Source organism: Gossypium arboreum, chromosome 8 (assembly GCF_025698485.1).
Source record: "Gossypium arboreum isolate Shixiya-1 chromosome 8, ASM2569848v2, whole genome shotgun sequence".
Taxonomy (NCBI): Eukaryota; Viridiplantae; Streptophyta; class Magnoliopsida; order Malvales; family Malvaceae; genus Gossypium; species Gossypium arboreum.
Genome location: NC_069077.1, coordinates 8,908,849 through 8,962,905, shown reverse-complemented (window position 1 = coordinate 8,962,905; position 54,057 = coordinate 8,908,849). Strand labels below are relative to the sequence as shown.

Here is a 54,057-nt window from a genome sequence, read left to right as displayed (position 1 = left end):
TTTGTGACATTGAAGTTTATTTTTAGAAGAATGCGTCGTCTGTCATCTTAAAGTGAGGCTAGTGGTACAGTTGATAACCGGGTTCACTTACTGGACAACTTGGTGGTGGCGGTGGTAGCGGAAGACAGTGGCAGTAGAAACAGGCGGGTTGTTTAAATAAAAAAAAAGAGAGCAGGGATTTTGACACGTGTTATGACTTTTGAAATTTTGGTACGAAGAAAATGAAAGAAAGATGCATTTGGATTATTTCAATTTTGGACAGCTAGATTTTAGCTTTAGTCAAAATGGATTCGGGTATTAAAATAATTTAAAAAAAATTAGAGGAATAAAAAATATTTTAAGATATTTAATTAATATAATTAAAACATAATCAGATATTTTTAAAATTTATCTAAATATATTATTAAAATAAATGATTTCTCAAATAAACTTTCGATAGTTTTAATTTTTTAAATTAATAAAATTAATAAACATTTTAAAATAATTAATTTATAATTTAAAACTAATTTTAAATACTGTACTAGATTAATAGAATTGAAAAACAAATTAAACCTTTAAAATTTTAATTATATATTAAACAAAATATTTTAAATATATATATATTACTATAGCAAGTTTTGAAGCAATTATAGAATTCAATCCTCAAAAAAAACTATTTTTAATTATTTATTTTAAATACTGTTTACAAAATTTATTTTTGTAACATAATAAAAATATATTAGATAGATGGCTTTAAAATATACTGTTTTAAACGAAAAAAATTAATTTCTTTACCATATTATATTTATAATATAAATAAATCTTAAAAATGATTTAATATATTTTAATTAATACATACAATTAACATATATAGCATTTTAGATTGTTATGATAAAGATATTAAGTCGGTTCAAAATTTACATACATAACAAGTACAATTATATCAACAAATTCAACGATAAATTGTTAAAATATTAATCGTACAAAAAGATACAAAATATTGTAAGTGAATCCTTCTCTTATTTTAAATATAATATTTTTTTCCCAATAATTAACTGACTTCACTTACCCAAAGTCCATTAACATCAAAGTCCATCAATTGATTTTTGAAAAAAATTAGTTAATAAAATTAAAGGAAAAGTTAATCTAATTAAAAAAAAAATTATTGCAATTAAACCTGATCACAAGTCAGGTTAAGCTGATGTTAACTTTTAGGCTTGAGCCCAACCCGACCCGAAAAATGGACCTAAAACTTTGTCTAAGCTCGACTTTAATAAAAATGCTAAACTGAACCTAACACAACATGCATTAAAAATTTTATATTATTTTTATATAAAATAATATTTAAAAATATAATATATCAAATACACTAAAATATTAAAATAAATATTTCCTAATAAATTAAAAAAAATTATACTTAAATAACACTAACATAGTTACAACTTAGGAAACAAATGCCTCTAATATAGTAGCAAAATTAACAATAAAATAAGAGTTATACAATATCCAAACATTAATAATAAAATAGTAGCAATATAATAGTAAAATGATAGCAAAATAATAGAAAAATGGCAACAAACGGCAACAGAATTTTTTTTAGGCCAATTCAGGTTGGACCTAGCTCAGACCAAAAATATTATCGAGGCCCAACCCATTTAGAAAATGAGTCTTATTTTTTGTCCAAACCCTCCCACTTTTTGAGTGGGCCTGAAGGCCTAGACAAGTGACCCGACCCATTATCATGTCTAATTGCAATGACAAAAAATATATATTATTAAATTTTAAATTGTTTTCCTTTCAGGAACTATGTACATTACGCATATAAATCCCAAATCAAATATAACCCGGTAAAAATATCATGGGAACCTCTGTATTGATAGTCAGATTGCATTTTGTCACATTTACTCAAAAAATAGACAAATTAGTCACTATACATTAGATCAAAGAGCAAATTGATCATTTCAATTAAAATTTTCATCAATTTTTGCTGTTAAAAATTGATCTTTGTACGTTAGCATGAAGTACAAATGACATGCCACGTGCAACAGTCTAATTTTTTTGTCAACCAGACTAATTTTTAATAATATAAATTGATGATATTTTAAAACAAAAGACCAAATTGCTCTTTAATATAATGTACAGGGATTAATTTACCTATTTTTTAAATAGAATGAGCAAAATGCAATCTGACTCCTAGTATAAAAACCTACATGATAATTTTACCAATATAACCCTATCGTTTCTATTTCAAAATTATTTAAAGCAAATTATAAATTTCCCGTCATGTATGTGTTTTCCATATGCTTTTTGATGGAGAACTGTCTGCTGTAATCTTCACGACTCTCTGTTTCGGTTGTTGCCGTCGCTTCCTGCTGCCATTTTCTTTGACATTTTCATCTGTTTTTACTACGTCGACTTTCACTATGTGATGATCTGAAGTCCCTTTTGAAGACAATACCGAATACGAACCCGGAACGAATTTGTACGGCGAATTCGGAGATGCTAGTATGTAATCAACCCGAGTACCGTACTTGCATGTCCCTTGCACACCTGCAAGCATAGAAAAAAATAAAACCATGCTCGCATGACATTCACTGAGAATTTTAATCAAACAGTTGGTGGGGTCATTTTTTTACTTTGTCCTTTGGCAATCACGACGACGGGCTCACATTCCCCTGCGAAATCCTTGGCATCAGTGTACTGTTTATTCTTTAGGTATTTCATTACTTCAACCTTTGGTGTTGGTTTACCAATTTCTTCATAGTACTGTAAAATATAAAGTACATTTATGGATACGTTGCTTTCGGAATTGAGAATTAAAATAGGTAAACTACATTAGTAGTCACTTAACTATGGAAAAGAATAATATGGTCATCCAATTATGAAAAGTTATAAAAATTTTAACCAACTATTCAATTTTATCATTTTTATCACCAATTTTAAAATTTAACAAAATAGCAACTTTAGCCCTCAACATCCATAAATTTTGTCAATTTAGTCACGAATCTAAAAATTTAATCCTCAACATTTACATATTATGTAATTTGTTATTTTTGTTGCAATTTTATTTTTCTTTGTGACATTGAAGTTTATTTTAGAAGAATGAGAAAAACGAAAAAAATAAAAAATAAAAATTATTATCTTGAATTTTTTAGTGTTATCATTTTTTATATTTTCAATTAAATTTACCTGATAAATTTATTTTTTAGACTAAATTATACAATGTGTAAATGTTGAGAGTTAGACTTTTTTTAAATTAACACTAAATTGACACAATGTATAAACATTGATGGTTAAAATTGTTATTATACCAATTCTAAAAGCTACCATCAACCGATGATCAAAAAGACAAAATTAAATAGTGATGTGACAAAAAAAATATTTACAAATATTTAGGTGACTACTAGTATAGTATTACCGATTAAAATATAACGGGGCTCCATGGATATTTACCTTAACAATATCAGTCCATCTCTCTGTGGAGTAATCTGTTTCCTCCAAGGAATTGAGGCCTCCAGCTAAAATGTGTGGACCATCGTCGGATTGAATTATTGCGTTTATCTGTTTCATGCGCCAGTTCTCATCGAGATGATCGAGCTGAGTGCAGTGGAAGTCGATTTCACCTGTTTGGGGCACATCAATGGTTGCTTTTAGGACATTCCTGTCGTCAATTATTCCAAGGGAATCATTAGCACAAGTTTTTAGTTCCTTCACTAGTAGATACATCAAAACCTAAACTCAGAAACTCGAATATGATTTAATCATAAAAAAAAAAATTAATAATTTGATTCTCCTAGAAAGGATTCAAATCTAAAATAATTTGTACTTAAAATGACTCAAAATATTTTGAATTGAGTGTTAAACCTAAATAACCAAACTCAAAATGATCCGAGTGTTAAACTTAAATAACAAAACCAAAATTACTTAGACTCAAAAAATTCGACTGACAAATCCAAATTATCTAAAAAAAAAAAAAATTAAACCCGAAATAACTGAACTAGAAATGATATAAACTCGAATTACTCAGAAAATTTTAAAATCCAAAATGATTGATCCAAATTCACACGACCTAAAACTATTCTATTTCGTTCAATTGACATGTCTAGTTTAATGTCATGGTTGGACATTCTTCCCCAAATAATTAGAAAAAGCTAGCCACCCGTTTAGGTAATACGTTAATGTAATTTTTGGCCACCCTTGAACCTAACAAGTAAATCTATACATGGGTCAGGCTTGAATAAGTTTTTTTACACTTCAGATAGATCTGACCCGAATTGTTAAAAGTTAATTTTAATTATAAACATATACTTTTTAAATTTTTGAACAATGAAACAAGCTTTTTATAATTTTTTTTAGAACCAAGCCTCGATTTGTCAACCCGACCCATGGACACCTCTACTAGTAACTAATTGTACTTTTTTTTATCCACTTTTATACCTGAACTAGAAACAAAGTCAACTTTAATACTTAAATATATGATAACGTGACACTCTTATTATATTAGACAATTAAACATGCAATCTAACATGGACTACAAAGACATTGCTTATAGCTATTAGTAAAGAAATTTCAAATAAAGTAATTTTTCCATTATCTTTTTTGCAAGGTTTTTGAGAAACATTGGTAAATTGTAGTGTTTCATTAATTCATCTAAATATAGATATGCCGGCAATACATTTTACCTAACTTTTAATTTGATATACATTCAAATCATGATTTCGTTTTCCCATGAAACAAACAGAAAATAGAAGTTGGAAGAAGCTTTTAGCACTATCTTCTTCTCCAGTTTAAGTAATGTTAACAACTATCATTCACTATTCATCATTGTCACAATTCTATAATTTCCCCACAAGAAAAAAAACAAACATAGCTAAAAACTATGTGTTTGGTTAAATGCTATTTTCTTTACTAACTTTACCCACAAAGTCCACATAACCATTGATGTTGAGTGTCTATTTAGTGTTTTTTTTTTAAATATTCATATTCAATATAGGTATGAGGATATGTCACTCAAAAATAAGATGACAAAGGGTGGGGTGTGACTAGAGCGAAATCAGAAAATTTTTTAGTTAAATTAAAATTTTATAAAACTTAAAGGATCAAAAATAGAATTTTACATTTTAAAAGTATCGTCTCTATGATCCCCTCCCTTAGGGGTCGCATCTAGATGTGATGATTTTTTACTTGTCTAATTTTTATACCTACACCCGACCATTAAAAAAAAAGGATAATCCTTTACTCTTACTTTACTCGCCTTGAAATATTAAATTAATATTTATAAAATTAAATAAAATCTTAGGTTATGACAAACAATATGAATGAAAAAATTTAGGTAAAAGATATATTTATAAAAAAGTTTATATTAAAACTTTTGTTTAAAATAATTAAGTTAGAAGTTTTGAAGATGATGTATCTTTTATGTTCAAATCCCATTATAGTAATATTTTATTAAAAATACTTTTATATTAAAATTTATTGCTTTCAACTTGATGTCCGCTTGACTCATAACACCAACTCATTAAAACTTTAAATAATAGATATATTATAAAATCTTATAATAAAAAATCTAATTAAAATATAAAAATTAGTCTTATAAAAGTTTAAAAACTTAATTTAAAAATATAAAATTAGTTATAAAGTAAATGAGGGTATTTTGAGTAGGTAAAATTCAATCTCAACTTAAACTCAAAAAATTTAATTAAAGCCAACCCATTAAGTTCACTTTTTTCAAAAGGCTTCCAAATACATATATTCATTCGAAGCTCTCGAACCCAACTAACGTAGGGTTAACTATTTCTTGCAGTGATAAGACTTCAATTATTGGAAGATAGGTAGGAAAGTTAGCCCAAATGAGAAGAAAAAGTACAAAAAAAAAAAAGTAGAAAATTCTGGGAAAAGAAAAGGAAAAATAGGTTGGAGCTGCAAAACAATGTGGTAATTTTCTTATAAATTTTTTCCCTTTTGGGTAAATCGGAAAATATCGGAAAAAAATAAATTAGAGTATAAAAGATGAAGAAAGTGGGTGCAAGTCCTTTTATTCTGTCAAACAATATACAGCTGTTTATGAAAGATAATTGTTTGGAAGTACATGGTTATGCAATGACGATGAAGACGAAAAAGAAAGAGTTGAAGTTTTTACTTTAAAATTATTTGATACTTGATTTGGCAGTGTTCAAGGGACCATTCTTGACTAAAATGATTTGGATGTCGGTTAGTTTTGTATAAGTCAATTTAAATATAATTATTTTTTAATTTTAAATTTTCAAACTTATTTTGTGTTAAAATTTCGAGTTTAGATTAATTTAGAATTTGAATTGTTTCGAGTTTTAATTATTTTTGGGTTAAAGTTGGGTAATATTGTTTATGATTAATTTTGGTTACTAGTTAAATTAAAATCTCAAGTTTGAATCAAGATTTATAATAAATGATATTTTGTGGTTAAAGATTTCAAACTCAAAAAAAAAGTCTACAAAATGTTATTGTCCTTCAGGGTTTGTTTCCCTACTCGATCAAGAACTAGAGTGCTTGAAGAATCGACCTCTTTTAGCCCATGGGTAGTATACTTGACCAACAATGCCCTATAGATTATAAAGTATGGGTCTAAATCCATCCAATGGTAAGTGAAATATTTTTATTATGTGAACCCACCATCGTTTGTTTTTTCAAACACTTAAGTTCTAGGGACAAACTTTTAGGAATTTCTCACAAAAAATTAAATTTCTCAAAATCATCGTATAATAACTTAATATTTACAAAAGTGATCAAATAAATATTTTTCAAATAATTCAACTCAATTTATAGTAAAAATGTTAGACTTTTCCAAGAGTCGTGTAGTCCGCCTAATCCGATAGGCTTGGGCCAAGTATTTTCACCTCAATTAACTTAAATTCATTTTAAATAATAAAAATATTTTTAAAAATTTAAAATATTTTTAAATACTTTATTAATTTTGAATAGTAAAACAAGTTTTTTAGCAAGTCGACCCAAAAGTAAAAGTTTGAACTTTAAAATTTTTAGGAACCGAGTTGATTCAAGACTTTCAAAAAATTTGATATTGAAATGTTTTAAGTCTTATGCGAACAACTCTAAAAGTTGAACCAATTTAAATATTTAACTGTTCCTTAAATACTATTCAAAGGGTGAATAAAAAATAAAAATAAAATTGAAAACATTTAAAGACGGTGAAGTAAAAGAAAATTTACTCACCTGAAATCTGCGTCATCAAATATCTTCTGCACTTTCCACCGCTTAATCGGCCACTTCGAAAGCACGGCGTTGCCGTACTCCGGCGTAAAATCTTAGGTTATGACAAACAATATGAATGAAAAAATTTAGGTAAAAGATATATTTATAAAAAAGTTTATATTAAAACTTTTGTTTAAAATAATTAAGTTAGAAGTTTTGAAGATGATGTATCTTTTATGTTCAAATCCCATTATAGTAATATTTTATTAAAAATACTTTTATATTAAAATTTATTGCTTTCAACTTGATGTCCGCTTGACTCATAACACCAACTCATTAAAACTTTAAATAATAGATATATTATAAAATCTTATAATAAAAAATCTAATTAAAATATAAAAATTAGTCTTATAAAAGTTTAAAAACTTAATTTAAAAATATAAAATTAGTTATAAAGTAAATGAGGGTATTTTGAGTAGGTAAAAATTCAATCTCAACTTAAACTCAAAAAATTTAATTAAAGCCAACCCATTAAGTTCACTTTTTTCAAAAGGCTTCCAAATACATATATTCATTCGAAGCTCTCGAACCCAACTAACGTAGGGTTAACTATTTCTTGCAGTGATAAGACTTCAATTATTGGAAGATAGGTAGGAAAGTTAGCCCAAATGAGAAGAAAAAGTACAAAAAAAAAAAAGTAGAAAATTCTGGGAAAAGAAAAGGAAAAATAGGTTGGAGCTGCAAAACAATGTGGTAATTTTCTTATAAATTTTTTCCTTTTGGGTAAATCGGAAAATATCGGAAAAAATAAATTAGAGTATAAAAGATGAAGAAAGTGGGTGCAAGTCCTTTTATTCTGTCAAACAATATACAGCTGTTTATGAAAGATAATTGTTTGGAAGTACATGGTTATGCAATGACGATGAAGACGAAAAGAAAGAGTTGAAGTTTTACTTTAAAATTATTTGATACTTGATTTGGCAGTGTTCAAGGGACCATTCTTGACTAAAATGATTTGGATGTCGGTTAGTTTTGTATAAGTCAATTTAAATATAATTATTTTTAATTTTAAATTTTCAAACTTATTTTGTGTTAAAATTTCGAGTTTAGATTAATTTAGAATTTGAATTGTTTGAGTTTTAATTATTTTTGGGTTAAAGTTGGGTAATATTGTTTATGATTAATTTTGGTTACTAGTTAAATTAAAATCTCAAGTTTGAATCAAGATTTATAATAAATGATATTTTGTGGTTAAAGATTTCAAACTCAAAAAAAAAGTCTACAAAATGTTATTGTCCTTCAGGGTTTGTTTCCCTACTCGATCAAGAACTAGAGTGCTTGAAGAATCGACCTCTTTTAGCCCATGGGTAGTATACTTGACCAACAATGCCCTATAGATTATAAAGTATGGGTCTAAATCCATCCAATGGTAAGTGAAATATTTTTATTATGTGAACCCACCATCGTTTGTTTTTTCAAACACTTAAGTTCTAGGGACAAACTTTTAGGAATTTCTCACATAAAAATTAAATTTCTCAAAATCATCGTATAATAACTTAATATTTACAAAAGTGATCAAATAAATATTTTTCAAATAATTCAACTCAATTTATAGTAAAAATGTTAGACTTTTCCAAGAGTCGTGTAGTCCGCCCAATCCGATAGGCTTGGGCCAAGTATTTTTCACCTCGAATTAACTTAAATTCATTTTAAATAATAAAAAATATTTTTAAAAATTTAAAATATTTTTTAAATACTTTATTAATTTTGAATAGTAAAACAAGTTTTTTTAGCAAGTCGACCCAAAAGTAAAAGTTTGAACTTTAAAATTTTTTAGGAACCGAGTTGATTCAAGACTTTCAAAAAAAATTTGATATTGAAATGTTTTAAGTCTTATGCGAACAACTCTAAAAAGTTGAACCAATTTAAATATTTAACTGTTCCTTAAATACTATTCAAAGGGTGAATAAAAAATAAAAATAAAATTGAAAACATTTAAAGACGGTGAAGTAAAAGAAAATTTACTCACCTGAAATCTGCGTCATCAAATATCTTCTGCACTTTCCACCGCTTAATCGGCCACTTCGAAAGCACGGCGTTGCCGTACTCCGGCGCCCAACTCTCGGCAAACACGTAGTTCATCCCCAACGCAGCTGCTAAATCCGACAAAGGTCTCATCCCTTTCTCTTCCTCCGCTTTCACATCTTGCAAACCCAATATATCTGCGTCCAATTCTCTCAACACTTCCAACACCGTTTTCCTACTTCTATAACCTTCCCAATCATCGAACCAGTTCCCCAAATCCGTCGAAAAACTCACCGGAGCTTTACAACGACGGCGACCACCACCCTCCTTTTCATTTTCCGAGAAGCTCAATTGCCGGTTTCTCAGCAACGAAATCTCATTATCTGGTAAATTAATCGACACCCTCAACTTAGATTTCACGAATTTTTGTTGTTTCGTGAGACTATCGTTTTCGTTCATGGAATTTGGGTGTAAGGGGGATTGTTTTAGTATACCCTTTGGCCGGTGATCGTTTGTAGACTTTGTAAAACCTTCATTATCGTAGTCAAAACTCGAAGATTTATCTGGTTTTGGCATTGCAGGTGCCATTGAAAACATGGCGGCATTGAAAGTCGCTATACGAATTGGCCTCGCCGACGCCGAGTTTAAAACACCCGATTCGCCATTTTGGTGAATTTGCGAACCTCCATTCACGGTATCATCGTGAGGTTTGGTGTAGACTTTAATGACGATTTTGGAATTTGAACGGCAACGAACCGGCCATCGGAGACGAGGGAAAAGGCCTTTGATTCTTTTGTGGAGGATTTTGAGCATAGTGGATAAATGGGTTTTGAACAAAATGGGTTCTATAGCTTTTGATGATTGCATGAGAAATTGAAAACAGGGAAAAATAACGATGATGAAATGAAATGGAAATTGAAAGCTATTTTTGTAGAGTTAGAACACTGGTTAGAGGTGTAAGAGAGGAAGGAGTCTTGCTGGAAAGGGTTTGGTGACACTTTGGTAAACACAAAGAAAGGGTTGAATTTTTAAAGATTCTAAATTCTAAATTTTATAACTCGAGTTGAGTGATGTTCGATGTTCGATGTTCGGATCTCAAAATCAAATCTTTTGATTAATTGGATAAATCAATTCAACTTATTAAATTAAGAATTTATGGTCTAACTGATAGTATAAAATTAGATATAGATAAGATTATTTGTGAATCAGTAAAAAGCGATGACTAAACTACTTTATAATTTTATTGATTTAATGATTATTAAATTAATAATTGAATTAATCAAATTAAAAATTAATTGTTTTATTTATCCGAATTTTAGAACCGATTTAAAAAATTAAAATTTAAAGAATATAAATTTGATGAAAGATTATGGAAAGGCAATCTTTTTTGAAAGGAAAATTTGTGGGAGATTAAGATAATGGGAAAAAGCTAACCACTCCAACTAATATGCATTTAATTATTGATACTAAGTCTTTAATTAAGATTCTTATCCTGCTTACAAAATTCCCATGCAGTTTCCTTAGTGGAGCCTACTGTATTTGAACTCATAGATCAAGTATTGGCAAATGACTTGCTTTCATATCCAAACAAGATTGAGTTGGTGTGGGGTTAGATTTGTTGATTTCCTCCCAAATTCAATTCCATAATAAAAAATTATTGAAAATTAAAGTAATTTAAATCTAAAAATAAACTTAAAATGATTCAAATCTTAAGTAAAATGATTCAAATCTTAAGTAATGTGTTGATTAAGTCTTAGTTTAATTGATATGGGTATTATTGTCAATACAGGAGGATGTGGGTTTAAGTGTTTTAAAGTACATTTTCTTCCTATTTATAGATTGGGAGAGTTATGAATAGTTCTAAGCCTGTAACCGTATTTCCCCTTCATATGATATTTCATCTTATTTCATACTCCATACAAAATAAGGATAGGGCAAATCAATGGCATTTTCTATTTGCACCACCTGCATTAATCGAAAACTCCCATCCCCTTCTCTTTTACAGATCATTTTTTTTATGAAATAATTTTGAACGTCATGAATCTATGAACCAAATTCTAAACAATTTTTTTCTCCGATCTAGGTATGTTCTTTTACTCATCGATAGATATTAAACCACAATACCGATTATCCAATTGTCGCTTAGAGATTGCTAGCTGGACTTCAAAAAAGAAAAAAAACTCAACCCAATAACTTAAATAAAAACTATCAAATAGTTTAATGTTTATTTTGAGACTTTTTGGAGTTAAGTGATCAAAACATAAAATATTAATAATTTAATTATATTAAATGTAGTTTACATAAAATAAAAATAAAATAAAAATAAAAAGAGAATTAAGAAGTTTCCATTTTTGGGCCCAAAGAACAGCTTGTAAAGATCAAAGGAAAATTAAATTTGGCTTAATAGAGAATCTTGGTTTTAGAGTTTTTTCAGCGTGTTCATATTTACAAGCTTATATTGCTTGTATCTTTAAATGATTTGTTTACAAAGGTAAAATTTTATTATTAGTCCCTATATTATATGCAAGTTTTGAATTTTGTTACTTCATTATAATTTGGTTCATTTTTGTTTCCAAACTTTTAAATTTTGAAATTTTAAAAATCTACTATTAATCGTGTACTATGCATAAAGTTTGAATTTAGTCCTTATTATTTAGTTTGATTATTTTTAGTCCTTATTCAAACTTTTTATGAGTAATAAGGGGAAACAACATGGTAACATGGTATTACACACGTGAGACTATGTTTATCGTACAATATTTAGAAATAATAAATTTAATGCCAGTTAAATTCAAATTTAGTGCATGTACCACGCGTAAGTTGTTAAATTTGTCCGTATATTTTAATTTGATCATTTTTAATTCCTATAATTTTTTAATTTTAAAAATTTTTATTTTTGACCAAACGGTAGTTGTTACATTCATTATGTTATGCTACTTCCAAAACTTGACACAACAAGCATATTATTACATATGTAATGTCATGCTAACTTGTTATTTCTATATATTACTCTGAGAAAAACAAGTTCATGGATTTAACAATTGTTATTTGTATCTAACACTAAAATATTGAAATTGAAAAGTATATGACTAAAAAGCATCCGAATAGAGACCATGAACTAAACCTACAGACTTTACATATATACAAGGACTAATAACAAAATTTAATCAATTGAATTTAAAAGACTAAAATTTCAAATTTCTAAAAATGTCAAAAAAAATACATGAACTAAGTTTAAAATTGACCAAATTAACATAGACTAAATCTATTATTTACATAAAATATAGACACCAAAAGTAAAATTTAACCATTTAACACTTACTAATTAAGTCATGGGCTGAAATTTCAAATTTTAAAAAATACATAAAATAAAAATAATGTGCATAAAATCTTATACACTATCGATAAAAATGACACGATACATTTTCATTAAATTAAATAAAAATATAAAGAACTTATAAATAAATACTATTAATTTTATTTATAATTTAAAATTTTAAGATTTAATTATAATCAATGCAGCTAGCAATAGTAGAATCATGGTAGGTCCCATGAAAGAGTCCTTGTATGGCCTGCATCGCACAGATATAAACATAAGAGAATTGTGTGAAGAGGGGACAAAAGGGCATCCACTAAAAGTATGGTTATAAAAAAGAATTAAAAAATATAGTTTTACAAGGGTTAAGTGGAAAATGATTTGTATTTAAGACAATATTAAATATGTGGGTCTACTTCAGATTTGCATTTTCAAGGAAGATACCACAAGCTTCAGTTTTGTAATTTTTGTTTCTTGGGACAGAAATTAATATCTGAGGAATATTGGCTTTCTTCTTTAATTTATAAATAATAAAATTATAAATATACAATTATATAAATTACAGAGAAATAAAAAATCATAACAACTGCACATGATAAAATAAACGTAGAAGACTTATACATGAAAAATTGAGTTTAGAAACCCGAAGATCCAAGGCTTCAGTCTTGATAATCAATAATACCAAGATTTCTTGCAAATTCCATGGTTTTGTTGTGATTAAAAATGAAACCCATTAGAGATGTAATTTTTTTCTTTTTTTCCAAAAGTTGATTTCATAAAGTTTTACACAAACAAATGCCAACAAAGCCACAAATCCAGTTACAATGAACAGTTGTACTAGACAAAGCCCCAAAAAGCTAATAAATTAATTCTTTAAAAAGTCTTCCCACCGAAATTTAAAACAATAAAAACAAACAAGAGATCCTAACAAGTTATGACGATTTTTTCAATCAATAACACTTTCAGCGGTGAGTTTTTTTTTTTTTTTTTTTAAACAGTTCCTTGCTCTCGTGGCAGTAAAAACATCTTTTAACTTGAAACAACAAATGTAATAGAATCCCAAACATAATCGAATTCCTCTAAAAATAAATCACAAATCACCCAACAGATAAAAAGAAAACAAGTCACCACAAAACTCAAGCGACAAACTCCACAACACACAATCACCCAAACATTATTCTCATATAGATTGTACACTACAATTTTTTTTTTTTTTTGTGGACAAAATATTAAACCTCAAAACTCAACAAATGTTCACACAGAGTATGTTCCACAAGGGCCATGTTTTACCTATTCACCCGTTATTGCATTAGCACTTTGACAACAATTATTGAGATTTTTATAATTGGGTCAATTCATTGTATATTATATATATGTGCCTCTTAGTCACTTCTTAGTAAGGTCAATTCATATACATATAGACATAGTTCAAAGGATTATTATATATATTCAAAAATATAGTTTAAAGGAAAAAGGAAAATGCTATTTGCCAAGGTATCCCCATTCTATCAAGTGGAAATATATATATATATATATATCATCTATATGTATGAATAGATCATCCTTGTATTAAAAATAGGCAGATGTTACAAAAGAATATACTCCCTTTCAACATATATTTTTCTTTTGTTGTTTTTAAACTGATATAGTACAAATTATGTACACAATCCCTCCCAAGAAACCATTTCTACTCTTTAATATTAAGCAATGGTGCTTTTCTTTTAGACCAACCGTGAAGGACAAAGTTCAAATATAGCAAGAACCTGAATTGAAGTTCCATTTCATGGCTGTTTTGTTCATGTTTAGAGCAGTGTAGCATTTAGCATTTTCTCCAACATGGTAATCGAAGAGACTATGACCACCATAAAGCTTCTTGGCCACCGAAGAAGAAGCACAAACCAATATTCGATTGATTCCATATGTCCGTATGTTTTACTCAGCTTGTTTCGTGAATACCTGTGAAAACTCTTGCAACCGAAAGTGCATCAGTGATGGTGACTAGTCAGGTTTAGTGTACTCAAGTAGCATGTGCGGTGATCTGTAAATCTTCACTAGGGTCCAGTAAAGGACCTCTTCGACTCCAAGCTCACCCTCTGCTCTCGCAGCATATATATCCTCACAAATGGCTATCAACCTACATCAAAACCGGATAAACGGGTGTAGGTGAAATAAGAAATGAATGTAAATGTTCTCCATGCTTTCGTCCTTTAGCCTTCGGCATAAGGAATTCTACCATAAAATTTTCTTATAAGAATGCATATATATATGTACGTGTATATATATTACCTGTCACAGGAAGGCAGGTTTTCATACGGTATTCTCATTCTTAGGTCGGAGCATTGAAGCCTGATAAACCGGCCAACAGCTAGTACAAAAGTTATGTAGAGACCCCAAATGCTGAATTTGCTTAGTGTGTCTCCAAGAATACCCTCTGTTGCAGTATTGCAATATTAATCACGACGACAAAAAAAATCATAAAAAGTTACTATCGAAATAAATATACAACAAAAAATAGTTTTCGAGAACTGACGTGGTGGAGTTTCTTCGGATACTACAATGGCCATTGGTCCTGTGAAACCTCCACAGTGAACCATATCAGATGAATTGATAATATGGAAGGACCACCACTCGAAAGTTGCTCGATTGATAACAAGATCTGCACTCACTGAACTGACTGAATTTACCTGTAGAATTTGGTTTCAAGTCAATGATATATTATCAATGGCAATAATAGAAAACAGAAGTTAACAATGTATCATGAAAACAAAACCCGAATGAAAAGTGCTATATACCTCTTGCTCAAAAGTTCTGACTTCACCAGAACCGGTAACACGGAAGTATCTTGAATAAAGATTGTTTACCCTAAAGCCATTTGCAGAGCCATTGAAAACCTTTTGAACATCAGATCGATCGGGAAGATCCTTAGGATCTAGAGGTTTTTCATATTTCACAACTTCCTTGCCTTTTGGCCGATCCCTTGAAAGCAGCCAAGTAGATGTGATACCCATGTCCATATCCCAGTCAAGGGACTGAATAAATCTTCTCTGAACGACGTTGGGAACGAGCCACAAAGTACTCGCATCTGCTTGGCAGCATATCAATTGTACATCATTCTTATTGTAGGTGTCCAAATAATTTAGGGGATCTAGATTAGCATCGGAATTGAGCTTATCCCATGGGATCTTTTCACAGAGGGTAGTATGATACAAGGTCAACCTTCCACCAATGGTACTGATGTCTATTTGAAAAGTTGCATCTTTGATGGGGTTTGCAATATTTGTCGGATTGCCACTGCTGTACATCTGGCAGAACCAAAGCAAAACAAAGTTATTGATGGATCGAGTTATAGAATGCTTCTTCCACCTGATCACAAGTAACAATATACCTAGATATCCATAGGTGTACATGACTTATGGTAAAAACATTAACGATGCCTGCAGGCCCACAAGTAACGATATACATTTTCCTCATTTTCACAATAGCAATCTACAAATTACAAAACCCCATTTCCCGACAAAAATACATGCACACAAGATATTAGTGGCACATACATCCAAGAACATGGAGTTGTTTTATAATGCTTCAAGCAGAAAGTTGCCAACTCAAGTGTTTGTTTTACATATTCAGTGGTCCTGGACACCTAGTATTTGCATGCACATGACTCACTATCCACATGGAAAATTACGAAGGAAACAGGTCCTAGCATACCAGGAATGAGAAAGAATAACAAAATGCCAATAATCAAATGGAATCCCTTCTGAGAAAAGTTTCTCAAATGGTTTTTAGGTAATAAGTACTAGACATCGAAAAACATATCGTGCAAATAGTAGATCTGGTTAACGGTTATGAAGTCTCTTACCAGCATAGGAGCCCAGATAACACAAATTAAGATAAAGAACAGACATATCCCATTGCAGCACTTGGTCATTTTTGTTTGCTTTTCTCCTTGTTTGTGCTGAGCTCTATTCAACAAAGCATCGCATTTGACGAGGTACAGGCTTGCATTTATGTCTTCCAGCTAAGGAAAAAAAGTGACATGTTAGTTCTAAAAATCAACAAGAAACAATTCAATCAAAGAATCCCTGCTTACTGAAAATCAAAACAACTATTCTTTATAAATAATAATAATAATAAAAGAAACTCTGGACTTACTTTGAGCCAGTCATACATGGTCAAAGATGTTGTTGTGCATGACCAGTCAAGTACACATCGTAATTCATAAAGAAATGGTAGAGCCCGATAAAGTCTATAGCCTAAGTAATTAATTCGTGAGACCTCACTGGTCAAAAACTGTCGAAACAAGGTGCTTTTATGAGGAATTCCATGTCGGATTTGTACAGCCTGAAGTGCTAGAGAAACTGCTTTAGCAAGAAATATAGCACGCAGTACTAGCCGTGCAGCATGCTGGTCGGAAGGTTCCATTCGCCAAGCATACTGTGTAATCGAATATGTGAAGAGAACAAAATTGAAAAGGTAGAAAACAACTTTGGCTGTTGCAAATGAACAGAGATAAAGTATTCGATCAACAACAATCAAGAAAAAAATGATCTGCAAAAAAGAATATGACCCAGTTAGGATTAGATCACAGCATATCAAGCCTATAGTAGCCCAACTAAGAATGCGAAGAAATGACAACTAAGCCATTAGAAATAGTCGAGCAAAGTTAAGAAGAGAAATAAGAAATAAACTTACAATCAAGATAGTTACATATTCTATAGGAAATTGATCTTCTAGCTGATAAACATCAAGAAATTCACTCTTGTTCTTTATGACAGACTGGTAGAACATTGCAACTAGGAAAAACACAGTCAGATCAGCAACAAATATGTAAGCATACAGATCAAATTCCCTTTTTCCACCACCAATTACAGAGAGTATTTGGTATGGGAATCCCGTTGCTTCAACAAGCCCAGCACGTTGTGCCTCAAGAATTTCTTTCGCCACATCAGCTGCTGGAGTTAGTGACTTGTACCAATCTGCTGAGGTACATCCTGTCAAGGGAGATGCATACACCACCTCAAAAACAATCAGAGCCACATTTGGGCTTTCTCGACTTCTTTCAATGCTTTGAACCTGGACCCTACTAGCAAATGGACAATTACTGGGGATTGTTTGAGTACATCTCTCATCATGAACTAGCCTAAGCAGTTGGTTCATTCCAGACTCAACCTTTTCTGGCTGAATCCCATCCTCTGGCCACAAATGAACATCCACCGAAACTTGAATAAAGTAAGGAGGAGTTTCCGCTCCCTGTATCAATGATTTCCAGTACCAGAAGAAGCTTCTAATTACCAGTTTCGCCGTATTTATTACAAATTGGAACAACTCTGATACCCTTTCACTCCAGCTATAGTTCACAAGAACCTCTTTTCTACAAAGAGAACTCCTCCTATGGGAGTTATAGTCAGTAGAGGGCATCCATTCACCATCTTTTGCACTTATAGAGCTTTGTAAGAGGGTAAATAAGTACACAAGAAATAGAGGCAACGAACTCACAACAAATGACGATTTGATTTCACGAGCAGGAAATCCTATTTCACGGAGCAGGTCTGACATGATACTCAATCCACAATGCTGGATTACAATTTGATACAGATACTGAAGCAACATATAAACTTCCGTGTAAATCAGCATGACAACCCAGAAGATATAAGTCGGACCTGTATTCACACATAGAGCATACAAGAAAAGAGCTGCAAGATACACCATAGATAGCAAACTGAAGTTCCATAGAAAGACAAGGATAAACAAACAGTAGCACACAACATCGTTATTAGACCACATCTGGGACCATATATGCCGAAAGATCCGCCCCAGCTGCAAACTCGTAGCATCAGAACTTTTATCAGATTGCAGAGAAGATGAACGGTTCAAATGGATATTCTGCATCTTTTGGACCTCCATCTCATCAAAGGCCTCATCCTCACCAGATGAGTGCTCATTCATATCGGAATCTTCTGGTGCAATGTTTAAGAAATTTACAAGGTTATTAACTGCCTGATTTCCAATAGACTGTACCTGGGAAACGCCATCACCGAGGAGGTGTACTGCAGAAATCAAAGGATGCTCCTTTGCTTGGTTTTTCCTACTTCTCTCTGAATCTAAAAAAGCACTATCAGCATCAGATTCAATTTCAGTGATCTCACAAGGTGCATATTCCATTGAATTCTTTGGAGATTCCACAACTTCAGGATTTTCTGCTTTCATATAAGCAGCATATGTGTGTGTTTCAGGGGGGAACACTGAATCTTGTTTATCAACTTGTTCTTGCTTCCAAAGAGAGCTTTCCTCTTTGTCAAGAGGCCCAACATCCCTACTTGAAGTAAGAGAAGTCCTCCTCCTCCGCAGGCCTTCATCGTCAGGAGAGACATCACCAAAAGTTGCAACAGAATTCATGCTATGGAGCTTTATTTGCAAGTTAAGCATCTCAGATTTCATCTTCTCCACTTGCAAGTTGCGTTGATGTTTCTTCTCCTCAGCTTCACGAATCTGTTGCAACTGTGCAGTTTTCCAAGCAGCTTTTTTCTCTTGCTCACGTACAATGGCACCAATTTGCTCCGCTTCAAGGTATCGTGACACATAATCAGACTCGTGGGAGGAAAACATATATGACTGAAGTGATACCAACATAAATATCACAATCTCAACAAGTGCGGATCTGGCAGTAATTCGAAACCCATAGTCATACTTGTAAAATCCAATGACTTCATATATGTAGCTCACAGTATTGCACTTTCCAGAACTAAACTCCCCCACGAAAGGTGATTGATAGGCAAGAGAAAGAACGATCACCACAAAGTTGTAGATACGCAAGAACTTGAATATTTTATTCTTTTTCTTGAGAATTTCAAGCCTCATCCGGAAAAAAACAAGAGCAAAAGCAAGATAACCCAGGTGCAGAATATCATACTCAAGAGTTCCAGTAATCAAAATCAATACAAGGACCAAGTCCAATAGATGGCAATAACAATAAAGCCTTACATAGTCAAGAAAGGTCCACATGCTTTTGGTTTCAAAAGAGAGATCTCGCCAAACAAATGAATTTTCACGTTGAGACAACATTTGCCGATATGTTGATGAACCTGAGAAATCAGACAAGTGATCTGCACGAAGCTTAAAACATGCCAGAAGAAAGACCAAGAAATAGCTAATAAGCATTCGGGGATCATCAATGATCAGTCCTGCAGGAAAAGGAGAAATTAACAGCAGATTAGTTTGAACCTCCATCATAGGCCAAAATTAAATAATGAATTGATAGATAACTATGAACCACTGACAGGAATAGACAAACTCTTCCAAGCATAAGCTAATTTAAGCTAAGTTAGAAAACAGTCTAAAATTGTTCAAATGCCCGTGTCAAAGATACCAGACTTCTTGTAGAAAGAAAAAGGATAAAACATGGCAAAGTAACATAGATGATAATGCTAAAATAAGAATCATTAAGTCAATTTTCTTCTGCCAGTCAAAAGCAAAGTATAATAATTTGTGCAGTGCTTATCTGCCCTATTTAAGCAATAAGCAGATCCAGAGATTAATACCCAGCCAACAGCTCCTGCAATACTGAAAATATGAAGCCGAGCTTTTCCAGCAGTCATGGCAACAGATTTCAGACTGACTTGGCTTATTTTGATTCAGAGGGAGCATACTCTTCCAAATGGCAAAATACTCGAGGATGAGAACAGAAGCAAACAAGAAGACAAGAACTGGCCAAAATTTACGAATAATCTGCCGATTCAAAAGAATACAAACAGCAAGCACTGCAATATATAGCATAGAGATGGCATTCAACAAAGCAAAACTTGCGAGAAGCAAAGCAATCATGTTAATCTCCAGGCCATAAAGGCTAAACATGTTCTCTATCCAGAATTTCAAATATATTTTTAAGAGAGCCTTCTGTGTTTCAAATCTCTCTTTCCTTAATGCAAGGATTCGCTTCTTGTTCCACTTATGACTCTCCTTGGTGCTTCCCCAGAAATATCCAAATGAAAATTTTCTCACACCAATAACCTCAGAACCTCCAGCTGCTTTGGAGGACCCATGATGAGGTGCTTGAGAAAAAGCACTGCTCAAAGATGACCATGAATTGCTTGCTGCTCTGTGTTGTCTTATAGGTTCTGTCCCAACACTAGAAGATGGCTTATCTTCCCCATTAGACATGTAGCCATTGGTGTAGTTATCCTCTGCTGGTAAAAATAAAGGACAGGGCTCTTCCCATTTGCGTTTCTTGGAAATACCACTTGGCATATTATCCAACCAACGGAAGACATTGTACTGAAGGATGCATGCAGCAATTACCAGAACCTTTCCTCTCAAGCCTGATTCTATACCCCAAAATCCTGGCTCATATGCACGAATACCCAAAAAGAGCGACAAATCAGAATGCTTTTGCCCTGGAAACATTTCAGCTTGTTTACCCCACATCTGAAAAAGATACTCTGATGTAACCAGAAATCCCGTATAAACTAAGAATGATTTGGATGGGATTTGAGAAGCTTTAGGTAATGTTGAACATATGACAAGGCCAAGTAGATACAAGAATCCAAAAGCACAAATTGGAGATAAAGATGCATAGAATAATGAGACAAACAGGACCTTCTGGCTGTGCCAAATCAGAAACCGCTTGGCAAAGCCAAGTATCCCAGAACCTAAAGGATTGGGATGGTAAGTTCTGTTGTACTTGCTCTGCCTCCTTTCATAGCTATAAAGTTGCATCACAATTAGAACAGCTAGAGATTGCCAAATATTATCCAACAATGAAGCTTCAGGATCATAACCCAAATAAAAATAGAGATTTATAAACCCAGAGAGCCAAATCTTAAAGCTGGTAAAACTGCTTAAGCTATAGATAATAATGAACACCATAATTGCATATATTTTTAATGGAAACCATAGGCGCCTTTTAGTTCTCTCAACAAGTTGTCTTCCAATAATCCAAACAAGGAGAAGGAAGATGTATCCAAATGATATATAGTTGGGTGTCACCATGTATACTGTGAGAAGAATAGTCAGCAAAGCAATGTAGGTTCCACATGATCGATATATTGATAAAAACTTCTGCCCAATTTCGCTAAGGAATGATGCTATCCTTCTCTCTGAATAACATTAAAACAAACAAGTAAAAAAATGCTGTCAATAGAAGTTTAGCGGTAGAAGCAGTAATGGAAATATTGATAGACAAATGAGTAACAGAAACAAAATATTATAATAAACAAAATGGCCTAGAGACAGCTATCTTGAACATTCCTAGAAGTCCAAATTCATCAGAAAGCAGACATCTCATTGTGGCCTAAGGTCAGGCTAAGAACCAGCTATAAAATAATCAAAAAGTATTTACAATCATGTCTAGATCCATAAAGCCTGCACATCATAGCAGGATGATACCAACTTGTTCTAGGTTTAGTTTGCTATAATATTTGAATAAAATGTAAGGCATGAAATTTATTAAACGGTTCTCTACTTAGAATGCAAGTAAAGACATAAAAACAGTCAATTTTACTACCAAGTTTCCCATACCTGATGAACATAACATTTCGACATTCATATAAAATAAGCTAAAATATAGGACTACCTATCAAAATAATTTTAGCATTTGCAATTAATAGTGGAAAACCAAACTTTTTTTATAGGTATTTCTTTTTCAATTTTAACAGCCAAATTTGGACAGAAATTTTGACATGCATAGAGATTATACCATAAGAAGGATTATCATGGTAGTAGGAGGCGCTTGGAGATGCATAGACTGACAAGAGGACAGACTTGTTCAGACCAGCTCTCAAGATGCTAAATCCAACAGGAGGGCTAGGGGTGTGCTGCACAATTGCTGAGAATGAAAATAGCATCTCAAACCCATGGTTATGGACTGCACAGAAGCACGCAAGCAAAGCTATTTCCAGAAAGTTCAATGAACTGTTATGTTTATGGAGACCTACATCAATTCAGAGAAGATTGTTTAGTTTCTTTCTCTTTCCAGGGCAAGGGTAGTTCATTAATAGCCATAATCATGACATATAAATGAAATTAGATAACCCAAAGCAAATACATACCCAACTGCGACATGATTTCCAAAACAATGGAGCCTTTTTGCTCCAAAGCATTAGAGATCAAATCGATCTGAAGAAGGTACAACAATGCAAAGTGAGCTTCACAAAGAAGAATCAGAGACTGGCGAATCTTTCTGCTGATGTTGTGGCTCAAAAGATAGATCAAAAAGAAAACCACTGAAGCAGAGGAGAAACACATAAAGCCAATTAGAAACTGCTATGGATAAACTTGCAGTAATAATACAAATTTGCACTTGCTTATGTGAATTGTACAAGAACATTGGACAAAAATCCTTATGCTAAAGGAAAATTTATAATTATACTTAACTAAGAACTAAAGCCGACAAGGTTTACTAGAACATACAATAGACAGCATGGATTAATCCGGGTTTCATTGCTATGATAAATATCAGTGCAAGCATGATAGCTCGAGAACATTTGCGCAGTCCCCATGCAATTGTAGCCACAATGAACACCTTGGTCTCTCCATCCACTGCAAACAAAGGACACGAAGAAGCAATTATATAGATTAAAAAGCAAAATTACCACCCTTTTGTACTCAATATCCGTAAATGATCTTAAAATAGATAAGAGAAGCAGTCTAAAGCAATGCCAGAGTAGTAGATATACGAGAAAATAATCAGTTTTATGTGCTGTCAGAAGACAGAAAATCAAAATTAAATCTTAAAGATATCTTAAAATAAAAAACTAACTCTTCAAGCTCACTGTTGTAAGATAGAAATCTAACTCGCTAAATGCACAATCCTAGAAATATATCCCTTCTCAGGATTTCTAAAGATATATTCCAAAGCCGACCTGATGACAGTCCAAGAAAGAAGTCTGTAGCACTCAGAATATATAATTCATACCTTCCACAGCAGAGTTGTTCGATGCTATAGAGTCCTCATCAGATAAATAGAGGAAAACAGAATTATTTACAAGATTCCCCAAAGCAACCAAAATTCCAAGACAAAATTGTGCAAGCAAAAAAAATCCAGGTATGGGATAATGCCAAAACCCAACCATTTCCCAAATTTCCATATCCTGCATGAGCCCATATGTTGATGAAAACATAAGAAAAAAGAAATCTGAACCATTTAAATTTATGAAATGATGAATTTGCAAAAGAGAGGAGTACCTTCCCAAAATTCCTATTCAAGAAAGCAAATGCCACATTGAATATATAGGTGCTTACAGCCCACAAAAGAATGAAGACAAGGAGAAGCCCATTTAACCGGTGCAAACGGAACAGGGAAGGAAAAGCATACACAATGTAGCCAACATATGCAAGTAGCCCAAAAGCACATATACTTGCAAAGTGGAAACTCCAAAAGGAAAGAGCAAACAAGGATACCTGTCAAAATTTCCACAGACAATTTACATATAGATCTTAATATTGATAAGATTAGAGAAAAGACCCATAAGATTATAGCAACATTTAGTAAAAGGTAGCAATCATACTGGAAAACCGTAAGTGAAAAAGTTGATGGTAAAAGTCCGGAAAGCTGTCCCTCGTAGTAAAACATTGGTATGCCTTACACCAGATCTGGAGAATTAGAATAACTCATTACAGAACTCAAAATAACCTATCAGTTAAAGAATGGACCCTTTTGTTTTCTAGAAAATAAAAGCAGAAGCATAAATGATACGTGAACATCTTATACAGTGTGCCAGATCCAAAACAAACATGATGGTGAAAAGAAAAAGTTAATTAAAATGAGTGCTCGTAATTAAAATAATTCTGCAAAGGAGCAAATTGAATCAGTAATTTGATCATGTTCGGTATCCTCTCACTACTGCTTTCTTTCAGGATAGCTCTATTAAACATAGAAAAGCATGATCAAAATAGTAAAGTGTAGATAAATACACATAGGTTAAGAATAAGAGAAATTTCCAGGATATAGCAGTACAAATAGTTATTTGGATAAACTATTTCCAACTTATAGGTGCAAGAAATGAATTAAATCCATGGATAAATCAAGTATCCTAGAGTTTGCAATTTATGGTGTGTATAATATTTTGCCTCTTTTTAAGATTTAAAAGCATATAACAAGGGAAGAATCAGAAATAATATAAATAGGTATGTTACCTTGATTCACGAATGAAGAATGAATGCTTTGATGGAAGTAGTTGCTCTGTCAAGCTACTTTCCCGCGTGGACATGATAAAATCCATTTCCTCCAAATCACATTTGACATAGGATAGCTGCAGTACAAGACAGAATATTTAAATAGAAGAAATAGACACCAAGACGAAAGCAGTACAGAAATATTTTAAAACAAAAAGAACACAACACATAAATAAATAAGATATTTTCAAAATATTGTCATATTATGTCTTACAAGTAATCCAAAACTTCAGGTATTACTAAACAAAACTTAAGACGACCATAAATACATGTACTAAGCATATACATAGAGCTGCTCTAATCTTGTTCTCAATTATATTATTTCTTTATAATTAATTTAACTTGTTCAAAACTATTAAGAACATATATTATATAAATATGCGGTTTCCAACTAGGAAGCTCTCAAATTTTCAACTGCAATTTCACTGAGCAAATTGAAAAAAAATTGCATCCAGAATGGAAAAAATGTCATCAATCTCCAAAGTTTAGTTTGCAACTAAATAGTTCATATCTGTCCGGGAAAAATTTCTTATAGAAAGAAAACACTTCAAACCATCTTAAATTAGTAATATGGGGAAAAGACTTATTAGATGGACAAATGTCAGACACAGGAAAGACTCAAATGAAGTCAATTTCATAATATAAGATTCTAGGAAGAGGGAAGAGTGTCTTGCATTTCATTTAAAGGTTCAGCTAAAATCTTTAAACAGAATCAGACGTATAGTAATAAAACTAGTACATACCATGATGTAAAAAAGTACAAGAGAAACAGAAGAGCAAATTTCAGTCCACTCAGATGTTGAACATATTTTGAATAGACCAACAAAATCAGCTATCCACTGTAACATACTTGAGAACTCTATAGGGAGTTGATACACATAAAGCATGAAAATGCTGAAGCCTGCATAAAACTGGAGAGCCTTCCACAACCTTGACAAAAAAGAAACAGAACATAAGCTACTAAAAACATTAACCAATGATAAAATCAAATTCATTGACAAAGAAAATGAAATAGAACAATGTACAAAGAGTCAAGAAGAAATCACCTGAATAGTCCTAGAAAATTGCTAGTCAAAGACCAATCCACTAGCCCAATGCAGCTTCCAATGAAAAATGGCAGAGAAATCCACGAGGGATGGCTAATTCCCACAACCAGCTGAATAGCAGGTAGAAGCAAACAGGAAGCAACTTTAAGATGGGAACCTTTCATGAAATAAACAATGGAAATAATTTTATATCAGTTTCAATTTAAACATGACTACCTGAGGTAACAAGTAAATTAAAAAAACTCAATTAAAATTTTAAGTTCAGAAGCTGAAGCAGAATAAAGATTAAGAGAGAAATGTTTAAGATAGTTTTAACTTTTCTTTCTTTTTCTATAGTGTCCGAGGCCAACAAAAGTACCAACTTATTGTCAACAGCATAGACTTAATGGGAATTGAAATTTATATATAAAAGTAATAAAGCTGACTGCAATGCAGATAAGCAACGCGATCATTTCAGTCGGCTAACCAGCGAAATAGCAAACTACCAGGCATACACATTATATGTTATTAATGCAGTCTGTGCATACATTGGATATTACTAAGTTGGCAAGGATACAACTCACAGTAGAGCTATACTGCACGAAATACAAAGCATTTGTTTGCAAAGAAAACTCAACTGTCTGTTCTGTTACCACATGAAAACCCTTGACTAGATTGACAAGAACTCTAAATTGAATATGAGGCAAAATAATGCTTTAGAAGTTCTAGTAGCTAACTTTTAAGCTTTAAGTAGGCTACAGAGATCAATAATTTCACCTCCAATCCACAAGGCCCCAAAGATCACAACAGAAATATTCCACTAGTAAAACATGTGCTATCATTGACACAAAATGAGAAGAGAATAATAAGGCTTCACTGCTGCTTTAGAAGAGGGACAATTGGGGGAAGAGTGTTGAACTTGATTTAATTCATTTAACAAAGTGAATAAAATCATCTCTAGTTCATATCCTCTGCATGCAATAAGTTAATCCTAAAACATGCATATAGGATTGCTAAATGGATCCTGTTTTGGGTGGGGAGAGTACATAGTGCAACAATATCACTACATAAAAAAAAATTAGAAAAATAAGGAAATACTTACAAACCTAATTGTTCAACAACTGTCAAGAAATGACCCCAACAAGTATACCGCCACGGAACAAGACCGAATCTGTTCCCATGTATATCAAGCAATGCAACTACTAGCACTAGAAGTTGTGTAACCAAGAAATAGATCACAGTGGGAGATCTCCAAGACTGGATTCTGCAAAAGCATAGCCACAGGGACAAACTGTCAAAATATGCAGAGACTGAAGGAACAGAAGAATTAAAGAAAACAAAATATATCCTTACATCATAAAACCAATTAGCTTGAGCCACCAAGCATCTCCTACACTCTGTTTATAGCCTCCAACAGCCCATATAACAAGATATGCAACTTGTGAAAGAAAAACAAGTAGGGAAAAGATGATAACAGGCCACAGTAACAAATATTTCCTCCTGAAACGAAATCCTATAAGAAAGTAATCCCATGTTACTTTATAAGAAATGAAAACAACTTCAAATAAAACCATTAAAATAACAATAATCAGAAAAAGAAGTTAAACTTATAAAAAATGCAAGAAGTCAAGAAATATCATAAACCCCTCTTCTAATTTTCTTATAGACTTGGGGTTATGTAACATTAAAGACTGCTGAATTCTACAATAAGCACTTAGCAAAGTTCATTAGATACGTACAGCAAAATCTAAAGCACCAACAAGATAAAAGTAGTAAGAAAAAACAATGAACAACTGAGACCCTGCTGAATTATGGAAAATTAGAACTACAGAACTGCAAAGATAAAGCAAAAATTTACCAGAAAATCTTCATCACTTACCTATTTTAGGTGCAGTATACTGAATGAGAAGGAAAGCGATCAAATCAACAAGAGAGATCAAACTCCAATTGAGCAATGAAGCTTCAAGAAAGACAGAACAGGTAAAAACTATTAATTAATTGATGGCAGAGCATATATGTATTTGTATATGCATACACACAACAAAAAAAATGCAGTTTCAAACAGTAACTCATAAAAGAATAAATGATCTCAACGTCAGTAGAGAATTTTTCTTGCTGGGAGTCTTCTATGTAGAGCATTCTGTAAGTTATCAATTTACAGGTCTCTCAACTTATAAAATTTAAAATTAACACTCTATGGCACTCTGCTAAAACCGTGCCTCAAAGCTCATTAACAAACCAACCTGTCCCTCACCAAAAAGAATACCAATGAAGTTTTCGCTTTTCAAGTGACTTTTAACTGCAAAATCCCTTCTACCCTTCTCACCTTTCAGGTTCCAAAATAACAAAGACTGGATGATGTCCTGTGTCACAAGCTAATTTTAAACTAGGTTCAGGTACCCAGGAATTAGATTTTTACAGTCTCAAAAACTTGAAACTTACAATTGATACTGGTCTAGTTCAAGAATGACCCCTCAAAGTGAATTTTCCAAACAATATATGAAAAGAACAGAAGGTTGCATATAAATGCAAAGACTAGTGTTCCCATCATGAACTCATGAGCAGTAAACAAAATCCCTACTCTTAAACAGCAGCTTGGATGAAAAAAAAGGAAAAAAAAGGGTCATTTAGACTCTCCTCAACTTCCTAAGACACTCCCTTATGGAATTCGGATTTGGTTATTTCTCTATGGGACATAGCATAGCTCGAATTATACAGATAAACGCGAGCACTTTAAGACATAGCTCAAACAATGCATATGTAAAGTAGATTCCAACAGACAACCAACACCACTAAATGAATTTCTAATTAAAAAAAAAGGGGGGGGAATGAAGCAAAAAAGAAAGAAACCCGGAGTCTTTATATAAATTTATAAGGGATGAAATTAAAAGTAAAGAGTATTAAGAAACAAAGCATACCTGTAAGAAGCAGCAAAGGCAAAGCAAACCCAGTTAGAAAACTCCCCATGAGATTAGCACTTGAATTCCACCAAAAAAACCAGATCGATTCACAGCAAAAACACAGAATACGTTAATGGGTTTTCGTTTTCCATTAAAATCAACAAAAACCCATTTCACATCAAATCAAAAATTTCCTCCTAAGCAAACGAAAAGAGGAAATTTTTGACTTGAAAACCCCAAGAATGGAAGTTCGGGTCACGTGTTTTTCAGCAAAAGAGGGAATAAATTAATAAAAATAAAAACGAAATTAGCTATGGGTTTTACTAAGTACAAAACCAAACTCGTCAAAATCTGATGTCCTGAAATATGTATTAAGGAATTAAAATAACAGCAAGGTTGATTTTATATTATGAACATAAAAATGATTTTTTATATAAGGAAAATATGGCTTTACCTGATATTCTAGAATATTATATAACTCAAGATATTTTTTTTTACCCGCGCAATGCTGCGGAGGGAAATATCTTTCTAGCATATTCATTGATTTATTTATTTATTTTGGTACATATAATTAGAGTCAAAATTTTAAAATTCCATGGGTGATTGAATCAATTATATCACCAGTTTATTTAATTAAATTAAATAAATTATTAAAATTTATAAAATATTAAAAATTTGGTTTGTGTTTGAATTAATTGATTTATATCAATTTCTAAATCTATTGATCTAATTACTTTTTTGAATTGGTATCCTAATTGATTCTCGATTCGATCAATTAATTTATCTAATTTGATTTAAATAATCTCAATAAAGCTAAATGAATATAAAATTTAGAGGATAAATAAAAATGATAAATATTGTATATGTATAAATGAAGGATTAAAAAATCAAGCAATGAAATATGAAAATATTTATTTTAATATTTTTTAAGAAATAAAAATTAAAGTGTTGTTTTTGATAAAAGGTTATCAAAATAAAAATGGAAAGAAAAATTTTCAAATATTTAAGAGTTTAATAATATTTTTCAAAAGAAAAATTGAGGGTTTAATTAAAATTTTGTGAGATTAATGAGAAATTCAAAAAAAATTAGAAGAGTTTAATTAAAATTTTCAAATAAATTAAAATACATAACGAAAATTTTCAATACAAAAATAAAAATAAAAATTTTCAAAAAATTAGGAGATCAAAGCTCCCTTAGCCTCCATTACGATCCGCCACCGCCTTTATGGTTCATCAGTTCACTATTTGAAAGAGTAAGATATATAATGTGCTTATTAAGTTCAACTGAACACTTATATTATAATCATTTATCAATGATTACAAATATTGAAAATCAAGACCAATTAACCATATTGAACTAAGATTTTTCGGGCTTCATTAAGTTGACATTTTTGATCATTCTTTCTTTTGTTTTCTTGATATATTTATCGGATATTTCATTGATATTCAACTCCAAACCTGTAAGCACTAGTCTCGAATCATCAGGTCGGACTGGTGTTGTCGGTTTCGCCATGGCAAATTCATTGCCTGCCTCCCCACTGGCTACAGGGACGATGATCTTTGGGTGGCCTATACCAGTTCGCAATGAATTCTCCTTCTTACCCGAGGGGTCAGGGACCGACAAACCGAACTTGTCAACGGTAGGCTGATCATCCAACTCTTCTGTTTGCTTAAACAAAATCTTAACTGTAGGATCTGAACCATCATCCTTGGCTTGGCTTGCAAGTGGTTCTTGTACTTCATTGCTAGCAAATTCACCTAGTGACCCTTTACCAGTTGAGCCCTGAGTCATGATGTGACCCAAGGTTAACCATTTCAAGCCTTTACGAATGAAGTTGAAGAGCCTATGGCAAATGCCAAATGGCTGATCATCCTTTCCCTTCTGCTCCATTGCCTTGGCTGAAAATAAGTGGAAAAGAATCGCTATTTGAATGATTCGAAACTTGGAGCTCAAAAAAATGAAGAAAGAAAGAGTGAGATTTTCCATGGAAGGAAGGGATATAATTTAATGGATTCTTGGAATAAGGGAGGAATTTGTACTTTCCTTTAAGTCAAATTTTATTCCAAAACAGCAACAAGAAACATCGAGGGGAATTGGTGAATGTAGTTGATGGAGAGATTAAGATACCATGTGAACTGAAGTTTCTTCTTTTTTTTATTAGCAAATATGCTTTGTGAAATTACTAGGAGATAAGATATTCTTTCTACACTTGATGTAAACATATTTATGGAATAAAGTTAGATGGAGACTTTTGACATATGTGCATGAGTCTCGTGCATATTCAATAAACAATGACATGTCATCAGTGAAATAAAAGAAATAGTGAAAAATTTATAAATAAATATTAATAATTTCATTCTAAAATAAATTTAAAACTCTAAAATTATTATAAACCTTAAATCTTAAACTATAAAATCTAAACTAAAAACCCTAGAAAAAAATAATTATAATTAATATTTATTTTATTTAAATAATTATTATTATCTCCACTATTTTATTATGCACACCGATAATGTATAAAATCTATACACATTAAATATAATTCATATATATTATTAATGCAATTTAAGAATCTTCCACTGCCACTTCAATTAGAATATGCAAAAATTGTTCTTCACATGCATGTGCGTGTGTGTGTGTGTGTGTGTGTGTGTGTGTGAATGGCTATTTATAAAGAAAGAAAAAGCATAAATTCCTGAGGGGCAGCATTAAGGGAAACTAATGGGTGTCTGTTTCACATGAAAAGAGAACATCAACTTTCATCTACAACTTTGGGAACCCTTTCCTAATGAAAGAAAATCATAACATAAAAATAAGTGAAGGGATTGGATACGGTGAGGTTTTCTGATTTGGTGTTTTTTGTGGTATCATCAATTTTAATAGCCCGAATCTAGAAATATAATTAATTGAACTCTTTTGATTGATTTGGTAGTTAAGGGTTGCTCACTTAGAGAACTCACTCGAGTTTAAACTTGTGGAGGGGTAATGGAAGGCCTTTATATGGCCAGCTCTTTTAGGATGTTGTGTGTGCGCGTGTAGCGTAACAGCTTTTAAAATTAGCATAATGATAATTTTAATTGTCAACGTTTATATATATGCCAATTTATTTAGTCTTGATTCTAAAATATCTAACCCTTAATATTTACATATTGTATAATTTGGTCTTTTTTGCTTTTTATAATTGGGTAACCATTTTATAATTTTTTATAATTGGATGACAAAAAATAAATTTACTAAGTTGGGTGACTACAATGTGGTTTACCCTTATAAAATTTACATTTGTCTAACCAACAAATTGCATTACTTAATTTAGGGTTGAGTAAAGAAATTGAGAAAGCCAAAATTTGATTTGAACCATTGCATTTTATTCGCTTTGATTTGGTTTCAGATTGATGTTATCACTCATATCTCACAATTCAATTTGGGTTCAATTTTTCCGCATGAAACTCACTTTATTCAAATCAAACCGAATGAAAAGAAAATCATATTTAAACAAATAGTCGTGATAGTGAGATAAATTATTAATATCTACATGGCTAATTCATTTCACCCAATTATTATTATATTGTTAAAAAAACTAAATATAATCATACAAAAGTTAAAGTTGTTTAAATGTTTCAAACAAAAGTTTATATATATTAATGTAAGTGGATCATTTATTGAATATGATAGTTATCAATTATAATTTTAGTAAATTAGTTTATAAAACTTTTATAATAATTTATTCGTAAAAGAAATTGTTCACAAATTGTCAACCGTGTATGTTTGATCGTTATGAATTTAATTGATTATATGATATATTGCAATGACTCAATTATAAATAATTGAAGCTAGCAACTAATGAAATTAATTAAAAAGCGATACAATAAACATTAGGTATATGAATGATTTATATGTTTCTCTTTAACAACTTTGAATGATTTATCAACTTAATAGCTTAACTTAAAATGACTTTTTAAGTGAGGATAAATATAAAAAGAGTACACATGAACTTTCATCCAATGAATAATATGATATATGAATTTTGATTTTGTGCGGTTATACACATGAAACTTTGATCGAGGATCAATTTTATGCATAGAACTTTGATTTTGATTCAATTAGTAAGTATTTAAATAAATAGATACAATAATTTATTTATATTAGAAAAGTATAATCATCTCTGCATGTAATGTGTAAACGTAAAATGGATTATATTAGTAATGATGTTAATGGTTTGTGAAAATTGAATCAAATTAAAATGTCATATGTAAAATTGTATAAAATCAAAGTTCATATATAACATTGCACATTAGACTCAAGTTCATGTGCAGTTTTGATATTCATCCCTTTTAAATAGTATTTGCAAATTGATTATGATGTTAATTTAATTATTTAATTCACTTTATAAATGAATGTAAAGTATGTATTATGATGGTTAAGAAAAAATTAAGAATTGCAATATTAGGTTTTTTGGGCCGAAAAACAATGTGGTTGTTTTCTTCACAAGCATTGCCCAAATGTGCCAAAGAATTGCTAAATCGAATCACAATTATCGATTTCAAATATTTTGATTTTTACTCAACACATTCGATTTTAAAGGTCGAAAATCAAATGAAGCAGTTCAGTTCAATTTTTTTCTAATAAATATTGTATCAAACTGAATCAAATACACCACTAATCTAGTTGATGCCTAGTTCAGGAATAGGTTGTGCTATATGTGATTTAACTAGACAAGGTAATGTAAGAATAACTCACAATGATCCAAACAAGTAAATAAAGATGACTCAGACTTGAAGTTACCAAACCCATAATGACTCGATATGAAAACAAAACTCAAAACCTCAAATTTGAATAACCTAAGCCCAAAATACTCGAGATGCGAAGTCAAATCAAACCTAATACAAACTCAAAATCAACTCAACCCGAAATGTTCTAAAAGTTTTAAAATTTTATTTGACCTGACCTAGATGGACTAATTCAAAATCAATCTGACCCATACAATCAGAAGTTATACTTATCATCTATTGTCGATATGAACATTTATAAGCAGAGCAAATATCTACTAAAATATTTCTAAAAAATGTAAAATTATAAATTAATGTAACGATAAGATTACACCGTTACTCTCAAAAAGGAATTTCTAACTTCATCCTTAATCATCTCATACCCTTGAAGTTGATATCAAAAGTATTACATAATCAAAGCATTCCACAGCTTGGTGATAAGGGTTTGATTGGAATCAATTTTGGAGAATTTTTTTTCCTACCCTATGTTTTTTAAAACTTAAACTAAAATCAAATTGAAATTTAAAAATTATTTGATAAACCATAAAACAAAACTCTTATTGTAAAGTATGTAAAAACAAAATAGAAAATTAATATAAAAAGCAAAAATTGAATTCAATCGAATCAAATTATTACGTATAGTTTGAAATTTTTATAATCCAATTAAAGTAAAAATAAATGGTGACCAACCAGCTGGAAATTTTTGTATTTGGTTGATTTGCAAGTAAAAGTTTTAAGGTTAAAGTTAAAATTTCGTGTTAAAATTATTTAACTGAATTATTAATTTTTACAAAGGATCGAAAGTACAATTTCTCATTTACTCAAGTATTTAAAATGGATTATGTAACATCCTCAAAACCCTATTGGTCGTAAATAATATGAGATAAAATCTTACGAAAATAAGGTATAAGATCAAAGAAAATGAAAGTTGCAATATATCAAAAGAGAGTTAAATCAAGAAGCATGACACGATGTATTAAGGAAGTGACTAAATCGTAAATATATGAAAAGTTTTTGGCTCAAGTGTAAATATTCAAAATTTAGGGGATTAAAATGTAATAATGGGAAATTTGAAAGACCAAAAGTGAAAATAATCCAATTTACTAATATATGGAATTGGCATGCATGGACCAAATTGAATAGGTGAAGAATTGTGAGGGACTAAATTACAATTTTACTAAATTAAGTGATAATTCAATGATGGAATTTTGAAAGATCATAAATAGTAAAATTGTCAATTAGCAAGAGGGAGAATTATAGAATATAATGATGATGTTGATGATATTTTGGTGATTTTTTAATTAATTAGTTAAATATTATTTTATTAATATTTTATTTAGAAAATGGTAGTATAAAAAAAAAGGAAGGATGAAAGAAATTTATCATCCATCCAACGTGAGTGAAAGGGTAAGAAAGAATGTTTTCTTTTCTTTACAATTTAGTCATTTGTCATGAAAACCTACATTTTTACCCAAAATCTTTAAAAATTTCCTTAGATATTAAAGAGAGAAGATGAAGTAGAGATTTTAGAGACTATGCCCATCAATTTAGAATCAAGAAAATAGTAGATGAAAGTGGAGAAAATGAGAAGAAAAAAGGAAGGAAAGTGGTGAAGATGAGAAATGCATGGAAATGAAGAAGAAATGAAGAAATTCTTTACAAAAGAGGTAAGTTTCATACTAAACCTATTTGTATTTCAATAGGTTGAGTTAAAGATGTTTTGAGTAAGATGTATGAAACATGTATTTAATCTAAATACTAGAAATAGAAAGTATTTTGATGAAGAATAAATACTTCAAACACTAAATTGGTAAGAGAGAGTATGATTTGTATGGTGAAAAGTACTAATATTAAGAAATGAATATGTAATCTACACATAAACATAAGTAACTAAATTGTATAGTAATCAAAAGTATAGCAATAATGTGTGATTGAATGAAAGATGGTGCAAAGGACCTTGAAAAAGAAAATATTTTCATTAAAACAGTTTGGACAATAGCAGTGACTTAATTTTGAAAATTCATCTAAAATTTTAGAAATTTAGTTAGAGATTTAATTAAATATGGAATTAAAGCTTATTGAGTCTAGTTTCATATGGAAGAAACGATGAAAGAAATTAGACTTTATAGTTTGAGATATATTAATTTTTGTGAAACAAGGTTAGAGTGGATTAGGGTTATCCTGTTCTAAATTTGAAAAATCATAAAAAATTGTAAAAAAAATGATTATGAGTTTAAATTTATATGTTTAAATTATTAATAAGTCTATTTTCAATAGAAACAAACGAAAAAATCATCCAAACCTCGTACTAAGAAATAATTAATTTTTAGTAAAGAATTATCGAAGTTGTCAAGCAACAGAATAGGGACAAATTTGAATAATTTACCGTACTGATTGGCTAAATTATAAATTCTGAAATTTTTATGGTAAAAATATATTCGAGTCTAGTTTCAAAAATATCAATTGGATCTTAATTTCAAATTCTGTAACTCAAGACATAAATAATTTAGTGACTATGACTTAAGTGGATAGCTTTGATATGAACATATAAGTAAATAGTGGAATTATGGAGAATGTTACATATAAGCATGTTATATACTAAAAGCTAAAGATTCTAATAAATATATACATAAAAGATGTGGAATGGAGAGGAAGATGAGGGAAAAATATATATGAATATATATATAGTAGATGAATTTGAAATGTTTTGAAATGGTTGTAAATGATGAAATGATTAATACATGTGAATATGTTTAAACGAATTGATAAAATAACAAGTGAATAATTGTTAATTGATGTGATATTGAATTCTTATTAAAATTTTATGAAGAATTAAATTGATTGCCACAATTTAGAAATAAATATGAAATATACATAAATTGGGTAAACTACTTTGAAAGTGCAAGTCCTCCAATGGTCTTATTTGTAAAACTTTGATATTTGTCTTAATTTTATAAACTTTGTTATCTTTAATCGAATATCATGTTTTTATGAGGACTTAGGATTAGAAATAGATATCAATGGATGATATGTAAAATGAAGTGGCAGTTACGATATCTAAATACGGTTCATGTAATGATATAAAAAAATAAATAAATAAAAATAAAGCATGGAACTTGTAGGAAAATGGAGATTGTGTCATGATGACAAGTTTGCTATGTCATGACGTGAAAACCCCAATGTGGCGATGACAATTCAAAATTTTTTATGAACTATACAATTTGGCATTTGATCAATTGTGGATGTTTTAATGAGCTCATTTAACTTATAATTATTTTTTTCGTAAATTTAATTATTATTGAAATGAGTTAATGATCTATATTAATTAAATAATATGATACATTGATTTGAAATTTTCAGTAGTTGCTTCGGTAACGAATGTAACATCCTGATGCCTTGACTCGATGACCAAGTCGAGTATGGGGTTGTTACAGATTAAATTAAAATATTATATTTTAATTTATAACTTACACATAGATCTGTTCGTGGATCGGGTCACTTGACCCGATAAGTGGGAAGGTTTGATTAAAAATATATGCTCGAAAAATGGGCTTGAACAAAAAAATAAGACTTGTTTAAAAAATGGGCCAAGCTTCAGATAATGCTTTTTTTGACCCGAGCCCAGCCCAATCCGACATAATTAGAAAAAAAAAGACAAAAAAAAAGCTATTTTGATGCTATTTTTTATTATTATTTTCTCACTATTTTACTATTATTTTACTATTATGTTACTACTATTTTGTTGTTATTGTTTGAATATTGTATAACTCTTATTTTGTTATTAATTTTGTTACTATTTTAGAGGCATTTGATTGTTAAGTTACACATATCTTAGTGTTATTTAAGTATAAATATTTTTTAATTTGTTGGAAAATATTTATTTTATTTTATAAGTATTTTTATGTATTGTATTTTATTTTTATATAAAAATTTTAATTTGGCGAGTTGAGCTTGGGCTAAATTTTAGGCCAATTTTTAGGTTGGGCCGGGCGAACAAATAGGCCTAAAATTTTGACAAAGTCCAACTGACCCATTGACAAATCTACTCATATATAATATATGGACTAAATTCATAACTTACATATAGTATAGGGTCTAATAATAACTTAATTTGTAAAAAATAACTTTATAAAGTTATGATAAAAAACTATAATATTTTTAAATGAATAAGTATGTTATTTTTATAATGTAAAGTATAGACACGTAGATAAGTTATGTCTATATTTCTTCGTCATAACTTTTTATAAATATATATATAACCCTTTCATAACATGTAAATTATTGTTTTATAATAAACTTTTGATCATAATTTTAGAATTATTTTAGGATTTTAAAAATATTTTTATTATAACTTTATAAAATACACAATTTTTTTTACAATATAATTTTTAAGGTTTATAATATAAGAAAATTTTGGCCATAACTAATCCAACTACTCATTCGTGTTTATAATATAATTTCTATAACTTGTATAAAATAATTTTTAAAAATTTTATTTAAGTGTAATTAACTGCGTAATTATTCTAATTCTCACCATCCCCCTTAACAATTGAAAAGTTTAGTTGGGGTGCTCCAATTTCACCCAATGCAGTGGGACTCATCAATTATAATGGTTACACAAACACGTCATCCTTGTGTAATTACTAACAATTACACTTAAATCTAATTATTAGATGCATTTCCAAACACTGCCTAAACGATAGGCAACTTAAGCAAACTTACTTTGAATATAATATTTATTTGGATAAAGATCTTATTTTCGTATCTAAGTTTGGCTTCAATGTTCAATTTGATAAATGAGTTTTTTTTTCTCAATTTGGTACTTGAGTTTAGCTTTAATATTTACTTTGGTACTCGAGCTTTTTCAATTTGATATTTGAGTTTTTTTTGTTCAGTTTAAGTATCTAAGTTCAGCTTTAATGTTTAATTTGGTACATGAGTCTTTTTTTGGTCCCGATTAAGTATCTGTGTTCTTTTTAGCATAAAACACATGTCAATCATTCATTGGGCTATATTATATCATTTGGCATAGGTACCAAATTGAATATTGAAGCCAAATTTAGATATCAAGTTAGGAAAAAAAACTTAGGTACCAAATTGAACATTAAAACCAATCTCATATATTGAATGATATATTAATAGTATTTTTAAACATAATATTTTATTTATATTATTTTATTGACATATATTCGCAAGTATCTTCATCTGTTTTACAATTTAAATCTAATCTTATTCGAGAAAAATAATATTCAGGTAAAACACTCCTTACATGACTACTCCGAATTTTATTTATATTATTCATTCATTATTAAATAATAATGTTGCACCATGAAATTTGATAGATATTATTATTTTTATGCACGTATAAGTATAGATAAAAGAGTTATTTTATATTGTGGTTGTAAAATTTTAAAACTTTGAAACTCATGTGATGGCTTGATGGCCAAGAGTGTTCACCGCCTCAGGTGTGACCTGAATTCGAGTCGCACTGGTCACATTGGTTGTTTGGGATATGCCCTGTTATTGTAATTCACAAAAAAAAAATTAAAACTCTACAAATATAAAAAGAGATGCAATAAATAAAAATAAAATTAATTATATAAAAGGATATTTATCAAATTTTTAATTAAATATTTATATTATTGTAATATAATTACAATATTATTATTTTAAAAATTTATGAAAATATAAACAAATTTATATATTTGGATGACATCATCATTTGCACATCATATTATATTAACATGAATTTTTTAGAAATAAACATTACATACGGATTAAATTTTAACTCGATTAATATTAGTATTGTTGTCAGTATAGAAAAATGAGCATTCGAGCATGCTCGAGCACCTTTATACTACTATTTAATGATTGAGATGAATTATAGGTAGTTTTAAATAATCTTATCTAGGTATAAAATATAAAAAACTTAGGAGTATTATTTTATAACTACTGAAATGACTAGAATACCCCATCAAAGGAACAACAGTCTTCGGGTCAGTTCTGCATTACTTTTCAAAAGCACTTCTGGAAGAAAAGTTGTGCAGAATAAGTTGCTTTTGGCTGAAATTTTTAGCTTTTCAGAAGTGCTTTTCAAAAGCACTTCTGAAAAGGAGAAGATAAAATTTTTAGCTTTTCCTCTCCCCAAAACACTTTTAGTGCTTAATTACTTTTTCACCCTTCCAATAACATAGTACTTCCCTTTTTTTTTCTTGGTAATTAATTGCAAATGTGTTAAAATCATTAATTAAAAATAAAAATATTTTTAAAATACTAATTACAAATATTTAATAGTTATATTTAAATATTTAAAATATAGTTTATATATTCTAATTAAATTTTATAAATAATTAATATTTATTGCTTAAAATATTTAAAATTTATATTTTATATATTAAAATATTAACAATAAGTTATAATAATTTTATATATTATTACTAAAATATAATAATATTAACTAATTTAAATATTATTTAAATGCATATTTGTTACTTGATAATAACATGTCTAAAATGGACATTTTATTTCTTAAAAGCACTTTTTAGCAAAGAATGCTAAACACTTAAATTTTAAATCAAAATTTTTAAAAGTATTTTTTACAAAGACTTTTCAAAAGCACATCAAACTAATTATTCTTTAAAAAGCTAGTGGCGTGGAAGCCCATAGACAAAGCGGCTCACTAGTCACCATAGCTTTACCTCTAGTAAAAGAAAAAAAAAGAAAAAAGAAATTTAATTTCAATTATTAAAATAAAATTTAATATCTTAAATAATAATTAGATTAAATAATAAAACTCAAAATTTAATATAGATTAATTTGATATTCTCAGTAAATTTTTTTAAAATATATATATTTAGTTTAAAAGTTAAACTTTTCTTGTTAATTGTATTAATAATTTAATAAAATTTACTTTTTAAATATAAAATATTATGACATATTAATATTTTTTTCCAGTGTTAAAATAATTAAAAAAAAGTCAATGAAGCTTTAACAAAGTTGGCAAAGATAGGGTAGAGGTGTGTATGGGCCGGGCCGGGCTCAACTAAAATTTTAGGTCCGTTTGCTAGGCCCGAGTCAATGAAGCTTTAACAAAGTTGGCAAAGATAGGGTAGAGGTGTGTATGGGCCGGGCCGGGCTCAACTAAAATTTTAGGTCCGTTTGCTAGGCCAGAGTCCGCCCAAAAATGAGCCTAAAATTTTACTAAAGCCCGACTTGGATAAAAATGTTAAAACCTAGGTCCGACTCGGCCCGCCCATATTAATTTTTATATTATTTTTATATAATTTTAAAAAAACATATAATACATCAAAAATACTAAAAACATCAAAATAAATATTTCCCAAGAAATTGAAAATAAATTTTAAAAATATGTATATTTAAATAATAACAAAATTAACATATGTTTTAAAATAATAATAACAAAATAGTAACAACATAATAATAAAATGGTAGTAAAATAGAGTATTAAAAAATAGATTTTTTTTCTGTTCAAATGCCTTACCAAGGCCTGGCCCGTCTTTTAAACTGGCCTTATTTTTCTGTTCAAATCCATTTTTCGGGCCTATATTTTTTGTCTAAACCCTCCCATATTTTGGGCGGGCCTTTGAGTCGGGCCGGTAGCCCGACCCATGAACAAGTCTAAGACAGAGACTTTGAACCTTGAAAAATCGAGTTTTAGTCCCATTATTTGCAATTACAATGGTTGGGTTCTCTCTTTTACTTTGTGTGGATTTTATCCAGTTTTTTCCAAATTAGTCTGGCTTTTGTTTGATTCTTTTTTCATTACTTAACATCATAGTTAATTAAACATATATTTGTATTTGTCTTATACTTTTCTTGTATTGTATTCTAGTGAAACTTAAAAAAAATTGTATTTGTCTTATACTTTTCTTGTATTGTATTCTAGTGAAACTTAAAAAAAAGTAAAAATTTTAAAATTGAACTTAAAATGAAAATGTATGTTTTGAAATAAATCTCAAAACTTTACATAAATTTAATGTATAATTTTATATGTGAATTTTATTATGGTACAATTATACACATAGAACTATGATTGTCGAACTTTTATTTTGATTCAATGATATATATTCAAAGAAATAGATATATCAATTTATTTTATATTGAATAAATATAATTATTTACATATATAATATATAAACATATAATTGTGTTATATTAATAAATATGTTAATAATTTGTGAGAATTGGATCAAATTAAAATTTCACACATTAAACCAAAGTTAATGTATAATTTTGAGATTTAACTCAAACATTAAATCATAATAAAAGACTAAATTCATAAAAAATAATTTATAGGGACCTTTTATAAAATTTTACCTAATAATTATATTACTTATGCCAATAAAGTCATCATCTTCGATGAAGCTTAGTAAATTCAGTCTCAGATTAACGGAAAAAAGAAAAAAAAACCCATAAAATTCCTCAAAGAAAACCCTCTCTTCCCGCGAAAATCCTTCTCAATTTAACAAGAGAAGGAAGTTTTTAAAGCCTTTTGCAATAAAATTTTGTTGGAAAGGGCTCATGGGAAGGGTTCTACATGAAACACCGAATCCACCATTGTCGTCGTCGACGGAAGGCGCCACCACGTCGTCGACGTCGGTGATGAAGACGTTGAACGGGTCTCACCACTTCAAGATCACGGGGTACTCGCAATCAAAAGGTATGGGGGTCGGAAAATACATAGCTTCTGATATGTTCATGGTGGGTGGGTATTTGTGGGCGGTCTATTTTTACCCCGACGGTAAGAGCCCCGAAGATAATGCCGCGTACGTTTCGTTGTTCATTGCTTTAGCGAGCGAAGGGACGGGCGTTAGGGCGCTTTTTGAGCTCACCCTTTTGGATCAGAGTGGGAAACAGAGGCATAAGGTGCATAGCCATTTTGGAAGGACGCTTGAAAGCGGTCCTTATACTCTTAAGTATCGTGGCAGCATGTGGTAAGGGTTTTATTTTGCAATTTCAATTGGAATTACAGGGTGGGTTTTTGGGTTTTACGATGAATTTTCTTTAGTTGATTGAAGTTTTGGTGGGTTTAATCTTTATTCTTCTTTTGTGACTTTTATTGGGGTTTTAATTATCTTGCAAGATAGTAAGAACTGCATAATGGGTTGTTCTGGTTCTTGTGTTTGTAATCTTCAGGTTCACTTTGTTGTTTAAGGCTAGAGTCTAGATCCTCTTCTCTTTTTTTTTTTACATTTATTGAGCATTAGCCTTTATGTTGGTTCTTAGGTGGCTAGGATGTTTGCATAACAAGTTTGTTGCTTATGAAATAGCAATATAATTGCGGGAAATTTTGGAGGAATAAATTAGCTTCATTCCTGTGACATACTTTTTTTATATATGAAAAGTATTTGGGGTAGTTGACAAGAATATAATTTCACATGAATTATGCTAAAATTGGCTATTGCACTAGATTTTGTTAGCCACTAAGGCTGACCTTAATTGCTATTATTATTAGCATTACTTTTTTGGTCATTCTTTCCTTCTCCTAATCTTATTAAGATTCCATGACTTGTGAATTTCGATTTATTTTGAAATACATGTAATATATTGAGTAGAGATTGTGGGGATTAGTGAGAATAAAGCGAAGTTAATTCAGTCATATGTCTGCTTTTATATATATATATATATAAAAACATGTGTTCTTGTCCGTTTTTTGGTTTGAGACTAGTCATGTTTGGACCAGGATGGTATTCAAGTAAAACCTACCTAATAGTGATGGCTCCAGGACTTGAACTCAGTCCAAATGCTTGGGCAAGAAGTCTACTCCACTTCTTCCAACCATGCTTTTTTTATTTTGAGTTTAGCATGTCTATAAAAATTACTTCTTATTAAAGTGTTCTATTAAATTTGAAGGATTTCAGTTATTTTTTTTTAAAATTTTTTGCATATTGCCTCCTGTTACTGTTTGTGTAGACATGTTTTTCTTCAAAGCTACACTCTGGTTTCTTTTATGCTCCATCTCGATCCATACAGTTCAAACTTACTGCAGCTTGTTTAATTTGGCATCTTAGTAAAGCATTTGGTTGCAATCAAGTATACATTGTTGACCAAGACATATGCAACAACATTATTGCTAGCCTAATCGAACAATTCTATAGTATTGATTACTTTACTTTTTTGATTGTTCATGATGTCTGACCTTTACTAACTAGATGATAAATGTTATTAAGACATATGTGGGTTGCGTTATATCAGATTTCAGTCTTAGCCTCTTGGCCTGTAGGTTCTTAGCACCCAATTTCTGTAGGGGTATTTGCCAAGTTCCGAGGTTTGGCTCCTCTTGTCTTCCCCCTGAAATGAACAAAAAGAAGAAGCATATTTTATTTATTTCCCTCATTTCTCTTGGTATATGATAACCTTTGGTGAGTAAAGAAGTAATTAGTTTGATTTGCTGCAGGGGATATAAACGGTTTTTTAGAAGAACTCTTCTTGAGCAGTCAGACTACCTCAAAAACGATTGCCTCTCTGTTCATTGTAGTGTCGGAGTTGTTACGTCACATACAGAAGGTCCTAAGTTCTACTCCATAGCTGTTCCGCCTTCAAGAATTGGTCATCATTTTGGACAATTACTAAAAATTGGAAAGGGAACTGATGTTAGCTTTGAAGTTGATGGGGAAGTCTTTTATGCCCACAAGTTGGTACTTGCTGCACGTTCGCCTGTGTTTAGGGCACAACTTTTTGGTCCTATGAAGGAACAGAATACAAAGCAGATAAAAGTTGAAGATATAGAAGCTCCGGTTTTTAAGGTTCATTCAAATACCCCTCTTCTTATGTTGGACAAGAACTCATGCTACTTCTTGACCAATGATAATGCATTGGTGATGGATGCAAAGCATTAACCTGCTGTGGATAGCATACACTGCCTCGGATGCATCATGTCAACTCCATTGATAGCATGCCTGATGTTAATAATTAGTTGGAAACTTCTCCATGCAAATTATATGCTGGGGTGGCTGATGCTTATGCTTTTGAAGTCAATTTGTGGCACGTACTGTCTTAATCTTTTAGTTAATTGCTTCATATAACGCACATGTAGATCGTCAATGGCTATACACAACAGTACATTCCTGAATGTGCATTTCTTTACCTTTCTAAAAATAATGATATTCGAGCTTTATTTGAAGGCTACAAAATATTTTACTCGTCAAGCTAAAGCAATGTGACTATTTAAAGTAAGCTATGGTCCGGGTTACTGATACAGTATTATCTCTATTGACTATTCCTTATCTTGCGCTTTGCAGGCCCTACTTCACTTTATGTACTGGGATTCTCTACCTGACATGCAAGAGCTCACTGGTCTCGACTCCAAGTGGGTGACTACATTGATGTCTCAGCATCTGCTTGCTGCCGCAGATAGGTATGGACTAGAAAGGTTGCGATTGCTCTGTGAGTCCAATCTTTGTGAGGATGTTACCATTAACACTGCGGCAACTACATTAGCCTTGGCCGAACAGCACCATTGTTTCCAGTTGAAAGCTGTGTGTCTCAAGTTCGTTGCAGTGCCAGAAAATCTAAGAGGTGAGTGTCTCTTTATGTTTTGATATGTACATCAATGTTGAATTAGGGCTATCCATGCCCGAAAATAATTGCTTTTAGATAGAATGCATAGCAAGTTATCATATAGCTATTCTTAAGTTTGTCTTCTTGTTATGGGTCATAAATGCCACAGCTACTCTCACATAGAAGTCCCATATAGCCGGATTGTGTCTTAGCCCTCGGGATATTATGCAATCATTCTTCATGCAATTGAACAAAACACGACCTTAGGGTTTTCTATCTCGAGCTTTTATCATATATTGTCAAACCTGAAACCCTTCATTCAAGTACAGCTATTCTGAATGTCTCATTTGGGATTTCATCAAGTCATACAACTGCAATTGCACTTTGGTTTATACCATCATCAACATCCATAATCTTTACAAGATTCATCCAACTCTTAGGTTTCTCTTGACTGAACCCCCAGCGTTTTTCTTTTGTCTTGGGCAGCTGTAATGCAAACAGATGGTTTCGTGTACTTAAAGGAAAGTTGCCCATCTGTCATGACCGAGCTGTTGGAGTATGTTGCTAGAGTGATTGAGCACTCGATGTATGTATGCAAACATGGGATTGAACCCATCTTTGATGGAAGTGATGCAAATGGTAGGAGGGTGAAGCAACGGCTATAGCTACAGCTTGGTACAGTTTCCTTACTAATTAAAAGTAAAATAAGAAAGAAGAAGATATGAATGACCAAAAATAGATGAAAATACAATTGGATTAGAAGAATTCCTTCTTTTTTTTTTAATTTTATTTCAGTGTTGTAAGCTTGGGTATTTGTAAGAGATGTAAATTTAGTTGTTCCTATGGTTGCTCTGTATTGGGAAGTGATATTTCCTCATTATATATTTGCATTGTAGTTGTGTTTCATCTTTAAAATATTTATATATAACTTATAATAGGATCTAAATTTGTATGTTTAATAATGCCTTTTAATTGTATTATTAGGTCTACTTCATTCAATATATGTATATCAAAGTACAGAAAAAGGGGGCCAAATGACCCCAAATACAAATCTGAAGAAAAACGATATGAATGTCTGACCAAAATGAAGTCATATCGGATGAAAACATGAGGCTAGCCTTTGTATTGTAAAACTCGGAGTCTCCGGCGGTCGTATATTAGTGGCCTGTGGAAAAATAAAGACAAAAGGTGTGAAGCTAAGTGGTGATGAGAGGGGAAAAAAGAAATGGTGAAGACGCGTGGTTGACATTGAGGTCGTATTTGAACTCTGATAGAAATCATAACATTTCGAGAATGAATTATGATCCACGTGTGATAGCATAGAAAATTAAAAATTGAATTAAATAATGCATTAACGCAACAATTATATCTTTTTTAACACTCGTAATATCAAAAATCTCAATCTCTACTTACAAGTTAAGCAATTAATTGGTGGGCGTCCACCCCCACCGTGTCTTAAAACATTAACGAGCTCCTGCTCCCCGTGCCATTTGTCACCTTCTCATGCTTCTTATATGCTTCCCCATTGAAATCGCCGCCGTCCTCATCCTCATCCTCCTCTTCCTCCACCTCCTCGCAGTTTTCTTCTTCCGACGACAGTGGCACTAGCCAACAAGTCCCATGCAAGTGGCCGTTCACGCAAACGAAATACTCCAACCTCCCGTCACGTGACCCGAGTCGCCGGGCGGCGCTCTTGGGAACGAGCCGAGCCGCCGTCATGCTCCAAACTCGGGTCCCGCAGTAAGGACACCTAACCCGGTCGTCGAACGCTACTTGCCGTCCGATCAAGCAGGCTCGTGTGTTGGACCTGAGAAATCCCCGGAATACCCCTCGGTAGATCCCTAAATCGTCTTCTTTATCCCCCACTGGGTGCTCACACGGGTCACTGACGAACAACAGATCCGCCCGACATTTTTTGGTCAAGAAGCTCCGACCCGAAGTCTTCGAGAACCGAGACGCACCCGCGAAATGACCCGGAGAAGACCGACTCAGTTTGAAATTGCGAGTCGACTCACAACCACAACAGAAAAACATGAGCTTCGCGAGAGCATCCCATCCACCACCTATTCTTCCACTAGGTGAGCCATTAACCAATGCCGATACCATGCGAGGCGCTCGATATACACAGAGCTTCCGCCATAATAACCGTTTCGCTATAGCTCGAAGCTTACGGTTGACTGAAGCGGTCAAACAAAGGACCTGCAAATCCCATTTTATTGACTCGAAAACGAGTAATAGTACACACTCGTTGAGTATCCCCGAGTCATCCGACTCGGTTTCTTGACTCAGTGGATTAAGTCTTCGTCTCTGGGCGGCACTCATTTCTATTAGGGGGCGGAGGAGGATCGGGGGATAGCGATGGTAATTTAAAAGCGCCTAAATACCAGTGTCTGAAACTCGAGCGAAAGACACGTGTCCAAATGGAAATGGATAGTCTATTGCCCTAGATCATGGGACACGTGGTGTGATATCATTGGAAAGCTTCGACGCGTGGTGGATTTGTATTGCGCGATGCAGGTGATCGAGGATCGAGAATAACGTCAGCTGGTAAATTGAGATGTCAGGATCAGCCTCCACGTGTCCAATGATTTCCCCGAAATACGAGATATCTTTTTCATGCCTCGAAAATATCTAGATGGCTCAAACTTCAACGTGTTGAATACAAGTTGAGTGCTCTTTTCTTTTCCTAAATAAAAAATAATTTAGTTTGATTTTTTTGGTTAAATAATATTTTATTCTTGAATTTATTATTTATGTCTTTTTTAATGGATAATAAAATAACTTCAAAAAATCTATACTATAAATTAATAAACATAATGTAGAGAAAATGATATGATTGTCTATAAGTGGTAAAAGCACCTTCTACTTTTAGAGATAAATTTAGATTAAAATTCCAACTAGAAACGATAATCACAAATCTTTAAAAAATTCATCTTTACTAATAGTAAAACGTGATGGATTGATTGCTCATGAAGGTGAAATCTTCAACGGCAAAGTTTTCTGAAATTTCACTACTTATGTTAAATGACAATAATTTCAAATCGCACACTTCTAATATGGATTTTAATAAATTAAAATATATCATAAATCTTTATACTTAATTAATTTATATAATATTAAGGGATTTTCGAAATAATATGATCTTTTTTTACAAAAATAATATGAACTTTGCATGGAAATCCTAAATTTATATGGCGGCATGACGATTGTGAATTTAAAATTACAGGAATTCTATGTTTCTTTTTAATACAATCATTATCTTGTAGTCACTCAAAATCAATAGCCACCTTATTGATTTAGGATTCTCGTGTATAGTCCGTGTTATTTTGATAATTAAAATTTTCATATTATTTCAATAAATTTTTTTTTCATATTATTAGAAAAGGTCAAAAAAAATAGCTTAAATTATTTTGTAAGAGGAGAAATAGTGGTGGGATGACACGTGGAAACATATTAACAGACCGCGTGTTTGCTTCCATTTATGGAAACGATAGTTGTTGATAAAAAAGGAAGCGGGAAAAGGCTTATTTGACTCGTGATCAGCACGTGGATTGAAGATTCTAATTATGGATTAAAGTGATAATTCTAAATAATAATATATTAAAATACAAGAAACTTAATTAAAAATAATTATAATATGATACTTATATAAACAATACAATTAATACAGATGTGATATCAATATATAAATATTTTAAAATTTAAGAGAAATTATACAAATGGTCATTTAATTGTACTTGCGTTCCTGTTTTGATCACTTAACTTTAAAAATTTCAATGTAGATACTAATATTTAAATTTATTCCTATTTTTGTCACCTGTCATTAAATTGTTCTAACTAGTATAATAACACATTCAGTCCTTAATATTTACATATTATATCAATTTGATCTTATTGCCAAATCATTCAATAAATGTAACTTTTACACTTATAAATTCTATCAATTTAATCCTCAAACTTTCTAACTAAATGTTTCAGCTTTTAAAATAAAAAAAAAACATTCTACATCAATAAATTTGTACCAAAACAAATTCTGCAATAAACAAGTGGTAAAAAGCTCTATATTGGTATTAAAAGTAACTCAATATTTTCTTTTCTAATTTACAATATTTAAATTTAAATTTTAAATATTAAAATTTTATCACTTAACTAAATAAATATATGATCTGTATGCAACGTAATGGATATCCCATGAAAAAGGGACACCCTTTTTGTCTTAAGTACAATTTTATTAATAGGGTTATTTAAAGCTATATTTCTTCAAGGTTTAATTGTGTCCATATAACCCTTCTTAACAGGTCTCCTTAACATTCAAATGAAATCTTTGATGACTGATTCAATAATCAAAAAGTTGTTGGTTGTAGATGAGTAATTTCGAAAATTTGTCGATAAAGGAATTGGTTTGAAAAGTGCTCATTAGTTGGTTTTATAAATTTATAGACATGGAATGTCTTTGTTTTAAAATTTGAAAGCTTTAGTTAAGAATGTAAGTATTGTAAACTAAATATGTTATTATACTACTTTAAAAATAACTTTTTGTTATCAATTTAACTACGAATGACTAAAATAAGAGTATATTCAAATATTAGTGTCTAAATTAAAAAATTTAAAGTTAAATGACAAAGCAGGAATATTGATATAGTTGGAGATCATTTGTATAGTTTAACTTAAATTTTACATTACAAAATTTATATAAATAAAAAATAATATTAAAAAACATTTATTTATAATTTTTAATGAATTATAATAATAGAATAAAGTTCGAACAATAAATGAAACTCGAACCCATGTAACACCTATAATTATTATTAAAAAAAAAAACAAGAGCGAGGAGTTAGCGAAGCTAAACTAACTTTTATGTTGGTTGGGATAGGAGCAATTTATTACATTATGAGGTTCGAGGCACCTTTTCAGCATAAATGGGTGCCCACTCATTTATAGCTCATAAATAGATTCTTTACCTTTTTCCGAGCTATAAGTTATGATTTTGATTTTTTTATTACTAGTTGATTAACGTAAAATATAAATATAAAAATAATAAAATTAAACAGTTTAGTGATTATTTATAATTATTTATAATTAAGAGATAAAAAGAATAATTGGATAATCTCTACGGTAGTTTATCCTTAAAATATTAAAAATAATTTATTTGACAGTTTAATTGATTTTTAGTCTAGTTAGATTAATTTGTACCAATTTTTAAATTAATTAACTCAAAATAATTCACTGAATTAATTTTCAGTCCAATCAACTAACTTAAAGAAAGGTATCAGATTGACTGAATTTTTAATTCTTTTTATAAAATATAATGATTTATTTAATTGGACCAACATATCAATAACTTAATTGACCAGAAAATGAATGAATCCGAGGCAACAAACCTCTGCTAAATTCTATCCCAACCCTCTTATAATAACCCTCCGTATGATTGTATCAACAATCTTTTATTTCTAATTTAGCGAAATTATATTGATATAATTAGTGCATATTTTAAATAATATCAAGTCATCTTTTAAAAAAATATATTAATTAATTATGAATTCCATCCCTCGATTTAAAAAAAATTAATAAAAGGATTTAATACTATTATTTAATTAAACTAACATTTCAATTTTGGATTAATTTTTTAGTAAAAACTAAAAAAGGATGGATTTCATAATTAGAGCAAAAAATATGGGCACAGCTTCGGCAGATCGCTTAGCCCCGTTCATCTTCGGCGCAAGAGCGCTCGATCAGTGAGCTATTACGCACTCTTTCAAGGGTGGGTACTTTTAGGCAAACCTCCTGGCTGTCTCTGCACCCCTACCTCCTTTATCACTGAGCGGTCATTTAGGGGCCTTAGCTGGTGATCCGGGTTGTTTCCCTCTCGACGATGAAGCTTATCCCCCATCGTCTCACTGGCCGACCTCGACGCCTATTATTTTGAGGTCATATCTAATATTCAGAGTTTGCCTTGATTTGGTACCGCTCTCATGCCCTTGCTCAAAAAAGTGCTTTACCCTAGATGTCCAATCAATCTGCTGCGCCTCAACGCATTTCGGGAGAACCAGCTAGCTCTGGGTTCGAGTGGTATTTCACCCCGAAAATAATTGAGAGACATGGGTCAATTTCACAATGATAATGTAACCAATGCTAAAACAACAAAATCTTTTCATTTCCTATCAATTTTACTATTTTATTTTATTAAATATGCGATACATAATTTCATATTTTGATTAATTAATATATATAAAAAAAACAAACAAATGTTGTGGCTATTTCGACCTACAACAATAACATTTATGTTGCCATTTACTTTGCATTCACATAAATATCTCATCCAACATAAAGTTTGTAATTTTGTGTACAAAACAAATGAAATAGATAAACTAACATTTAGTCCTTAAACTTGTAACTTTTTTTCATCTATATTAATTTTTTTGTTCAATTTGGTTCATGAACTTTGTGACCCTTGAATTGTACCATACCATCACTTTAATTTTTTTTAAAATAATGTTTTTTTGTATTTTAGATTTTATTTAAGTTTTTTAAAAATTCAAGTGATGCTCTAATTTTTTAAGGATTTAAAGTGGCATTTAGTCATTAAACTTGATAACTTTTTTCAACATGATTCTTGAAATTTTATGTTCATGTTAGCCATGAAACTCAATAACTTTTTCCAATTTGATCCCTAAACAATGTGACGCCACTACAGTGTAAAATTGCATTATGTAATCACCTAAAAAATTTAAAAATTATAAATTTACTTAGATATTTAAAAAAAAAATAGGTGATGACATGTTATCATTATAAGATAAGTTTAGGATGAAAAATCATGCTAAGCTTGAAGACTAATGTGACCAAACACGTGTCGTATGAGAGTACAAATGGGACACGTGTTTGGCACTCATTAGACTATCTTCAAATTCATTACCCTTTTTCTTTTGTAATGACCTTTCCACAATGCTCGAAAAAGACACGTGGTGGGTAGTACGGATTTCCTGTCAAACACATGGCGAGACCAGAATTATTTTAGTCCAAGAAACAAAAAAATGAAGATAAGGGGTGGGTTTCGTTGTCCGTTTTTGTTTTGCCGCCGGTCGTGCTTGGTTTTGTGTCGTTGTTGATGACATAAGCGCTATATGTATTTATTGTAAATATAAAAATATCTTAATTTTCATCTACCATGTATAAATTTATAGAATTATTCAAAATTCTTTACTTTATTATTTTCAATTTTATATTTTTTGAGATGCAAACAAAAATTGTTTTTTAATAAAAATATATGAAAATAACAAGTTAGCATCATCATCTAATAATATGTTTATACTATAACAATATGTTTGATTGGCTGCAATAGCCAATCGGTTCCATGTCTATTTTGAGTGCTACAGGACTTGATTAGTTTGGTTGGCTTGATATTATTCAACATAATAGCTCATTACAGGACTATTCCTCAAGCTCCCTAAATAATCATTCTTTACTTCATCCTTTTAACGGCTATTCCAAGAAATTTAGAATAGATGATTTTTTTTTTTTCATTTTAACCCAACCAAAAATCAAAAAGGAAAAAAATGGTAAGAAAGAAAATCATTCAACATATCTCCAAGAGGGAAACTTGCAACAAATTAAAGAGAAACTTTGATTGAGTTAATTTACAATAGATGGACGTTTTTAACCAAATTAAAAACGAAAAGAAAAAATGGTAAGAACAAAAATCATTCAACACGTCCCCAAGAAGGAGGCTTGCAGTAAATTGAAGAGAAACTTTGATTGAGTTAATTCATAGTCATTGCAGATGGAAATTTTTGGGTATTCGGTTGGTGGTGAACGGTGGATGGAAACGATGGGCATGGTAGTTGATGACCAGAAATTGAAAAAAGAATTTCTAATTTTTGAGTTTTTGAGAGAATGAGACACGATAGAGGATAGTGAATATCGACAATTGATAGTAGTAGATGACGACATGCAAGCAGAAATTTTTGACATGCAAGCAACAGATGATGGCAAAAATAGTGATGAAAGCCACAAGTAATTTCTATAGACCTAAACTTTTGTGATGAATTTTAGGAAACAAACCTAAGATGGGAAAGGAAAAGAGGAGAATCAAATGATTATTCTGGGTTAGTCACAACCAGGGTGGCGATGGAGACGACTGCGATTGTTACCAAAATCTGGAATTTAATAAAATGTTTTCTGCCAAACAATGAACATTTGGGCCTTTTTATTAAAATAACCCCTTAATTTTAATTAAGTACTAAAATGACTCACTTTTCAAATTAAACACCAAAATGACCTGAAATCTACAGTAAAAGTTGGTGGAGCCAAATTATATGGCGCCACCAACTTGCCACGTCAGCAGGGAGCACAAAAAATTAATTTTTTGGTGGAGCCATGTAGAATGGCGCCACCTATATAAATACCAGGGAAATATTAAAAATTTTGAAAACATGGGACGACTTCAAAAAAATTAACCATTTTTCTGGAGGAGCCAACTTAAATGGCGCCACCAGATTCTGCCATGTGAGTCATTATTATTATTATTATTTACTTTTTGACTTTTCTTTTGTCTCTTTTTCTTTATTTATTTATTTTATTTATTATTATTAACTTTAAAAATTTTGAAACATATATTTGAAATATTTTATTAATATATATATTTTAAATTTTAAATATATATTTTGAAATTACTTTTTAAAATTTTAAATATTATTTTTAAATATTTAAATATTTTAAACTTTCAAATTTGTTATTAGTTTTATAATAATTTAAATATTATTTAATTTATTTTATAATATTTTAAATTATGATTTTAAATTATTTTAAAGATATTCAAATTATTTTTAAATTCTATTTAAAAGTTAAAATAATATTTTATTTTAAAAAGTGAAATTTGAATTAATAAAAAATTAAAAATATTTTTCATTTTCTAGAAATACTGTAAATTTTAGAAAAATGAGAGACTAAAAATAATTTTTATTTTCTGGTGGAGCCAACTTAAATGGCGCCACCAGACTTCACCACACCATCTTTCACTTTTTTTTTTACTTATTTATTATTATTTTTAGTTTTTTATTATCTTTTGTCTTTTCCTTAATTTTTTCTTATTTTATTTGTTTATTTATTATTTGTTATTAATTTTAAAAATTTAAAATGTATATTTGAAATGTTTTATAATATATATATTTTAAAT

At 30.7% G+C, this 54,057-nt stretch overlaps 4 protein-coding genes across 5 annotated transcripts; 1 reads left to right on the top strand and 3 right to left on the bottom strand.

Moving 5' to 3' along the window:
• Positions 1 to 1,734: 1,734 nt before the first annotated feature.
• On the bottom strand, positions 1,735 to 10,069 carry LOC108467851 (uncharacterized). Its single transcript, XM_017768662.2, has 4 exons — positions 9,194 to 10,069; positions 3,433 to 3,640; positions 2,616 to 2,745; positions 1,735 to 2,529 (listed from the first exon to the last, which is right to left on the bottom strand). The coding sequence occupies exons 1-4, from the start codon at positions 10,054 to 10,056 to the stop codon at positions 2,261 to 2,263; spliced, it is 1,470 nt and encodes a 489-aa protein (XP_017624151.1). The 5' UTR covers positions 10,057 to 10,069; the 3' UTR covers positions 1,735 to 2,260.
• A 3,939-nt stretch (positions 10,070 to 14,008) lies between these two features.
• Positions 14,009 to 29,095, bottom strand: LOC108469729 (piezo-type mechanosensitive ion channel homolog). Of its 2 annotated transcripts, XM_017770738.2 has the most exons (21): positions 28,617 to 29,095; positions 27,578 to 27,658; positions 27,052 to 27,211; positions 26,805 to 26,962; positions 25,720 to 25,876; positions 25,417 to 25,603; positions 24,635 to 24,750; positions 24,007 to 24,091; positions 23,684 to 23,899; positions 23,415 to 23,589; positions 22,910 to 23,038; positions 22,549 to 22,722; positions 22,197 to 22,430; positions 20,044 to 21,597; positions 17,198 to 19,686; positions 16,658 to 17,053; positions 16,365 to 16,523; positions 15,298 to 15,807; positions 15,036 to 15,189; positions 14,792 to 14,936; positions 14,009 to 14,639 (listed from the first exon to the last, which is right to left on the bottom strand). In XM_017770738.2, the coding sequence occupies exons 1-21, from the start codon at positions 28,663 to 28,665 to the stop codon at positions 14,504 to 14,506; spliced, it is 7,464 nt and encodes a 2,487-aa protein (XP_017626227.1). In that variant the 5' UTR covers positions 28,666 to 29,095; the 3' UTR covers positions 14,009 to 14,503. The 2 variants fall into 2 exon arrangements, with proteins under 2 accessions (XP_017626227.1, XP_017626229.1); XM_017770740.2 differs by lacking the exons at positions 27,052 to 27,211; positions 27,578 to 27,658; positions 28,617 to 29,095 and having other exon boundaries at positions 26,801 to 26,932.
• A 12,624-nt stretch (positions 29,096 to 41,719) lies between these two features.
• On the top strand, positions 41,720 to 45,800 carry LOC108469914 (BTB/POZ and MATH domain-containing protein 2-like). The gene is made up of 4 exons (XM_017771025.2): positions 41,720 to 42,319; positions 43,783 to 44,131; positions 44,627 to 44,903; positions 45,372 to 45,800. The coding sequence occupies exons 1-4, from the start codon at positions 41,907 to 41,909 to the stop codon at positions 45,548 to 45,550; spliced, it is 1,218 nt and encodes a 405-aa protein (XP_017626514.1). The 5' UTR covers positions 41,720 to 41,906; the 3' UTR covers positions 45,551 to 45,800.
• A 31-nt stretch (positions 45,801 to 45,831) lies between these two features.
• LOC108469915 (EID1-like F-box protein 3) lies at positions 45,832 to 47,267 on the bottom strand. Its single transcript, XM_017771026.2, has 2 exons — positions 46,299 to 47,267; positions 45,832 to 46,050 (listed from the first exon to the last, which is right to left on the bottom strand). Exon 1 carries the CDS (start codon positions 47,205 to 47,207, stop codon positions 46,341 to 46,343), a length of 867 nt encoding a protein of 288 aa, XP_017626515.1. The 5' UTR covers positions 47,208 to 47,267; the 3' UTR covers positions 45,832 to 46,050; positions 46,299 to 46,340.
• Between the last annotated feature and the right edge of the window lie 6,790 nt (positions 47,268 to 54,057).

What these genes read in the sequence shown, in the direction of transcription:
- LOC108467851 (XM_017768662.2), bottom strand. Translation starts at nt 10,056, where the DNA reads ATGCAATCATCAAAAGCTATAGAACCCATTTTGTTCAAAACCCATTTA. An exon ending in TTTGATGACGCAGATTTCAG is followed by an intron (nt 3,641 to 9,193) that starts GTGAGTAAATTT and finishes AATTGACGACAG; the next exon opens with GAATGTCCTAAAAGCAACCA. An exon ending in CGTGATTGCCAAAGGACAAA is followed by an intron (nt 2,530 to 2,615) that starts GTAAAAAAATGA and finishes CTATGCTTGCAG; the next exon opens with GTGTGCAAGGGACATGCAAG.
- LOC108469729 (XM_017770738.2), bottom strand. Translation starts at nt 28,665, where the DNA reads ATGGGGAGTTTTCTAACTGGGTTTGCTTTGCCTTTGCTGCTTCTTACA. An exon ending in AATTTTCTAGGACTATTCAG is followed by an intron (nt 25,604 to 25,719) that starts GTGATTTCTTCT and finishes TTTTTTGTCAAG; the next exon opens with GTTGTGGAAGGCTCTCCAGT. An exon ending in CCATGTATGACTGGCTCAAA is followed by an intron (nt 16,524 to 16,657) that starts GTAAGTCCAGAG and finishes TTTTTTCCTTAG; the next exon opens with CTGGAAGACATAAATGCAAG.
- LOC108469914 (XM_017771025.2), top strand. Translation starts at nt 41,907, where the DNA reads ATGGGAAGGGTTCTACATGAAACACCGAATCCACCATTGTCGTCGTCG. An exon ending in AAGTATCGTGGCAGCATGTG is followed by an intron (nt 42,320 to 43,782) that starts GTAAGGGTTTTA and finishes GATTTGCTGCAG; the next exon opens with GGGATATAAACGGTTTTTTA. An exon ending in TAGAAGCTCCGGTTTTTAAG is followed by an intron (nt 44,132 to 44,626) that starts GTTCATTCAAAT and finishes TGCGCTTTGCAG; the next exon opens with GCCCTACTTCACTTTATGTA.
- LOC108469915 (XM_017771026.2), bottom strand. Translation starts at nt 47,207, where the DNA reads ATGAGTGCCGCCCAGAGACGAAGACTTAATCCACTGAGTCAAGAAACC.